The sequence below is a fragment of the Lepisma saccharinum genome, chromosome 1, assembly GCF_977018435.1.
Source record: "Lepisma saccharinum chromosome 1, izLepSacc3.1, whole genome shotgun sequence".
Classification (NCBI taxonomy): domain Eukaryota; kingdom Metazoa; phylum Arthropoda; class Insecta; order Zygentoma; family Lepismatidae; genus Lepisma; species Lepisma saccharinum.
The window spans coordinates 295,813-363,178 of record NC_139229.1 but is presented as its reverse complement, the minus strand read 5'-3'; the positions used below and the strand labels follow the sequence as shown (position 1 = coordinate 363,178).

At 38.2% G+C, this 67,366-nt stretch overlaps 1 protein-coding gene across 2 annotated transcripts; it reads left to right on the top strand.

Annotated features, from left to right (window-relative positions):
- The first annotated feature begins 8,091 nt into the window (after window positions 1-8,091).
- On the top strand, window positions 8,092-49,093 carry LOC145992031 (ras-related protein Rab-11A). Of its 2 annotated transcripts, XR_014442120.1 has the most exons (6): window positions 8,107-8,595; window positions 19,679-19,800; window positions 22,787-22,860; window positions 23,998-24,272; window positions 31,567-31,758; window positions 46,939-47,075. XR_014442120.1 is itself a non-coding variant. In XM_083128102.1 (5 exons), exons 1-5 carry the CDS (start codon window positions 8,556-8,558, stop codon window positions 47,073-47,075), a joined length of 648 nt encoding a protein of 215 aa, XP_082984228.1. In that variant the 5' UTR covers window positions 8,092-8,555; the 3' UTR covers window positions 47,076-49,093. The 2 variants fall into 2 exon arrangements, 1 of the variants encoding a protein (XP_082984228.1); XM_083128102.1 differs by lacking the exon at window positions 31,567-31,758 and having other exon boundaries at window positions 8,092-8,595; window positions 46,939-49,093.
- Window positions 49,094-67,366: the final 18,273 nt, after the last annotated feature.

Sequence of the window (67,366 nt, the reverse complement as noted above, 5' to 3'; positions counted from 1 at the left end):
TCTCTCTCTCTCTCTGTCTCTCTCTAAACACACAAACACACCCTATACCAGCCAATAGAGTGGAACTCTGTAACTTTGTAAGTGGATAATGTTTTGAAGCTCATACATAATCTTTCAACACCCCTGAATTAAAACACAGAAGAATCTATATTGAATTCATTATCTTGATCAGTTCCAAAACAAAAATTAATTATGAAATTATGTACACAGTAATGGGCCTCAGAGATATTGTTGTGTTTATTGCTATGACCTTGTAATCAATAGGTTTTGTGGTGGGAGTGTGAAATCTTACTTTAACCTGTAGGCCTAGTCACAGCAGCTGTTCTAATCGTAAAGAGGCCTTGAACTTTTTTTTGGTCAGGATACAAACTCGAATCAGCAATTGTCAGTCAACTATTAAAAAAATGATGTCCCATATTTTAAAAAAAATGTTTTGTACATAGCTTATTTTGAAGTTAAATGACTAGTAAAACGGAAATGTTCGACCCCCCCCCCACCGTAAATTGCCGAGATAGCACCAGATCCCTTTAGCGGACACAAAGAGACATAGGTGAGCACAGACCCGTACCCAAGGGGGACAGGGGGGCTATGCCCACCCCCTCGAGCCATGAAAAATTTAAATTTGAACTTATAAAAACCTACAAAAATTGCGTAGATGGTTTTTTTTTCAAATTTTGCATGAATTTCGATTTTGTCCTTGCACAAATGAATAGGTTGTTTCTGGACAGAGGCATGCTCTAGAAGTCTGCAGACTGCAATATTGGGCTATTTTAGTTCTATAAACATTGATGCAAGGCTATCAAACGTTCCGATTTAGTAAGAATAGTCCCTTTTAATCCATGTCCCGATTTTTTCGTCTCGGCTCGGACACTACTTGCTATAGGCCTAAGGGAAGAAAGAGTTTTGCGCCACTACAGGCATTGTATTGGTTATGTAGGACTTTCTGTAGAATACTGTGTACATTTTTAAAATTGCCTGAACTTTTTATTAGTCAAAAACAGTTGTTCGACACTCGACAAATAGGAACCCCTCGATTATTGAATGGTTTATTCTTTTACAGTGTCTAATGTTTCACATAATTAGAATATCAATATAGAGGAATTTTCTATACTCTTTACATTATGGAAGAAAGGTTCTTCATTGACTGCAATACAAAACCAACCATATCAGGTTCATTTAGCACTCCACCCGCACCGCAAGGTCTGTGATCCCTTTTCGCCACCACTGAGCAGAAGGACAAAAAACTTTGTTTTCTTTCTCCAACATCAGGGGTTTTCTGCAACTGATGTCCATTCTGTCACTCAATGGTTTAGGGTTAATTTATGTTATGTAAATAGGAGAATCCACTTCACAGCAGAATCGTTGCTAGATTTTTGAGGCAAAAAATTGCCTGAAGTACTTTTAACATGTATTGTTATTTGTCCAAAACACTCAAGAAATTAAGTATTGTATAAATAAATGCCAGTGGCAACCAAGAAGCTATTAAATGGGGTTGCATACATGTGGGATAGAAAATGCCACTTTCAACGGCTCGTAGCATCGAAATTTTTGGCCTTGATGTCCTCTGTACAATGTGAAAGTTGTCTGTTGTACGGTCGCACCAATGTGTATTTATATTCAAGACATTTATTTTTACTGCCGAATAATATTCTAAATGCGAAAATACGCCATAGAAACAATATTATGCCAGCAGACACACTACCAGGGTGAAGTCACTTTAGCCGTTCCCTTCAGATAATTTATTTACAGGGTTTGCATTGACTCCAAAGTCCTGGACAACTGGAGGAGTCAGGAAAACAAGGCTAGGACTGAGGTCATTGGAAACAAATTATTTTTTAAAAAAATCTTTCAAAACCTGGAAAAGTCAGGGGAATTAAATGATTTTTGCTTGGCAGAATTTGTAGCCGGAAACACGTTTCGTTTTATCTTCCCAACAATCTTCCCTTTTGGGTAATATTGCTTATAAAAATGTTATTTCATTTTATTTTTAATTTATTTTGAAAAATATTCAACAAACGTGATTCATTTGATTAACTTACAAAGTTGAAGTGGAATTCTTATTTACACAGTTATGTAGAATACCTGGAAAAGTCAGGGACTTTGCAAAATGGGTGTAAACCCTCATCTATCAACCCCACACACATATGTTGCTTTTCTTAGGGTATTTGAATTGTTTGCATTATGCACACATGTAGTCTACCCGTATCATACACTTTTTTCGCTCTCTGACAGAAACAATTGTCAGTGTCAACTGCAAATATTTGTCACGTGGTTGCATACATATAGCTTAGAAAATGCTGTTCTTCAATATTTCGTAACAAAATGAGCAAATTTCTCTACCCAATTTATCCTATACACCCCCACATATATATTGTATATGCAGTGTATAATATGAAAAAAAATATGGAAATTCGCCTATGGGTCTGCCCCCCTCAAAAAATACTGGGTGCGGGCCTGCGTGAGCAGCGAATGAGAGGAATCGGTTATGTTATATGGTATAAAATCATGCTATTTCTATACAGTTTATAGAATCCCCCCTCTCTCCAATGGATATTCCTTAAGTACAACATATAATAAATATAAATTTCATTTAAATGTAAATGTGTAAGTCACGGTAGATCAGTCGACCTCCGTGGCGGAGTGGTTAGCACAACGCACTCTATGCCAGGAGTCCCTCATCCTAGTTCGGTTCGGACATGAATATTTGTATTTGTCCCAATCAGAATACAGAAAACAGAAAATTGACATACGTGAAAATTGATAAGAATAACGTGGGATACTCCCGCAAAGGGGTATTCTTTTTTTAAAAAAAAGTCGTTAGGGTGCTTGACTACCATGCGCATTCTATACTCAGTGAGGGAGAACCGGTATTTTTTCCACCTGTTGAAGCGGCTCCGGTGCCCACCCAGCGTCGTATAAAGTGGGTACTTGAAGGAAACTCTGAGGGGTAATGGCGGCCAGGGGCGTGGTACTTATCACATCACCCAGGGCCGCCGACTTGTCAAAATTATTGGGGGGGGGGGCTCTGATCACTGAATTAAATTAATGAATGACTCACTCTCTCCCTTTTTTAAGTTTTGATCTCAGTGTTCGGAATCACGTAAAAGCCCATGAATTCCTCAAAAATATCAAAATTTTTATTCACAATTCTAATGCAGAATATTAATATTGTCCACGAATGGATATTTCACAAGTTTCGTCAACCATAATAGCAAAATATTCCCGACTTTTAATATCTGCCACCACGGAGCGCAAAACAGATCTCCCTAATATATCAATGATCTCGTTCTGAATGTCATGTTAGAGCCATTTGTAGCCCAAAAGTCTCATCCACTACCCTAGTTCATGCACATCGTCTTTTGAAACTCTTTTTAGTAAAAATTTTAACAATACTCATAATTACATACTTAGTATATAGTAGTAAGTCATGTGTTTTGCTGTCTCTGGTCATAGTCCCCCCCCAAAGTTGATGGTTTAGCGGCCTCAGCCCCCCCCCAAAGTTGATGGTTTAGCGGTCTCAGCCCCCCAAATTGATGGTCTAGAACATTTCAAATGTGTATTTAAAGTTAAGTTCATGTGGCACAATTCTGAGTAAACTTTACAAGAGAAGAAAAATAATACATTAGTTCCTCTAAAGCAAAATTATTTGGGAGCTCTGCCCCCACATCGTTAACATTGGGGGGCTCGAGCCCCCCCAAGCCCCATGAAGTCGGCGCCTATGACATAACCCCCACCTTCGGCTGATCAAGAAAGTGTCAGGTCCTAACTCCACCCCCCATACGACTTCATGGCGTTGCCCAAGACACAGGAGAGCACTTTATTTTGTAATAAATATAAATATACGAAGACTTATATTATGTACCAGTAACATAAGTAAAATACATGTTAATCTTCACACAATATTTTATCACAATTAATGATCGATTTGTGTAATTTGGTTGCACGAAAATTTTCAGCAGAAAGTAACTGTATTTATTTATTTATTATTTTAAAATTGTGGGAGCGTCAGCACTTAGGCTATTTTGCTCCCGTCACATTATACGGGGGCCAGCCCCTTATCATTACAAAGAACAACTCTAACGTTGCATAATTAAAAATCTTAAAATGTTCTGACTTCTGTTAAAAGCTGAGGCTGTAAAGGGGCACTCAGCACACATAAGGACAACAGAACAATACAAACAAAATTATACTGGCCATGGGGCCAGTCACCAGAGCCTCGTTAGTCTTCAGTCCAGGGTGTACTAACGTGGAAGTGAGGTTGACATTTGGGTGTACTACGTGGAGGTCACCCCTTACACCCCAGAAAGTAACTGTAAAAGTAACTTACAGTTACTTTTGAATTACAGTAACTGTAACTGAGTTACTTTTTAAAATGAGTAACTGTAACTGTTACTTACTTTTTTTAAGCAAGTAACTGTAACTGTAACTAGTTACCATTTTAAAAGTAACTTTCCGAACACTGTATGTCACTTTCATCGCTTCCTGACCAGATGTCCCGGTTTGGATCCTGGTCAGGAATCCATTTAATCGTTAATCCTCATCGTTACTATTATCCGAAGCTTCAGAAAAGCGATGTACTTAACAGAAATATAAATATATACAGGCTATATTCAAGGTAGCAGAATATAGAACAGAAAAAAATGTAAGTGTGAATATGAAATTGGAACTTAACATTAACTGTAATAATGTAGTCAGATGTCTTAAAATTTCCCTGAAATTGTGGTATTCTAAATCGAAATTCCCTTTTCCCTTTTGGCTAAAATTTCGGTCCGAATTTCCCTGCAAAAGGGAAATTTCCCTTCATGTGGCAACACTGCTCCACGGACGACCTGACTGTGGATAGCACTGTATTTGTAAGCATCGGAATTGATAAAAACACAGTGACGTGCACTGAGGAGTAGCTAGTCTAGCAGAGATAGATCAATCAATCTCACATCTCGAATTATATTCAAATCACAATATTTATTGTCTTGTTAAAGCCACCACAGCTCATACGCAACACTGTCTTTTCCACGCGCTTCTCGTCCATCGGTGTTCTCCGCGGGCAAAGCTGGCTGGATACCCTAGCTCGCTCTTCTTCCGCCAGACCAGTTTCCAGGTAGAAACGGCCGGCCCAAGGAAAAGGAAGATTTCTACCTCTACCTCCCTTGCCTCCTCGCCCCCCGCTGCAATGGTTGAAAGCCCGTGCTTTCAGGTCCCCCAGTCTATCTCCTATAGGACAGATAGGGGATTGGTCTCTCATATTTTTTTTGTAAATCCTCTAAAGAACTCAGGGTAAAATTTTCTGCAGTACTTATGTTCTCTGTATTTACACAACCTTTTACACGTTGTACAATATGTGCGTATGTATAATATGGGGTGTAGTTTTATTATTTATGAAATGGGAACGTGTTATGTGCAGACAATAATGTTATGCTTCCTTTCTTTTTTCTTTTTCAAATATGGAATATATAATGATTAAATTACAAATATGTGCCCAGGCTCTCTCTGACTTTCGTTTTAGTAGTGTTTTATTTAAATATACTACTCTTGGTCTCTAACAGTCATAAATACGGATGTATTTATTTGGGCAAGAGAACGCGTGTTCATATTGTTGTTGGTTTGGTTTATTTTACTTCGCTTTTCTGCCACATTTGGTTATCGCGAAAATGAGGATTGAGTGATGATATGATGAAATTGGTGAAGGGACCTCATATGAACAATCCAGGCCAGGATTCGAACCCGTGATGAGTGCGCATTCTTGTCCTATGTGTTGCAGTGAATAATGAAATAATTTGGAATGAAAAATGTATCTCAGAACTCAAAAAGTCAAATGAATATCATTGAAGAAACTACAAAAAGTGTGTTGTGGTTTGTTACTTGTCACCAAATCAACCAAGCGTGGGGGAGTGGTTATCACAGCGCGCTACGACACCAGGAGTTCCGGGTTCGAACCCCGACCCGGGCATGGGCGTTCCCTGTGCTCGTCCCTTCATCAATTTCATCGTATCATCTTCGCAATTAACCAAATGTGACAAAAAGCGACGCTAAGTAACAAAAATGAAATCAAATCATTGATTAATTGCTCAATTTGGTTTATTTTACTTCGCTTTTCCGCCACCTTTGGTACGACAAAATTGATGAAGGGACACACACAAAGAACACAAATGGCCAATCCGAGATTCGAACCCAGGATCTCTGGCTTAGAGTCAAATCAAATAGTTTTTTATTTTCGAATGTGGGTGGGGTTACGTGTACTTTTTTCTAGTACTCATTCATAATTTTGTAATCTTTTCCTGTTATTGACATTCTTCTTTTTTGTAGGAATACTGGCCCTAAAGTGAGGAACACCAAACCCCCCCCCCCTTGAGCACGCCACCGACTGCTACCCCAAGTGTCGACGTCACCGCACGTCACTGTAAAAACATAACACTCGACCACATTTCCCTTTAATTTTGGGAAGACCTGAAAACAATTTTCTAGTTACGGGAGAAGTGCGTATTAACCAGATATAAATCATAAATATAATTCTCCGTCGTCGCCTTGTAATCAAGAGGTCCTGGGTTCGATACCCGGTGGAGGCACATTACATCAGTGGCGTACGCAAGGGGGGGGTTACCGGGTTTAAACCCCCCCCTTGAGCTCTTGAAATATTATGGAAAATGCTGTAGAAAAAATTAAAAATGGCTAATTTATCACAGTCAAAGATCTGCGACAGTAATAATAATAATAATAATTTGGATTATTAATCCCATGCAGCATGAAGAAAAACACAACATTCCAAACACAATCTAAGCGGCCGCAAAGTTCAATTTTGCAATTTTCTTTTGCAAAAAGTCGCGCAGTGACTCTTGCGAGAATTGTGAAAATTCCTTGCTTCGTCCTTATTGCAAACGTTCTTTCCGGTACTGATTTCACATCCCCTTGTGAACTCTCAAGTGATGCTGAGTCTACATCCACATCATTAAATAATGTCAAAGAAGTCTTTTGTGAATCACCTAGAAGGGATAAATGTGTTGGAATGTCTATAAACTTACTTTACAACGAAAACATAGACTCAGTGGAATTTAGCAACATGTATTCTCGCGCTTCATCACCACCCTGGGTGAGTTCCATAGGTAAAGGTAATGTAAATTCCCCCGTGTATATAGCACCGTGCCATGAAGTCACACATAGTGGTGTGGTGGGCCCCAAAGATTCTTGATCTCGAACTATTTTGCAGGTGATGTGATCAGCACCATGCTCCGGCAGCCTTCATCCCCCAAGGTTGCTCTCAGATACCCATAGGCTGGGTGCGGAGACAAGGCTGGATAAATTCCAACCAATTCCGGGAATCGAACCCGGATATCCCACGAAGTTGTCAGACTAGACCAGCGCGGCTCCTTGAATGAGTTTCATATTTCGATTATTTCAATAAATTTAATATATTTGCTTGTTTTTATGGATTTTCTTCACACTTAAAATGTCTCACTTATCATATACAAATAACCGTTGACTAGACAATTATTTTGAAACAAAAGAATTGTAATTTTGTTCTATTTCTTTCATAAATAGCAGCTGCATTAGTATTAATTAAACTAATTAATTAATTATAAGAATTATTAATTAATTTATTATTATTATTAATTAATTAAAGTATAATAAAACAATGGTAATGTGAATTTGTAGAAAGTTTTCGAGATAACACCCCCCTTGATGAAATCCTGCGTACGCTACTGCATTACATTGCACGTCCAATCCCGATTAGTCTTTCTGTACACTTATAGAGGACTTAACAATTCAATTCAAAATTCGTAAATAGAATGGGTTAGTGCAGAGAACGTAGTGCACTGCGAAACAAGGAGACCTGGGTTCGAATCGAGAGAGCCATGCATGTTTTGCTCTCACAATGTAATCGCTGCCTCATCCATCTATATTGTTGCGATTTATCTGGAAAAATAGCTACTTCAAGAAGTAAAATAGAAAAAAAATCTAATTTGTTGAAAAAAGCGCAAAGGCCAGCGTTAATCACCATTGACACACGATTGAGTAATGCACAGTATGATTACCTGGCACATGAAAGTCTGAGTAACTTTTTTCTCGTATGATGTGATACGTTGGATAGGTATTCGTCACAATCGCGTGAATGACTCATTTCTAACCACCGATGTTAAGTACTAACTTATATATAAGACTTTGAATGACTAGTGATAAATTGTAAATTTTAACAGGAAATAGTTACGTTTTAACTATTTTTTTACACGATGAAATAATTTGGTTTCATAGTTGCATTGCATTGAGCATAGTCAATTGTTTTCTACCGTCAAGGGCATGCGCAATGTTAGGGGCGTAAGAAGTGGAAGCCATATTGGGAAGTTAATGTCTAAGGAAAGCTCGAAGAGTTGTTGAAGTTATTGTTAAATATCGGAGACATCCGTTGTCGAATCATCCGGAAAGTATAGTGTCATCAGTGTAAACATTACAGTAGATGTTTTAAAGAGCAAAAGACATTATTATTTACGCGTGTTAAAGAGTTTGAAATCATTTTTTTCCAAAGAGCCCGATCCTGGGTGTAAATTCCAGCCACTGAAAAGGAAATGGGTACCCGGGATGACGAATATGACTATTTATTTAAAGGTAAGGTAAAAAGTAAGGTTGTTCAAATTATTATAATTACACAAAGTTGTGTATGAAACGTTGTTTACTGAAAATAAATTCATGATATTTGTTTATGGTCTTTGTTTTTGTAGTGAAGATAGTGGACTACTTCAGTAAAACGATAACTTCGCTGTTGTGATCGTTAGATAGACTACTCAAATTGGTTGGAAGCATCTTCGCTCTCGGTTTTTATGTCTCTTAAAATACTCCATAGCTAATATTTCAACTTGGTTTCTCTGGGTAAATGAAACCGGTTTTTTTACAGTTGTCATCACTTTTTGAAATTTGATTTGTGTAATTAATTATTTTCTGTGTAATCAGCAAAATTATGCATGTCAAATGCATGAGCAGTCAATGTGAGCCCTCGTCATGCATTGACTGCAATGTACCCAACATTTTCAGTTCAGTGAATAATATGAGGGTTGAAAAGCAGTTATAAAAGGAATTGGCACAATTTAATTTTCATGCATTTTAATAAAAAACTGCGCATATCACAAAGAAAGAACCAGGCTCTTGCTATAAAGCTAGTGCATTTTTTTTTTATGAACAATGTACCTCTTCACCAGAAGGGTAGTGATTACTGTGCAGTGTTAAGTTCCAAGAATGAAATATAAACCCAACTTCAGATTGTGTATTTTGAAAAATGTTCAATAAATGTTGTCAATCGGCCGAACACCTCTAACTCGTTAATTTCGTCATTTCTTACATTCGTACTTACCTAGTATGCATTCTGAAACATTCTTTAAGGTACAATTTCGCTTCTTTCATGAAAATAGCTTCAATTTTCCACATATCGAGTAATTATTGTTTGTTCCTCTTTCACTTGGCGGGCAATTTTTGACTAGCGTTGTCTGTCATCTTTGGGTATGCAGTGTTTCAACCTCCTTAACAGAAAAATTTCAACTTTCGTGTTGCAGATTTTTTCTCGATTCCACAAACCATTCATAAATACACACACATTCATAAATAGCCCCATGAACCATTCACACAAGGTTAGGTTAGGTTCTGTTAGGTTAGGCAAACAGTTAAAATTGTCATGTTCTGGGAAAACAATGGGGTCGTTGGAGACACTGACCGGGGGTTACGTCATTGAACGCCCGGAACATTTGTTTCACATAGTCGAACGTAATGGAGGCAAGAGCTTTTGAGCATTGGAGAGACATTAATGTCGAGAAATACATAATTTACCGGCTGAATAAATTGAACGAAGGGAGAAAACCACTTCCACGACCTTTCAAAAGTTTACAGAAACTCAGTTCGTAAGTACTTTCTCCTGTAAAATCTAAGAAATCCGTTATTCCGATTGACAACTTTTACCAAATGTTCAACAAACGTGATTAATTTGATTTCGGAGTTTTAGCGATTACTTACTGTAGATTTGCTTGAGAATGGCTTTTCACTTCTGTATACTACGTGTGCTGCTTCTCCTGGAACCAGCCATTTGTTTACTGTCATCTTGGTTACAGGCTGCTGCTGCTGCCATCTAGGTCATGTGTATGGTGCAAAGGGGTTTTCAGTTAGGTTAGGCAAGTCAGGTTTAGGACACTTAGCATTTAAATAATGTCCCTAGGGACATTAGGAGTAAATACTTTCATAGGTTAGGCTGGCCGGGTTTAGGACTCTTAGCATTACAATAATTTCCCGAAATGCTTTCAACATCTCATCATTTTGGTGCTGGTGGACTACTGCCACCTTTGAACTTCATGGTGGCAGTAGTCTGTGGAATACCTTGTTGGTGTGATTCAATATTTGCATAAGGTACCTTATATAGAGCTTTTGGAACTCCAAACAATGCTAATTAATTTCAGAGAGCTTAAAATTTACTTTCACAATCACTTCTACCATCCTGTGTTAGTTTTTTTTCTTCTTTGAATGAATAAATGTGAAAGCTTCGTGTAAGATACTTTTTTTATTTTTTTTAACCGATATATCAGGATATTAAAATATATATTATGTAATCACAAAATATAGTTTTTTGTGCAAATTGGTGCAAAATAAAAATAATGTTTGAATTTTGCATAATTTCCAGGATAATTATACTCCATGAAAGTCTGGTACGGCATTTTTGCAGACCCTGTGAAAGACCAATATGCAGGCAAAGTTGGTAGATGAATTCTGACCGATACTGATGCATCGCTATTGGCTCAGCCATAATAATCATTTCCACAATTCTGTGATTTTTCTCCGATGAAGTTTTGAAAGAATCATTAGACATTGAGAGCCATTACCAAGCCTACTTTTATTCTTCAGCACCCCCATATTTTGCCACGCGTGAGACACTTTGGAAATATAAAAGGGGCATTTCATGAAAAATGGCCCTACTCCATGTAAATAACAAAATATGAATCAATGCGGAAATTATTATTGCTTTTATTTGCATTAAGGTTTAAATGTTTGTGAATGCATATAATTTGCATATTTCACTAACAGTGTACCCTGCATGAAAGTTGTGCTACTTTTAGAAAAAGTAGAGTTGAAAGCTCAAGGAAGAACACACATTGTTGTACAATGCATGTCTTCCACGATATCTAAAAAGTATAAATTTTGAAATGTAGTTTCTTAATTTTGGTAAGTTAGAATCAAGGTAAATTAATATTTTAATTTCCCCCAGAACAAAATTGTCAAAGGGAAAAATACAGGATCAACTGGGTCTAGTCTCTGCTGTAGAATACTGTGATGACGTTTTGCCAATTTTGACCCACGTTTGAATACTGGCCAGGCTTGCATTCATCTCAACCTTTTTCATCCTGAGCGTCTCAATCGAGATCCTACATGTAACCCCTTGCATCCAAGCATCTTGATCAAGATCCTCTAGCATGCTCATAGTTTTTACGTTATAATGTCGCTATTTTTGGCTGGATTTGCGATTTTCTTCTTTTACATTATTGTTAACACATATTAAACAATTATGACTCTTGCACGTACGTCTTAGTGTCGAACAAAAATGGCGGCTTTTTGGTACGGCTTCCTTACAAAGGAAAAAGAATTCCTACAAACAAAGGCTGGATTTGTTAGCAATTCTTTTCTTCCACCACTGGAAACTAGGCTGGTGAAAAGTTTGCTTCTCTGTACCAAAGGTCACAAGGTATTTTCTGTGTCGCCACAAGGGGGGTGGGGGAGAGGGGTTGAGGAAAAGTGCGCTATTACAAAGAAATGTTTGAAAGCAAGACGAGAACAGGTCTTTGTTGCCTAGCACATGTTTTTCAATTTGCTGCAATGTGGCCATTGTCTAAAAATAGAAAGGTGCCCCAGATGCAAGAAAGGGGAAGATTTGGCACGCTTTCGTCACCACTTTCCTGGCTATCGTTCTAACAACATCCCGTAGATCTGCAGTGGTGGTTTCGTGCGTGCATCAGTTGGCTTTTTTTGTATGAAGTTTGTTATACGACCTCATCAATTAGTTTGTGTGTGTGTTTGTGGGAACGAGCTGTTCAAGTGCCATTAGTGCCTGCAGTGTTTCCAAAAGGCTTATAGTCGACCATGGCTTCTCGAAGTGATCTCTGTTCGGATGAAATTCGAGATGAGCTTGAGGCAATAGACATGGACTCCCGAGTGGGAGTCCCCCCTCCCTCCATATATATGCCGAATGTGCATAAATTTTATATAGTCCGAATGTATGGTTCATTCCGAGTGAAACGATATATCATTTGTCTGTGTACGGCAATTAGCGTCCGATCTACAGTTGTTTGAAGCTAACTGTACATTTCGTTGAAATTCGAGACTTGTCAGTGGCACGCAGACATGTCGTTTTGGAGGTACAAGTCGTGTTCTATTGATCATATGATAATAGTGCAATTATTTTCTTGTTCCGAACACTCCAGCAATTATTTCCATGTGTATTGTTACAATGTCTTTTACTTTTTGTCGGGGTGGGGAACGAAACCCCCATTTTTCTTAAAAAATTTTGGAATTTTCAGTTTGCTTCATCCCCTCTCCATATACATGCCAAATTTACATACATTTTATATAGCCCGAATCTGTGATTCATTCCGAGTAAAACAATATATCATTTGTCTGTCTGTGGCAATTAGCTTCCAATCTACAGTCATTTTTATAAAACTAAGCATTTTGCTGAAAATTTGCTCAGGCGGCAAGGGGGTTACATGCGAAAGAGGCTCGGGTGGCTAAAGGTTAAATTTCTATCTCTGTGTGGCAAAGTGAAAGGTAACCCTGAAAGTAGTTGTGAGAATATGTGCAAAATTGTGTTGTTCATATTTTTCATTACAAACATGTTTTTGTGGTAAGTGCTTGTTAGATAATGCAGTTTTTACATTGAATTCTTTTTATTGTGCAATTTAACCCCTCCCCCTAATTAATGCTTTACCATTTAAATTTATATTTTTGTAATTTGAACTTTGTGTTGTTTCAATTTTTTTAAATGTATGTTTCCGTTACAAAATACTTGCTTCAGTAGATTCTTCTTGACTAAATTAGGCCTTTGTACATGATACGAGGGTAAAGGTAAAAAAGGTAAAGTTTTCCCCTGTGCTTAGCACCACGCCATGAATGCGTATAGGGGGTGCGGGGCTAACGCCTCACACTTTCTTGATCCGGTCGTGAGTGGTGCTGATGTGATCAGCACCACGCCCCTGACCACCTTTACCCCCAGGTACCCATGTTATTCGACGCTGGGTGGGCACCAGGGCTGCTTCCAACGTTAGAAAAGTTCCCGGATTTGGTACGAGGGGCGTACTATAATGATTTACACTTTATTTTTATTACAGGTCCGATGGTCCATCATTCGAAAGGTGAAGACTGGCATATGAAGCTAAGAGTCTAGTCTACCGATTGCAGGCAGCAGTGCCCAAAAAGGATTCCCGGTGTTCACACAGCAGCATGTTCATTTTCAGCGAACTCTTGGACAACATGGAAAGTGACAATAATGGCCAGCGTTGGACAAGTTGGTTTCTATGGGGAGAGGGTGTGACCACAGGAAGAGATTTACAAACAATTGGTGGCAGTGTGTGTGGTGAACATGCGCCTTCACGGAGAACTGTTTACAATTGGGTGGAAGGCTGGAAAACAGAATGCACATCAACAGAAAAAGGGACAAGTTCTGGAAGGAAAGTGACTGTGACAACACCAACAAACATTACACGGCTTGAGCAAGTCATTCTTGAGAACAGGTGCATCATGTTTTCTGAAATGGAGGTGACCACGGGCCTGACCAGAAACACCCTGCAGCGAACTGTGCACCTGTTCTCAAGAATGATCCAGCCTTCCACCAAATTGTCAATGGTTCTCCGTGAAGGTGCATGTTCACCACACACTGCCACCAATTGTCTGTAAATCTCTTGCTGTGGTCACACCCTCTCTCCATAGAAACCAACTTGTCCAACGCTGGCCATTATTGTCGCTTTCCGTGTTGTCCAATAGTTCGCTGACAATGATGTACGGAACGTGCTGCTGTGCGAACACTGGGAATCCTTTTTGGGCACTGCTGCCAGCAATCGGTAGACTAGACTCGTAGCTTCATATGCCAGTCCTCACTTCTCGAATGATGGACCATGGGACCTGAAAAAAAATAACAAAGTGTGAATCATTATAGTAGGCCCTTGTACAATAGTACTTGAAGAAAAATTAACAGGGAGTGATGTCAGAACTAAACTCACTTTTCTGCTTGGAACAACATTCAAGAATTTATAATGAGGTATCTACGTAGTGAAGAAAACTTGAAAGGCATGCATGCATACATGTGATAATTCAAATTAATAATCAATGGAAAATCTTAATTCATGTTGATCAGTTTTTGGTTCACCTATTTATGATGTTATACTTTACCTGCAACCAGTATGTGATGTGCTGGTCTTCGTGGCAGAGTGGTTAGCACAGCATGCTACAGTGCCAGGCTTTGAATCCAAGCCTGGGCATAGGTGTTATTTGCAAGTGTCCCTTCATCAATTTCATCATATCACTTATCCTCATATTTCACAATTATCCAAAAATGGCAGAAAAGCAAAGTAAAATAAAACAAATCAATCTGTATCTGATGCTCAATTATCTTCAGTACGGTAATAATTTTTATTTCTTATGTGCAGAGATTTTTTTTGTTAAGATCAATTAATGTTAAGGTTATTTTTAATCCCGTGTAAAATTTGCAAGTTTTCATTTGGCGACAAGGTTCAAACTTTTATTCTAAGCACTCTGTTTGTTGGTGACTTGCCCAGTAAAGTCATCATTAATACTCTGCCATGTAGGTAGTTTGTGAAATGTAGATTGTTCTTTGCAAATTTGAAGATGGTTGAGAGGATTTGGAGTACGGCCTATATGACCCAAGGAACATGATTCATGGTCTGACAGTTGCACGTAAGCATCACTGAAGAAGAATATTACATTTTTTTAGGTTGATTTCCAGCACTTCTGACAAGCTGGACCCTAGGCCACTGCAATATAATCCTCCCTTGCCATTTACATATAAAAACAGGTCTTGACATGAGGGTCATTCCATGCCAAACCATCCAATGGTGGTTGCATGTCCATTTTAGAAAAAATTCATTTTTAGTACATAGGTTTGTACATGTTTCTAGATATCAAAACCAATGTTCAAAAAAAAAAATATTGCCTTTAGTTCTCCTGGGGCAGCCATTTTTCCAACATGGCGCATGGCTTTTTTTGCTCATGTAGCAGTATACAGAAACCTTAATATCTCAAAAACCATTAAAGGTAGAGACCTGAAACAAAATTCATTTTGTAGCTAATGAAGTATACTTCCTATGATATTCAAGTATGTTTTGCTTGAAATTGCATCGTAACTACGAAAATTATGGTGGAAAATGGGGTAACAATAATTAAAAAATTGAATTTTTAAGCCCGGTGTTGTTAATGCAGGGGTTTAGTCTAAGGCTTGATTTTTTTTCATGTGTAGACCTACCTGCAGGGTGTCTGTAAATAAAATATCAGTGCTTATAAATGCAACCCTTTTTTACAGCATGGCCGTTCATTGAATTTTGACAGTTTTCGGGGTTAAATATCTCAGATGGGTCCCATTTAAAAATTCTGAAATTTGGCACATAGGAAGCCCTTCATGAACCTAACTCACATTAAAAATCTCAACTTTTAGATTAAACTCGTTTTGGTCAATATGAGGTAACGTATGTCAGCTAATTTCTGACGTTGCAAAGTAAAGTTAAACTACATTCCATACTTAAAATAATGAAGTTTTTTCTTTTTTAAATTTGGGTTAAATAAAGGCTCAGAAAATATAGTAACATAAGGTTTTAACACTTGACTTACCATAAATTGCAATTACAAGGTATGACAATTGAAAATTGTGAAATCTAATTGCAAAAGGTTTTGATTTATTAGGTACCCATGGCCAGTTGGTGTTTTTAGCTCCAGTTTCCTATTCATTCTCTTTGTTAAATCAGGCAGAATTCTTTGTTCTTTCACTAAGTTCCTAAGTAAATTATCAGAAACCTTCAGTTCATCACATATATTTTTTCTTGACCAAGTGGTAGCAATCAAACTGATGATTCTGACCTTTTCAACATTAGTTTTCGCTAATTTACATTTTTCTTTGTATAATTTTCATGATATGATTGTACTGCCCACGCAAAGGATTGTCACTTCTTCAGTTCTAATGGTTTGTGAAAAACAACTTTCCAGTTTCCTTTGCACTTCTTGTATGATGTTAATAGTTTTTTGAGCAAGAGCACTTTATTGTTTTTCTGCAATCAGCCTCCTCAGTTTTGAAACAGCAGATACATCAAAAACAGAACAGACTTCATGCATTTCCTTTAGTTTTTCTTTGGTTGGCACAAAGACATCATTTCCATTCTGGCAATTAAGTGAGTCACTTTCTCCAGATATGAAAATTTTACTCCAACATGTCAGGCATATTGATTTAACTGGTATAAGGCTTACTTGATTTTTTATTACCTTACCATATGATGCAAATTGATTTTAAAAATTCCCTTACTTAAAGAAAAAGTTAAGTGGTACTTCTGAAGATCACAACATATTTTACCATATAAAAAACTATTTTCAATGGCATTTGCATATTGTCATCCACCTGGAGTCTTGACCTAAGAAGTGTTTTATCATTTTCACTGAATTCGTTAAGATTAATTAGGTCTTTGGGAACCTTACTAAAGTGTATTTATGACAGTCCTCTCCAGTTAAAAATTCTACAGAACACTAAATTTCCTGTCACAGATAACGAACATTCACAAGTCGCTACTCTCTCCGCACATTAACCTTTTGGTGCCCAAGCATCTCGAACGAGATACCCAAAAGTAACCCTCGGGGTACCAAGCATCTCGATCGAGACGCTGTCCAAGGTCGTAGTTTTTTACGGTATAACTTTTCTATTTTTGGCTAGAATATCGATTTTATTTTTTTATATTGTTCCTAACACATGTATTTAACAGAAATTGTTTTTTGCATTTTTTTTGTCTTCATGAAAATGGAGGGGGAAAGGTGGGAAAAGGTACTTCTCTTTTGCGGCTCTTTTCAACATCAAATTTTTGCCGATAAAGGAAGACCGGCTTTGTTGTTCTGTTGTTACATTGGTCATACGGCAATGATGCAAATATTTTTCTGTTTCTTACATGCGAGCGATAATTTCTATGTGCATTTTGAACTTTTCATATCCTTTTTTCGGGGGGGGGGGAGAAACCCCTTTTTTAAAAAATCAAAAAAATCAGGGGATTTCCCCCCTTTCACCCTCCATATGTGCGCCGAATGTGAATAAATTATATATCGTCTGAATCTGTGATTCATTCTGCGTAGAACGGTATATCGTTCATATCTCCAGGGCAAATAGTCTCTGAGCTAAAGTTATTTCAAGGTACCGCTGCATTTTGAAGCTTGAATCAGTGGCGTGACGACAATTCCTTTTGGGGGTATAACTCAAGTTACATTGCTCATATGATAATAATGCAAATATTTTTGTGTTCCTTACATGTTAGCGATCATTTCCATATGCATGTCGACACTGTCATGTACTTTTTGCTTGAGGAGAGGGTGGGGGAACACAATTTTTTCCCCCGAAATTTTGGAATTTTGAGAGTTAGCCCCCTCCCCCTCGCCACATATACGCCGAATTGGCAAAAATTTCATATAGTCTGAATCTCTGGTTCATTCCGCGTACAACTGTATATCACCCATCTCTCTAGGGCAATTAGCTTCCGATCTACACTTATTTAATTGAAACTCTGCATTTTGCTCAAAATCGGCTCTGTACCCAGAGGCTTACTTGTGACAAAGGTCTTGGGCGTCAAAAGGTTAAGCAAAGGAAAAAGGACAGCAGAGATTGTACATGCACAGATCAATTCCAGGCTTGCCTCACATCCATCAAAACATGTCTCTGAATCTTCTGCTGTGCATGACTCACATCTATTTCAACGAATGTCTTTTCTTGGAAGAAAAAAAAAGTGGAAAATAAGGGAAATATAATTCTACCAGCTTTGACATTCCAAAAAAATAGCCTACTTTCAGTGGAGTGCCCAAGGAGGGGTTTGTGGGGGTCGTAACCCAATACCTTTGGCCTAGTATTCCATAAACAATTACGTCAAAAGCAGGATAATGTGGCAAAAACAGGCTGTATACTAAAAAGTATATGTAACCCCCCCCCCCTCTCCTCCCTTTCGAAATTACTGGGCATGCCACTGCCTATCCTAAGCTGCATGTACTGCTACATTGATAAAAATATGGGGGAAGCTCAGTTTGGAGCTGACAATACCAACTTGTCATGGGTACCTAATAAATCAAAACCTTTTGCAATGAAATTTCGCAGATTTTCAATTGTCATACCTTGTAATTTCAATTTATGGTAAGTCAAGTGTTAAAACCTTATGTTACTATATTTTCTGAGCCTTTATTTAACCCAAATTTAAAAAAGAAGATACTTCATTATTTTAAGTGTGGAATGTAGTTTAACCATACTTTGCATCGTCAGAAATTAGGTGACATACGTTACCTCATATTGACCAAAACGAGTTTAATCTAAAAGTTGAGATTTTTACTGTGAGTTAGGTTCATGAAGGGCTTCCTATGTGCCAAATTTCAGAATTTTTAAATGGGACCCATCTGAGATATTTAACCCCGAAAACTGTCAAAATTCAATGAACGGCCATGCTGTAAAAAAGGGTTGCATATATAAGCACTGATATTTTATTTACAGACACCCTGCAGGTAGGTCTACACATGAAAAAAAATCAAGCCTTAGACTAAACCCCTGCATTAACAACATCGGGCTTAAAAATTCAATTTTTTAATTATTGTTACCCCATTTTCCACCATAATTTTCGTAGTTACGATGCAATTTCAAGCAAAACATACTTGAATATCATAGGAAGTATACTTCATTAGCTACAAAATGAATTTTGTTTCAGGTCTCTACCTTTAATGGTTTTTGAGATATTAAGGTTTCTGTATACTGCTACATGAGCAAAAAAAGCCATGCGCCATGTTGGAAAAATGGCTACCCCAGGAGAACTAAAGACAATATTTTTTTTTGAACATTGGTTTTGATATCTAGAAACATGTACAAACCTATGTACTAAAAATGTTTTTTTTCTAAAATGGTCATGCAACCAATTTTTAAAAAATTGTTTGATTTGACATGGAATGACCTATGACCATCAGAGAAGGTGGAGCTTTGGCCACTGAGAATAATCCTCCAAGGCAACAAGTTTTCACTCTCCATAATAGACACAGTCCCCAGACACATCATATGTCCAGGGACTGAAATATGATTTATTAGATTAACACACTACCCTGAAGACGGAAGCATAAACAGCCAGGTAATTAAAGATTTAACACAGTGGTTAAAAGTCCAAAACTCAGAATGTATGCATCACCACTGATAGCTAGAAAGAAGAATTGTCCATACTAAGTTTTCAAGTACTTTTGCAAGTGGGAGATTGATGTTGTTGCAGGTTGTTCTTCTTGTGTATTAAATGAGAAAACCATGTTAAAATTACTTAGTTAATTCCCTGTAAATTCAGTGAACCTTTGTTATTGTTCGTAACAAATGACAAACCATTAACATTTCATTGCCATTTGGTAATGACACAGCAGAAAATTCCGTGACGTAATGATGATCTCTCTTCCCTTTCAGTGGTGCTGATTGGTGATTCTGGTGTTGGCAAGAGTAATCTTCTCTCACGATTTACTAGAAATGAATTTAATCTAGAATCAAAATCCACTATAGGAGTAGAGTTTGCTACAAGAAGCATACAGGTAACTCTTCATATTTTTCTTGTCTGACAATGGACATATACTTTTTCAATACCTCAGGGCTATGATTTTGGTTTTTGGGTATTTTTTTATAATTAGGAAGAGTGTTTTGGAACATAATGAAAGTGTTGGGAAAGCATTCAGGGCTCGCACTAGAGTTTGTGCACAATTTATGTCCAAATTTCAGTATGTGACCCACAAAATGCAATTGCTGGGAGTCGTGTAACACCCAATTATTTCATGAGAAGCAAAAAAAGTCATATCAAAGTTCTATTTCAAAAAATACAAAAATGCTATCTAAGAAAACATGGTCTGACGCACAAGTATTGAGTATGGGAGTCACATGACTGCAAATTTTATTACCTTATTGCGAGCACTGATGCATAATTCATGTTACCACTGTTAAGCTTTGTTTCAATGTTTGGTGTAACACTCAAAATGCAACCAAAGCAGAATTTATTGTCAAATAAACACACTCTACCGGTAAAAGTGATATTTTAAAGTTTCAACCTCACAGCAAGGTCTTTCTCGGACTGGACCATATTCAAAAGAAAGTTTTTCTTTTTTAAATTTGGTTCAGGGTCTGAGGAAGACCTTGCTGTAAAGTTGAAACATCATGTTTATAGTGTGCTTATTTGACAATTCTGCCTTGGTCAGCATTTTGAGTGCTTTATAATTCATGTTTCCCAGCACAGTATGCTGTCAAGGTGAATGCAAATTTGAAGCAAGTAGTGTGTGTCAAGATTTATTTGTATTCACATTGCGGCCAAGTAGTTTATTGGCATTGTGCAAACTTCAGCAGTTTGCATTATTTCATGAATATGAAAGAAATCCTCAAATATTTAAATTTCCTGATTAGATGTGTTTTGAAATACAGACCTATTTTTAATTCATCGAAAACTGCATACTGATTAGGATCCCAATGAGCCTAATTGATCATAAATTGAACTTGAAACCTTCTCTGTCTCTCTTTTACCATTCATGGGTGTTTTATTGTTGATTGACTAAACTTGTCTTTGCCATCTGATAGGGGATTATCTGGTAGTCAGTAGTGGTGCAGCCAGATGGGGTAAAAGGTATCGAATTAGGAGTATACCATTTAAAATGTATTACAAAATTCTTGAATTAATTTTCTTTCCTTTTCTAATTTGTAGGGAGGAAGAAAATTTGGTAAATTAAGAAATTACAAGGTAACCAAAAAAGTTCTTGCCGTTCTATGACGGTGATAAACAAAGAGCAATACAGTGGACAAAGTTTCGAAGTAATCTCCATCAGCATCCAACACCTTTTGCCAACGTTTCTGCAGCTGCACAATACCCTGCTGATAGAACTCGGCGGGCTTGGATGCAATGAAGTCCGTGAGTGTGTTCCGCAGGTGTCCCTCATTTGCGAAGAATCTCCCATGGAGGTGGTTGTCGAGGGAATGAAACAGGTGGTAATATGTTGGTGCAAGGTCCAGTGAATATGGTGGATGGCACACTCTCTCCTAGCGAAGTTGCTGAAAGGTCTCCCAGCTCCTCTTTGCCACATGTGGCTTGGCATTGTCGTGCAGAAACAGCACACCCTTGCGATTCACCAATGCCGGCTCCTTCTGCTGCAACGCACGGTGCACCCTTTGCAACTGCTGAGAGTAGAGGTCAGCAGTGATGGTCTGACCAGGTGGAAGGAGCTCGTAATGCACCACTTGCCGACAATTCCACCATACAGAGAGCATAACCTTTCGTGGGTGCAGAGGTGGTCTTGAGGTGTGAGGAACAGGGTCACGTGGCGACAACCAATGTCTGGTACACTTGTGAGTGTCATAGAGGACCCACTTTTCGTCACCAGTGAGCAAGCAATCAAATATGGGTGTGTTCAGGTGCCGAGTGAGCAAGGACAAACAGGCTGTCACTCGTTGTTCCTTGTTGGCTGCCGACAATGTGTGGGTACGCACTTGCTTAACTTGTATGACTTCCCTATCCCATGCAGGTGCAGTCTGACTGTTTCAGCGGAAACATGGAACCTTTGTGCAAGTTCATCACACGTTAGACCACTGTTCTCCTCGATGGCTGCTTTCAGGGCCTCGTCATCCAACACATGTGGTCGTTCACTGCGAGGTTCATCCAAAAGGCTCACATCTCCCAAATGGAATTTCTGGAACCAATGCCTGGCAAATGCGGCGACTTGATGCGGCAGATGACAGGCCCACTTTAAAGTCATACAACAAACACATGCGAACAAGCTGCTTCGATACCTCCATTTCTCTTCGACACTGGACGAACTATGACTGCTGTGTGTGTGCAACGTGCCTGTATTACTGACAGTCGATGGTCAGACTAACTCCCGATCGCTTGGCAGGCACGTGTGTCATTTCGTTTCCTCTCTGCGAGCGCATGATTAATGGGACGTCAAGAATGGCAAGAACTTTTTTGGTTACCTTGTATATTTATATAGTGGTTAAATGGAAAAGTTGATGAGATTTTACTTAATATTTTGGCTTTTGACTGCAATTATTGGACAAAATAAAGTATTAAGTGGGAGAAAATACTATTGAACATTCAAGAGTTTTGGTATTCTTTTGTACTGTAACTGTGACCCCATGCAAAACATTTTCAGGATGTATGTTTTTATGTCCTCCGTGGCCGTGCTTTTGACTCCCAACTGCGGGATGGCATGGGTTCAGTGTCTGAGTATTCATCCTGTGCATAGGACTGGTGGCAACCCAGCATCGTGAGGAAATTGGGAAGCTAAGAGTGAGTTGCGTAACCCGGTCTCTGAAATCTCTTCTAACAGCTGAGGGTTCGACATGCTGACACACGTCACCCCATTGCCGGTTGAAGATCTCCACATCTCTAGGGACGATTGTGGGAGGGAGATAAGCCAAGCCCCTTCCAGGACTGTAGCACTATGGGTTATTATGTGTTTGTACATTTACCAGTTAAATGTTTAATTTATTATGAAATGATTATGAATGTGAACTTTCACCTGATGACTATTGTATTTTGTGTAGGTTGATGGGAAAACCATAAAGGCTCAGATCTGGGACACAGCTGGGCAGGAACGCTACAGAGCAATTACTTCAGCGTAAGTATAAATTTTGCGCAAAATAAAAGTATGCTAATATTTTTCAATGTTAAGAGATTTCAGTTCTGTATGAAACTGGAGACCAAATTCCAATTAATATTTGTCTGAATGTTGGTCACAGTGGTGCCCTACCATTGCCTAGTGCTTTCTACCTTTACCTGTTCTAACAGGTTCTCTTTGCCTCCATTTGCCAAAAATCCAGTAATAATGCATAGTGGTCAGCAATATGGCAATTAAATAAATGTATAATTTATAAACTAAAACAAGTGTTGCATTGGTACTGTCCTCATTTTCATATTTTTGTCTTACTCACTCTCTCCCTGAAATATTTCTAAGTCTAGAAATCGTTAATGTTGCAACATAGCTCGTGAGCACCAGAGAGTACCCAACTTCACTACAGTCACTTGACTAGATGAAAAACGGTGGTGTAAGATTTACATGCTTGCTTATTATTAGAAAACTGAAGTATGATTAATAATGTTAGAGAATATTTGCAATTCTGTAAGCCGAGAATCTTTGGTAGGTTGGAAACAGTACATTCGACACTGATGCACCTAGAGAAAATTGTCAGGTCTAAACAGAGGCATAATTATGAATAATTTGGGCAAAGTATATATATATATAGCAGTACCTTGCAAAGTACTTTGTAATGTGCAAAAAATAGTATTTTTCAGAATCTGGAGCAAAAATGGGATTGTAACATGGGAAAGATGTAACTTGCACTCTCGTAGACATGTTTCAAGACACTTGTTTTCCAGTGATAAGAGTCTGAGCTTTCTTTTTCTTTCACTGAATTAGATGTCGCCGGTCAAATCCAAAATTCTCCAGTCTTTTTTCTAAGACTTTTTTTTTTTTTTAGAATTCATTTGTAATAATTAATTTGATTTATAATTTGGATTATGCTTTCAACTGCTCGGCTTATTTTATTGTTTTCTGATGCTGAAGTCAATCCCATCTATTTGGATGCTTTGATGCTAAACATACCATTGGTCTAAGTAGCAGAAGTCTATGTACTCAATCTTTCACCACACCACATCATGTGGCTTCGTCAGGAGATAAGACAAGAATAGTCAAAGTGAATGTAGTTGGAATTTCCGGATACCTGATATTATTTCTGAATCTATTTTCCCATTTCAGGTACTATAGAGGTGCAGTCGGTGCACTACTTGTGTATGATATTGCAAAACATTTGACCTACGAAAATGTAGAGCGATGGTTAAGAGAACTTCGAGACCATGCTGATCAAAACATAGTCATTATGTTGGTAGGGAACAAGTCAGACTTGAGGCACTTGCGTGCTGTGCCAACAGATGAAGCCAAAGGGTTTGCGGAGAGAAATGGGCTTTCTTTTATTGAAACATCAGCACTGGACTCAACAAATGTAGAAACAGCCTTCCAGAATATTCTTACAGGTAAGTACAATATGTCTTCTCCAGATTATACAAGTTGGAATTGCATTAATGTTGATTATTCATAACCATGTCTGGATTAAGATTTTTTTCATATGAACCAATTTGTCAATTGTTGACTAAATCCAGTTAATTTGTTACTTAAATTTGTAGAAGGTGACTGCACTATTTCATGCAAATGGTTCAGGATGATCAGCATCAGTTGATAGCAATTAAGGTATGAGAGCCTCCCTTATGGTGTAGTGGTAACGTCATCACCTTGTGATCAAGGGGTCCTAGGTTCTATACTTGATGGAGGCACAACTTTAAACTATGACATTAGTAGTGGAAGGTGAGGAAGAGTATTTATGAAACACTGTTATGTAACTACATTGTCTCAGTGTGATTCCATAAGTTGTAATTTTGATACGTTGGTAAATTTACCTTTAGGATGAGAATTTATTGATGTGGTGGAAATAAATGTAAGTATTGGTCCAGTTCAATCGGTACTTTTGACCAGGGTTGTTGAAGGTCCAGGAATTTTAAATAAATTCAATTCTGGTCCAGGAGAGAAAATTGACAAGCACAAATGGGTTCTGGACCGTAAAGAACCTTTTTATCTATAAAGTATTTCAATTCGGTCCAGGAATATTTTTCAGTTGGAATTAAATACTGTCCAGGAACCTTTTTTTCAATGAAACCACCGAATTTAAATTGTGCGAGAAAAAAAGTTTTGGTCCAGCAGTGGAACCCAATAGAACCCATTAGAATTTATGGGTTCCTTGACCTTGAACAATCCTGCTTTTGACCACTTGACTAGTTTCCACTATTGTGTACATTAAATGTTCAGCTGCATTGTTTCCTAGCAACTTATTCATGTTGATTTGACCAGCTGTTTCAGTTGTAAGTATATTGGTTTCCTGAATTTGTAAAAATATTGCATGAAAAGCCACCAGGGGTGTTGCAACAGTTCATTCTAACATTGAAAAAATTCAGTCCCAGTACAATTTATTACTTTCCTACCTCCCTGATAGAATATTAAGTTGACACCAGTAGGAGATCAATTTTGATTGTGAACATCTCAATATATGTCCTTTGAAGTTAGGGTGCAGCTTTAAATAAGGTCAAGTCATCCTGTGCAAGTCTGTAATCTCTATATATGACTTCAGTGTGCATGTGCAATATCATGTTCATTGGCTGATTTGAAACAGGTTATAGATTTTGAACCATGAACATTTACTAGCAGAATTAAATTTTCAGAATTGTTATATATACAGTCAACTCTCGATTCTACGACCCCGGGTATAACGACCCTCTCGAAGTAACGACCCTTTTCTCGGGAACCGTGAAAAATTTAGAAAAAATTAGAAACATTTGGAAAAAAAAGTTGAAAAATTGAAGGAAATCGGCCGAAAAATGCGTTGTTTTTTCCTCCACTCATTCCCTTTAACGAGCGCTCTACCGCTCACAATTGGGTCTGAACTAAAAATAGACACCACCACACCATGCTTGAGTGATATCCAATAGCACTTGACACCTCTGCCCCCCCCCCCTCCCTCAAGCGCACGAATGTTACCCCGCACCCGATGGCCGCTACCCAACGCGCCAGGCTTGTTTTGCCATGCTTTCTCTTGGATACGCGAGAAGAGAAGATCGAAAGTGCTTGGATGTTATTTTAAATCGACCTTGACTTGTTTCCTTGTCCTGAGAGATGCTGAAAACTCGCAGGTGAGGAGGGGGGGCGGGGAGCAGCCCGATATGACTGCTGGACTTGCAGTCTTTGCCAATGTGTGTGGAGGGTCAAGCTCTTTCATCGATAAATACACCACCTTGGTCCTTGAGAGATAAGATCGCAGGAATGTTCCAAAATAGAGATGCATGGAACCTGGAAGTCTGGCTCATCTGTCCAGCTCTGACCTAGATTTCCCGTGAGTGAGCAACTCTCTGCCTTGTAGCCGACAACTTCCAGTAACCGCTTTCATTCAAAACGTGTTCTTTGTTCCCTACAACACTTCATAAAAACGCGAAACTGTTAGAGATAATCAAAGCCACATAGGCGAACTAAAGATCGTCAACCTGCTTAATGCGTTGTCATCCAGGTTTCCACAAAAGTTTACTTCGATCTTACGTGCATCATAACTCCCGTTTCCCGCTTCATAAGTTTTCCTAATTGTGTCGTAATATCTGCCAAAAAAGTGTTCCGTTGGCTGACTGACTTGTCCCTTTTTTCCTGTCAGCAAAGGGGGGGAGGGGCGATTTTCTTGCTCGTGTGCGCACACGGGCTGATTACAGGCGAGGGTGGAAGTGGACCCACCCCTCTTCCTTTGACGTTTATAATGGAGCAACCAGTTCTGGATATATTCTTGAAAATGAACAAAAACGGAATAAAAAAATTAACCCTCCCCCTTTTCCCAGCTTATTCTCAGCCACTGGTGTGCACGGCAATGTTGATAATTGCAGAATTCAGGTCTCTTTTTATGCTGTTGTCTGCATAGGAAATTTTACCCGTATTATTGTCTGTTGCATGGTAAAACGTAAAGCAAGGGACATTTCTTTCTTCTTTACATACTGATAATGTGCGAATTACTCACAATTAAATATAAACTTTAGGCTAAAAGATTAAAAATCAGCAACTTACGTGTGTGAGTATGAGATTTTTCGTACTACGTTTCGGAGGTTACACTACCTCCTTCTTCAGGTTGAAACGATGTTATTCAGACACCTGACATGGTGCCTCGTCGTGAAAGTGAAGGTTAAGGATTTAGGTTAAAAAGTTGCATGAAGGACACTTTCTAAAAAAGAATATAAATTACACATCTAAAACCGCGCAATACTATAAAAAACAAAAGAACGTTCAAGGCTGAAGTCGGCGAACTGCCGACCAGTGCTCGGGGTAGGCGAATGCACGGTGTCAGCCCGTACCTGGGGAAAGAAAACTTCCCCTCCTCAATCCTTCCAAACTGGGGCTCGGGAGTCACCAATCCAAGGAGAAGTCGACTTCCACCTCGGCGGCTTTCCTAACCTCAGGAGTAACACGGAAGCCTATCTCGTCCCTATTCACTGCGGCTTTATCCCATTTTTTTAAAGAAATTAACCCAGCCGTCTTCTAAATTCCCATCGTCCCTATTAAGTTTGTTCCAATTTTTCGCGCATATATAGGCAGCTTCATATACGTTTCTGTCCAATTTATTGTTGACCTCCCTAATAACCTCCCTTTTAGCAATCTTATGTCGTTTGACCAATATGTGTTCAGATAATCCTGTTTTGGGTATGCCCTCCTTTACGTCCTTATCATGCTCTCCCCACCTAACTTGCATACTTCTCCCGGTCTGTCCCACATATTCCTTTCCGCATTCACACACTATCCTGTACACTCCCTTCCGCTCTTCAGGGTTATTGCGCCTATCCCCCCTCCCTTTCTTATAGGACGTAAAGTGCTTTTCAATACTCCGGGGCGCTCTTACCCCACATTTTATTCCGTAACCCCTCACGGACTTTTCAATTTTCTCTGAGACCCCCTTAAAATACGGGATCCCGACAAAATATGTGTTCTTTTCACCGTTTCCTATCTCAGTTTTTTTCCTCCTCTTTGTCATTTTGCGATGTTTCTTGTCTAACAATCCTTTTGGCTTTCCTAGCTACTTTTTCCAGGTCGCGGATAGTATACCCATTCTTTACCCCCACCTTCCTTATCCATTCCCCTTCTTTCTCTTTCTCTTTTTCGTCATTGCACAGTCTTTCGGCGCGAATGAAAAAGTTAAGAAAAACATTTAATTTAGTCCTATTCGAATGTTGGGATCTCTTATGGAGGTACAGCTCTCCAGAAATTACTTAAGGGGGTTAAGGAAGGGAATATTCCTACGGCCTTTGGGATACCTAAGACCCATAAGGAGGGGATACCCCTCAGACCCATCATCCCCATGTATGCACATCCAGGATACGGTTTAGCTAAAGAAATGATTAAGAGGATGGGAAAAATGAATATGGACACTCCGTATAGCGTCAAAAACTCTCTTATGGTCAAAGAAACTATTGAGAAACTCACCATAGGAGAACGGGACGTAATCTGTAGTTTCGACGTTATTAATCTGTACCCCAGTGTCCCCCGGGACAAAGCTGGAGATTGTTTGTATAGATGGTTGATTGACCAAAACGTTGAAATCTTGGTCGCCTGGGAGTATGTCCGGTGGTTTTTTCTCATTACGGGGTACAATTACTTCTACGTTAACGATAAAATCTTTCGACAAAAAGAAGGGTTGGCCATGGGCAATCCCATCTCTGGCCTTGTGGCCAACATCTTCATGCACTACGTCGAAAAAGCCGCTATGGAGCATGTAGGGGGGAGGGGGGAGGTAAAATATTATGGGAGATACGTAGATGACATCCTCATCATAGGGAATGAAATCAAACTTGACAGCATTTTCGACCAATTGGGGAAGCAGGACCCCAGAATTGGGTTTACTAGGGAAGATATGGCCAACGGAAAGATCCACTTTCTTGACTTGTGCCTTACTAAAACCGGACAACGGATCGTAACCGGGGTCTTCCATAAACCGTTAGCTGGAGAGCTGTACCTCCATAAGAGATCCCAACATTCGAATAGGACTAAATTAAATGTTTTTCTTAACTTTTTCATTCGCGCCGAAAGACTGTGCAATGACGAAAAAGAGAAAGAGAAAGAAGGGGAATGGATAAGGAAGGTGGGGGTAAAGAATGGGTATACTATCCGCGACCTGGAAAAAGTAGCTAGGAAAGCCAAAAGGATTGTTAGACAAGAAACATCGCAAAATGACAAAGAGGAGGAAAAAACTGAGATAGGAAACGGTGAAAAGAACACATATTTTGTCGGGATCCCGTATTTTAAGGGGGTCTCAGAGAAAATTGAAAAGTCCGTGAGGGGTTACGGAATAAAATGTGGGGTAAGAGCGCCCCGGAGTATTGAAAAGCACTTTACGTCCTATAAGAAAGGGAGGGGGGATAGGCGCAATAACCCTGAAGAGCGGAAGGGAGTGTACAGGATAGTGTGTGAATGCGGAAAGGAATATGTGGGACAGACCGGGAGAAGTATGCAAGTTAGGTGGGGAGAGCATGATAAGGACGTAAAGGAGGGCATACCCAAAACAGGATTATCTGAACACATATTGGTCAAACGACATAAGATTGCTAAAAGGGAGGTTATTAGGGAGGTCAACAATAAATTGGACAGAAACGTATATGAAGCTGCCTATATATGCGCGAAAAATTGGAACAAACTTAATAGGGACGATGGGAATTTAGAAGACGGCTGGGTTAATTTCTTTAAAAAATGGGATAAAGCCGCAGTGAATAGGGACGAGATAGGCTTCCGTGTTACTCCTGAGGTTAGGAAAGCCGCCGAGGTGGAAGTCGACTTCTCCTTGGATTGGTGACTCCCGAGCCCCAGTTTGGAAGGATTGAGGAGGGGAAGTTTTCTTTCCCCAGGTACGGGCTGACACCGTGCATTCGCCTACCCCGAGCACTGGTCGGCAGTTCGCCGACTTCAGCCTTGAACGTTCTTTTGTTTTTTATAGTATTGCGCGGTTTTAGATGTGTAATTTATATTCTTTTTTAGAAAGTGTCCTTCATGCAACTTTTTAACCTAAATCCTTAACCTTCACTTTCACGACGAGGCACCATGTCAGGTGTCTGAATAACATCGTTTCAACCTGAAGAAGGAGGTAGTGTAACCTCCGAAACGTAGTACGAAAAATCTCATACTCACACACGTAAGTTGCTGATTTTTAATCTTTTAGCCTAAAGTTTAAATTTCTTCTTTACACTGCTGTTAAATGTTCAGTCTTCGTATCTTTAAAATGCTGGGATTTTTCTCTTCCGCCACCTGTTGCTCGAACTTCCAGCCGGTCTCCTTGTTTTTACGATGCAGCTGGCGCCAGTGTTTTGTCTAGTGTCTGCAAAGCTCTTGCTTGCCGATGACTCATCCAGGGCGAAGGAAAAAGTTATTGTTTTGAATCTCGCAAAGCTGTTTTCATTTGACGATAACGAAATTCGATCTCCAGAAAGGAAAACAAGAGTTAAAATAACTTCATGTTCTGCGCCTTCTGATAAGCAAAACTGTAAATTTAATTTGCATCCGCTTTTCTTCAGAACCATTCATGTGAAGAAAAAAGAAGTGCTCAATGTAGGAATGGTCGCTGAGATCGATTAAAAAGACATTATTCAAGGGGAAAACTTTTGGAGGACTGGGTGTTTGACATCGAGAATACTCCTAAATCCAACATTAAATCATCGATTAACGTGAGAGTAAATAACAATCTACCATTTTGATATGTAAAAGTGCGCAGTTTCATAAAGCTTGTTTTCAGTTCATTTTATGCTGATGGGCTAATCGGGACTAAATATACAGTTTAAAGTGAAATTCAATTCCAAACCTAAATTACTTTCGACTGGGATGCTGTTTAATGACGTGTCCTAGAATACGCATTGGGTGAAGACAGATCGCAAGTTGAGCGTTTCCTTTTTCACACTGTATTACAATGCAAGTCAAGGAAGGAGTTTGGACTGCTCCCTTGAATGGGGAAGGGGGGAGTGTGAATGAAGTTGATTGAAGCAAAGAAAACGTGTTTTTTTTTGTTTTGTTTGCGTCCTGTGCATAACAGGTTGTATAACTACCAGGATAAATGGTGTTACCATCTCCTATGCATCTTTGTGTCCGTTTGAGCTCCGTTTAAGCAGAAAATTGGGGCAAATTCCAATAACGACCCCTTCGAAATAACGACCCTTTTCCCGGGAACTGTGAAAGGTCATTGAATCGAGAGTTGACTGTATATGTTTTTCTTGAATCTGAAAAATTTTACATTGTCTTTGTTCAATTTATATATATACTTTAGCCTGTTGAAGTTTAATATGCTTTTGGTTCTTGCTTTCAGCACTTTATCTAGTCAACAATTTTTAGTAGATTTTTCCTTTCCTGCAGACTTAAGTTAAACTGTATTTGTAGTATGCCATGAAAATGCTTGCTGTACCTTGTGTTTGCATGTTGGTCTAACAAGTGTTGGTTCTACAAAACCACCTGTCAACAAGGACTTGATCACTTGTGGTAGAAGTGGCTTACAACCTTTACTGCTGGAGTTTACTTTTTAAAGATTTGGAAATTGCAATTGCAGCCAAAAAAAAAGTTAGCTTTTGATTATAACCTGAAAGAAAATGATAGAATGTATTTAATTACATTATTACTTACATTGAAAATTGGACATTCCATTTATTTCAAATGTAGTTTAATTTTTATTTATTTTTTTCTTCTGTTGATATCATTCTAAGTTAATTTCTGATTTTTATGCAGAAATTTATCGGATTGTATCACAGAAGCAAATCAGAGATCCTCCTGAAGGAGATACAATTCGGCCACAAAATGTAGAACCAATTGATGTGAAGCCCACAGTCAGTACAGATAATGTGCGTAAGCAGTGTTGCCAGTGACTTCCATGCACACCAGTGGTCCTTCATATCAAGTCTGACCTGCGCTTTACTTCAGGTTGTGTACTTAGCAGTAGTTGCCTTATTTTAATTTTGAGCTAGAAGTATCTACAGTGGAATCTATTTTTTAAAGTTAATTTTCATAATTTAAGCATGATTTCAACAAATATTGTTTCATTTTTACCCTTACAAGACAATAAATTTAATGACAGCCATAATGTTGAATTCACTTTTTTCTTGTTGCATTATTATAGTAAATAAATGTTATTCATGGAGCTAGCAACATGTATGCAGTTATATGGCAGAGAAAAGCAGAAATACATGAACATTTTATTAGAATGTTGGTGCACTTGATTAAGGAACAGGGTAGCTATATGTGAATTATTGCCTCTGGGAATAATGCGTGAATTCTACGTGAATTTTTCACTGTAAACGTGAAAAAGTGCAACTTTTATTAAACGAAATGAATTCATACATTTACAAGTGCCCCGAGGCAAGTTTTTCACAGTTTAGTTTTTATTTTTATTGAGGAAGGAAAAAGGAAGCTGCGTGGAAAATAAACAGAATTCTCTTAATCCGCTTACTTAGTTAGTGTCTTTTGCAGAACAATCTATCTGACAGACAGAAGATTATTGCAAGATAAGATATCTTGAAGTTGATTAGGTAAATTTAAGTTTGAAATTCTCATACAATTGACAATTTTTCGTAGATGAGTATATCCCGTAACATTTGTGACTTCTGTTTGCAGATGTTTTTCGAGTCTGAGTATGTGAAATGGCAAATGTAAACTCCACACTTTAAATCAAACATTTTAAATAGTATGGGATTCACAGTTACATTTAATTAAATTAGAATTTTTGGGTACATTGGAATCGCACAGACCCTATAAATTGTTAATATATTTGTGTGTGTGGTGAGAGGCGGTAATACGTGAGGTTGAAGTAGAGAAAACATCTGCTTGGACCCTTGAATTTTTTGTAAGCTCTCCTTGAAAAGCGGGAATTATACTTGAATTTTATCATGGTCTTAGAGTGTGACCACCTTGAGGAAACTACAACAGATTCCTACCAGTATATACAAGGTTCCTTTAGTTTGAATGTAAACAAGCACTCGTGAATTTTGAATTTCACTCTTTCGTTTATTACCAAACAATGCAATTTTCACGTTACTCAGCATATCTTTATATCCTGGGTTAAATTATAGTACAGATATTAATTGGCAGAGTAAGGATTCACAATGACTTAAGTGTTTTGTCCATAATGGAGGAAAGGCAAGGTAAATGAGGGAGAGCATGTTTATATCCATGGTTTCAAATCACCAGGGATAGTTTGAAAGTGTGTTGCCGATCCAACCTTTTACCCAGCTAACTCAATAAGACAGCAAATGCCACTCTACCAGCATCTGATCAAAGAATATAGTGGCCCCTACTTCCATAAGCTCTATATCTGTGTTTCTCAACCATGTGGTGTGGCCCCAAATCAGGCCCTGGCGTCAGTCATACTGGGCCATTAGAGGTTCTCCTGAAACTCATCCTTTCAGTTTCATCGTCGCCTAAAGGTAAGCTAATTAAGCTAGAGGGCTCATACCCCACATATGAAGGTCTATAATTAATCCTTCCCTTTTTAATGCTAACAACCCCCCAAAAAATAATATTCCTATTGACCCTCACAATAGGAACCCTCCTTTCTATTTCTTCCCGGGTTCAATACCCGGTGGAGGCACATAGTGGTTCGGCTCCCACTTTAAACTGTAGGTCCAGTCCCAATTAGCCTTACTGTGCATAAAGTGTACTTAAAACACCAAATCAACCAATCATCCTTTTAGTTTGCTCATCAATTTTCATTAACAAATTTATATTTATCAACAAGCCTAGACATAATTTTAGGTACTCTCTGATTATACCATAATTTATATATTAATATTTAATTTCAATGTAAAGATGAAATTGTTTTGTTTTCTTTCTTAACGACAGGGCTTTTAGCGGAGGTAATATTTATACATTGTGCATCCCAATAATTAGGGTTAAAGGAAGCTAAAGGTCAATTATGCGTCGCTGTGGCTCAGTCGGTTACGCGTCTGACTACCATGCTCAAGGTACTGGGTTCGATCCCCAGCCGTTTCAAATCCGGGAACTTTTCCAACGTTGGAAGCGGCCCTGGTGCCCACCCAGCGTCGAATGACATGGGTACCTGGGGGGAAACCCTTCGGCGTAAAGGCGGTCAGGGGCATGATGCTGATCACATCACCCCCACTCATGACCGGATCAAGAAAATCTGGGGCGTTACCCCCACAACCCCTATATGCCTCCATGGCATGGTGCTAAGCACAGGGGAGTACTTTTACTTTTTTTTTTAAATGTCAATTTGATTTTTTTTTAAAAAAATGGCGTACAGCATGTCCTGTGGCATCTCGAGAGACAAATGCATAAAAAAAATGTAATACGTAGCGGTGGTACATACCTACAACCATGCAAAGTGTCATTGATATCATACTCTTTACTTCTTGGCTAAAAAAATAAAAAATAAAAAAAATGAGAGCAGCAGTGTATGACAGATCGTAAGTTCTCTAGTTGAAAATGTTGTATATAAAAATAATCACGCTGTACAAATTACAACTTTGCCAGCAATGTGTAAAAAACTACAATGGCAATCACGCTGTACAAATTATAACTTTGACAGCGCTGCAAAGAAAAGTCATATTGGCAATCGCATTGTATAAAATAGAGGAATAGGAGGGTGGTGATATTCTGTGGCTTGGTTGAATGGAAGCCGGGGTTGTAAGCTTATGCGATGCATGTTAATCGGATTGTTTTCTAACAAATTTCAAGCATGTTTGCATGTAAAAATTAATAAAAATCTGAATTTACTAACACCAGACTTGTTTTTTGACATTTTTCATGAGTTAGCGTATGTGGTTTAAGCCTGAAAGGTAAAAATCCAAGTAAGGAAGTTGCTCCCCTACGATTCTCCAGTTGCCAGAAGTGCTACGAGAATAGGTAGGCGGTCATAAAAGATTTTATGAGACTCAGTACGCTGTCTCAAAGATTATTCGTCTAAAGATTATAATGTGAAATTTTTTACATTATCATCGCAACTAGTTTGCAAAAACGAAATATGTGATTCCACGATTGTGATAGTGTTCAACTAGTTCTTGTTTGGTGCAAAGTGAACTTAAGTTGTTTTACTTGAAAAATAAGAAATATGGAGCAAATATTGGCTGAATTGCGAGCTATCTCGAAGTCACAAGAGGAACTTAAACAGGAGTTAGGACAAGTGAAAGCAGAATTTAAGAGTGATCTAAAGAATCTAGAAAAAAATATAAGAGCTGATCTGAACATCCGACTGAATGTCATGCAGAAAGATGTGTCCCTATACAGGCAAGAATGCATTTCTAGGAATGAGAAGGTTAGGAGTGAAACCCAGAAAGTTGACATGGAAGTGAGAAAATTGATAGAAGAAAAGGATGAATTGCGTCAGGAACTGGTGGTTGTGAAAAACAAACTTTTTGAACTGGAAGAAAGAATACAAAACAATGAAGCCAAGACTGTATGGTGTCATCGTCAAGTACAAGTACCAGAGTCTGTCAAAAAGAAGCCTGCATTTTCACCTGTAGATCACCAGGAATCTACTGAAGAGCCATCAGAAGCTGAAGAATGGTTTAATTTTATTGCTGGTAAATCCCATACAAGTGAAAATATTCCCATCGAAACTAGTGAATTACAAAATGGTAATGTTTCCCATGAGGTAGAACATTTAGTGGGTATTGTGAACAATACAGTGTTGCCCGTTTTGTCAGGTGTAGCTCAACAAGTTAAAGTTCTACAGAATTCAACTACTACCATGCTACACAGGTTTCGGGAAAATGATTCAGATAGTTCACCCAGCACAATTAGCTGTCATTCATCTGGGCTTAAGAGTAGAAAAAAGAATAGGTCTAGGAAAAAGTCTCCCTTAGTAAATGTGAATAATAATGATAGTGTAACAACACTTTTCCCTAATGGAACAAGTAAGAGTGTTTCTAGTTGCAAAGAAAATCAAGTTTCCTCACATGTTACTAAAATAAATTTCTTGAAGTCAGATCAATTAAATAGGTTTCCGAAATTCTCTGGAGTTTCTAGTGAACTAATCCCATCTGAATTCTTAGATGATGTCGAAGAGAATTTCGAGTTATTTCAAATAGCAGAAACAGATTTTATGACTTATGTACCAACGCTGCTAACAAAAGATGCTAAGCAATGGTACAAGATCTCAAAGCAAAAATTTTCAGATTACCAATCTTTCAAAATTCAGTTTCTGAATCATTATCAAAATTCTAATTGGAAAACAACGATGCTCACCAAAATCTTGAATTCCCAGTATCAAAAGTCTGTTCATGGGTCACTGCTAACATTTTTCATGGACCAATGGAAAATTTTGCAGATTGTTCAACCTACCACTGATGAAGCACAAAGGCTAGCTCAAATTGCTACTTTGATGCCTTTCAAAATCAAGGAAATTTTCATAATGAAACCTGTTACCGAGCTGAGTGAAGCCATCACGGTAATAGAAAATTCCGAAGCCCTTAGCAAAACTTCATTACGTGAAAGGCCACAGGCAGTATTTAACAGTAGAACTAAAAACTATGATAATAATAGAAACGTAGCAGTTATTCAAACTAAATGTTCCCTTCAGTCTAAAGACAGAGGTGACAAACTCAAGTGCGAGGTTGTTGATCATTCCAGCACACAGCGTAACTCAAAAAGAAATGTAATCACCAATGCTAATAAGTCTACTTTTTCGGGAAACGAGTAAGTCGCTCATGTCGAGAGGGAGGTGTCATGAGTGTACCTGCTAATCCTCCTTTGCAACAACCCAACTCTAGTAATCTTAATCCCACACGCAAAAAATTTTACAATTCAGTCAAAACAAATACCGAAGCACAGGTCATTGAACCCTTGTACAATAATGTCCATTTGCTAGGTGATTCCATGATGATCCGCATAGCAGAAACCTTGGCAAACTACACTGTTTCATATGATTCACTAGGTAAAGGGAACATAGGGTTATGTACTAGCGGCCAAACTATTTCCAACCTATCTCAAAAGATCTGTCCAGATACCAAAGTTGGTAATAAAGTGATGTTGCTTATTGGCACCAATGATTTTTTGAGATATACAGAGCTACACAAAATGAAAAGTGACCTCAAAGGTTTGATACACAAGTTATTACCTTTAACGAATCAGTTAATATTACTCACATTACCACCAATCCCAAAGTTATTAACTGCTGACAATCCTGATTTGTGGAGTAAGTGGAGTCAGTGGAATAATTTTCTAATGGAGTTAGGGAATGATGAGAATCTCATTGTAGTGAATATTAGTCATCTGTTTTTGAATGCAGATTCCAGTATAAAATTGGATCTATTTGAAAAACACTTAGGAAATCTAAGGAATGGCCGAATTGATTTAATTCATTGGTCAAAGTCTGGGATGAATGTAGTTTTTGATTTCTTGAAACAAAAAGGTCTGTTCAATGATGTCAATCCAAATGAAATCACAGTCCAGGCAGACATACACCAGTTTAACTCGTTAAACTAGTTACGAGCTCATGTCAAAAAGCAGGTGATGTGAGTGATGCGATAAATCCTGCTATTCATTTTATAAACTTAAGTGAATGTGATGAAATAGATTGCAGTGCAGAAATCAAAAATTGTAAGCAACCCATAAATACTAATAGCAAGCGTAAACATTCTGCTCACATAAAAGTAAGAATAAACAATAAGGAATATACTTCTTTACTCGATAGTGGCGCTGAGGTCAGTGTTCTCTCGGAAACCCTGTGGAAGTCTATTTGTACTCAGGCTTCTAAACCACGGCTATTGCCAGTTACGGGGATTAAATTAGTTGATTATACAGGGAAAAGGAAAGACAAACTAATAGGTTCCACTCATTTGAACGTTGAAATTTGTGGACTTTCTTTTTACATTAAATTCCTGGTAGTCAGACATTTAAAAGTAGACATTATTCTCGGTTTAGATGTCCTATACAATATTGATAGTTCTTTAGACTTTGTCCAGCGAGGCTTACTCTTGGAATCGAGCGAAGGAAGCAAATTCTCCAAATTTATCGCTGTTTCAAATGAAAGTTGTCCGGAAGAAGAGTTAGATTTCAGACCTTCTGTATCTAACATATCCCCACGGTCATCCTCTCATCCTTCTGATGAAGACTTGTGGAGAAGGGTTAAAGAGTGTGAACATTTAAATGAGTCACAAAGGATAGCTTTATTTCAGTTGTTAAAACAATATAAAACATTGTTTTCTGAATTACCAGGTCTCTGTAACAAGTATACACACACAATAGAACTGGATACTTCCACACCAATAGTTAACAAAAACTATCCAATACCATTAGCATATAGGGATGAAGTTGGCAGGCAAATAGAAGAAATGTTCAACTTAGGCATTATTGAATATTCTGAATCAGAGTACCTATGTCCTCTCCTAGTTGTAGTCAAGCCCGGAGGAGGCATTCGTCTCTGCTTAGACCAAAGAAATATCAACAAACATGTCAAGTTTGAGCAATTACATCCTATGAACATAAATGAACTCTTAATGAGTTTCCATGGATGTCAATGTTTGTCCTCCCTAGATTTGGTTAATGCTTTCTGGCAGGTCCCCTTACACCCCAAAGCAAGAAAGTATACTGCTTTCAGTTTTCAGGGAAAACTTTACCAGTTCACAAGGGTAGTGTTCGGATCAATCAATGGAACGTCTGCTTTCATTAATGCTCTGACACGAACCTTGGAAGGTACGGAATCTTTTACAGTATGTTATGTAGACGACGTAATTGTCAAAAGCACGTCTTTCGAACAACATCTTTTTCACTTAAGACTTATTTTTGACAAGTTACGAGATGCCAACATGACACTGAGACTGGACAAATGTAGGTTTTGTCAAGTCAAGGTGGAATTTTTAGGGCATTCTATCAGTGCACAGGGTTATGAGAAATCTCCCAAGTATGTTCAAGCCATAAAAGACTTACCTGTCCCTTGCAATATCAAGCAACTGCAGAAAGTCTTGGGAAGTTTCAATTGGCTATCAAAATATGTTAAAGATTATGCCATCATGGCACATCCCTTGTACCAGTTATTGAAAGAAGGCAAAAAGTGGGAATGGGATGAAAGTGCACAATGCTCCTTTGAGTTGTTGAAACAGTCCATTATTGCAGAAACAATGCTTTACCATCCAGATTTGAACAAACCATTCTTTGTTCAAACTGATGGATCAAATATAGGCATTGCAGGATATTGTTTTCAACTGGTAGACAACAACTTGCATCCGATTGGATTCGTGTCAAGGATTTTGAAGCCTTTTGAGAAATCATATACATCCACTGAAGTAGAAGTGTTAGCAATACTCTTTACACTGGACAAATTTAAATCACTATTGTTAGGTAGAAAATTTACTGTTATCACAGATCATAAATCCCTCACGTGGCTAGAATCTGCACACACTTGGAACAATAGGTTGACTAGATGGTTTATTCAAATACAACAGTACTCATTCCATGTCGAGTATTGTAGAGGTAAAGAAAACCTCTTGGCAGACCTGTTGAGCCGATCTTTTAATGACCATGATAATGAACTCATATTCATGAATAACTTTGAGTATCTTGACGAGTCATTAATATGTGATAAAAACAATTTTGTTAATGAACAAAATAGTGATCCATATTGCAGTGGTGTTACATCTGTTCTCGCTGGTTGTGAAAGTTCACAACAGAGCAAACATCGAAACTGGAAAAATATATACCTTATTCACAATGATCTACTTACCATCAAAGATTTTCACAATCCAAACCGGATAAGAATATGCGTGCCTCAATCATTAGTAAATCTTGTACTGCACAAGTATCATGATGAAGGTGGTCATTTTGGTACAGACAAGACACTCAGTAAAATTTACCAAATATTTTACTGGCCTCATATGAAAAGAGACACAAAATCTTACATCACTGATTGTGAAATTTGCATGAAAAATAAACCAGATAAACATCCTCCTAAGTATCTGGAAATCATGCACAAACCCTCAAAACCAGGTGAAATATTATTTATTGATTTACAAGGTCCATTCATACGTTCCTCCAAAGGTGAAAAATATTTACTAACAGTATTAGATTCTGCTAGCCGTTATCTTGTGGCATATCCTATTGGCAATAGTACAGCTTCCATCGTAACTAGAAAACTAACACATTCTTACTTCATCCATTTGGGAATACCAACAATCATTATATGTGACAATGGTCCACAATTTCGTGCAGAACATTTTACAAAAGGTATGCATGCTCTCAATGTAAAAATTTTTTACATACCCAGTTATCATCCAAGTGCTAACTTAGTGGAGAGATATCACCAGGAAATAAATAGATTAATGCGTATATTTTGCAATGGTAAACATAAGCAATGGTCTAGCCATGTTGCTGCCATTTTACATCTGTTAAATAATTCAATTTGTTCCAGTACAGGTTATGCTCCTATAGAACTCAGGCTAAATATTGAACCTCAAAATATCTGTAAAAAAGTACTAACGGATCGCATTCCTTATGTAGAGATGTGGAAAAATAAGCTGCTTATGGCAGAAACATGTAGTTTCAATAAGAGACAAAAACATATTATAAAACAGCATGAAAAACAAGCAACAAAAAATCCAGTAAAGCAAGGCGATCTGATCTTCATAAAACTGCATCCTCAAAGTGACACTATCACTTGCATTATAAAAAAATATTGTAATTTATACCAAGGTCCTTTTGTTTGTATGCAAATTCATGATGATAACACAGTGAAAGCCATATGCTGCAACACTGGAAAAGACATTGCAAATATTTCCGTAAAAAATATCAAAGCTTGGCATTGTTCATTGGACAAACAAAAACTTTGGATAAACAAACTTTTAAGCATGCGTAACGATTTGCAACTTCATGAGTTAGGTTTGGAGCAGTTGCATGATGCTGTCTAACGATATTTATTAAGAGCATGATAACAAATTGTAAATTATAGTGGTACCATATTTGTGATATGTGGAGTTTGTGCATACATGTTGTCTATTGCATGTTATGAATGTAGGCATGCTAATTTATGTATGCGAGATGCATATGTTATGATTTTATCTCTGCATGCAAATTGTACATGATGTGTTTTCTTTTTTTTTACTGATGCATGTAAACTGCACGTGTGTTGTTTTGTGTTTATTCTTGAAAATTGTACAAATTTGGTTCTGCGATTATGCATACAAACTGTACATATGTGTATTCTGTTTTGTGTTTATGCATGTTAAGTTATTTAATATATGAATCTGATATTTTGTCATAATCTTACATGTTATATCTTTGTTTATGTGGTGTTTGTTTTGTAACTAACTTCTTGCATGTAGACAATGTCATAATTTTAGTAATGCATGAAGTATTTGACATTTCTTCTTGATTCTCAGTAAGAAAGTCAAATTTCCCAACCCCGGGGAATTTATGACAGATCATAAGTTCTCTAGTTGAAAATGTTGTATATAAAAATAATCACGCTGTACAAATTACAACTTTGCCAGCAATGTGTAAAAAACTACAATGGCAATCACGCTGTACAAATTATAACTTTGACAGCGCTGCAAAGAAAAGTCATATTGGCAATCGCATTGTATAAAATAGAGGAATAGGAGGGTGGTGATATTCTGTGGCTTGGTTGAATGGAAGCCTGGGTTGTAAGTTTATGCGATGCATGTTAATCGGATTGTTTTCTAACAAATTTCAAGCATGTTTGCATGTAAAAATTAATAAAAATCTGAATTTACTAACACCAGACTTGTTTTTTGACATTTTTCATGAGTTAGCGTATGTGGTTTAAGCCTGAAAGGTAAAAATCCAAGTAAGGAAGTTGCTCCCCTACGATTCTCCAGTTGCCAGAAGTGCTACGAGAATAGGTAGGCGGTCATAAGTGTTTCCAGCTTGCAGAACAATATCTGTAATTTCTAGAGACGGGATGTTGAGGCACTAAAAACATATAAAATAGGCAGGCAAATAAGCACTTATAATTTTCAAAATAGGCAGTAAAATAGGCATTAAAATACAAATAGGCAATAAATAGGTAATGAAATTTAACTCAAAATAATGAAGATAGATACAAAAAGAATTAGGTGTTTAAATAATATAGAAACGTACCTGTACATTCTTTATAGTTGCTTCAAATAAACCAGGAGCTCATCATTAGAGACAGCAGTCCAATATTGTACTTAATAAATCACTGCAAACAGGAGTCAAGTCAGCACAAAATTTTCCATTGTAGCCTGTATAATGGCTACACACAATAGTCTGACAAAAGAAATTGTTGGCTACTTCAACCAGTACACAAATTATTTAACTATACACTCTATCACTGCACACAGGGTTCTTTCAGTTAAAAAATTTACACTATATATTCCACACAGCAGTTCGAACTAAGAAACTGTTTAAATGCATTTCAAGTTTGTACTGTACGGTTTGGCAGTCTCTGAATAAGGAGCACTAATTGCGGTTGCACATCACAACAAGGTATTTCTTCAGGTGATCAACCGACAAGTTATGTCTGCAATCGGACAACACATTTTTTAGAATTGAAAAAGATCTTCCAACCTCCACAGATGTTACCGGAGCATACTTAAAACACCCAAGAACATATGGATCTAACTCAGTTTGTATATTTTCACCTTTCAGAACTTGTTGAATTGCCCTTAATTTGTCCAAGTCCTTATTAGCTGCAATAACTCGCTAACTGTTATTTTTAAATTTCTTGGAAGCATCGGAAACTAATCCTGGGAACAGGAAATTGTATGCACATAGTTCAGTCATGTCCCAATTTTAAAGAAAATGCCTAAAATAGGCAATATCTGGCATTTATGAAATAATATAGGCAATATTCTATGAAATTAAAATTAAATTGCCTTTAAATGAAGCTAATCCCTCCCCCTGGCCTTTGCAACATTCGTTTTCATCATATCTCTAACAGGAAAGAAAAGGCATTTTGCCTAACTTCCGGTCTCTAGTAATTTCACTTCTAGCGTGGGCCCGGCAAAGTCTGGATGGACCAAATTCGAGGAAAGCAGGATGGAAAACCACTCTTTGAGGATATGCAAGGCCCGTGGCGTAAGTTTGAAAAAAGGATAATGGCTTCTGCATGGTTGAAAATCATGCCTTTGTCCCCACATACCCCCTGGATCCTTCATTGTCATGTGTTGCTTTTTATTCATTACATATAAAATTTTCATAAAAATTGCAGTGGTTTAGGAGTTGTAGCCTTTTTTATTAATCCATGCCATAAAATTATCGGGGTATCAAAGTACTTTTTCAATCTCTGTTTGTTAATAATAGTAACAATGGAGATAAAGTTACAAAAAATGAGTATGGTATTTACTAGTAATATTGTTGTGAGCGGAGCATGGCCTTTAAAAAAAAAATTACCAGTGTCTCATGAAGGTTGAGAATCATTGCTCTGTGTCAACCTGTGGACTTGTTTGTTTTTGTTTGTTGTACAAATGATGGGATTTAAATGTAATTGCAGTCTTTTTTAAGTTCAGCATATTGCCTAGATGAAAATATTTAATTGCAGTACTTGGTTATATGTGCTCATATATATTTTCTGTTGTAATTGGAATTATTTGTTTCCTGTAAAAGAATCTGGATGAATTGGACTTTTCATGTTCATGGAAATTTGGTGTATTTTGTTTCGTTAGGTCTTTTTGTGAAAACTTGGACTTTGCAGCAGTAAAATAGGGCGTTGCATTCATTAAATACAGGGATCAGAACGCTACATTTTAAAAGTAGCTTCGCTACAGCTACAGCTGTTCTTCCAAAATGTAGCTTCGCTACAGCTACAGCTACATTTACCAAAATGTAGCTCGCTACGCTACTCCTGTTCGCTACTCGCTACTTTTTGCGCTACTTCTGTATAAAAAAACTTAAAAATAACCATGTGGGTATTAAAAAAATCCCCTACTACTGGTAAATAGATTCTGTTATTTATTATCATGATTCCCGTCATTCGATAATTTTGATAGCTGTGTTACTTCAGTTACTTATTTTTACTATAGTTTTTGAGAATAACATACCTATGCAAGTGGCATTTCAATTCAAATTTGATATATGAATATTGCAATTAGGGTGTTACCCAAATTAATGATTACAAGTATACACAAATGAAATTTGGTAGGATTACGTATTTATGTTCACATCAACATATTTTTCTTGAGGATAAATATTTCATTTTTTAATAGATTGATATGATGGCAGCATTTTGAATGAACCTTTGTTTACAAAAAGGGCTCCAGGTTTGATACCCAGCGGAGGCACATAGTGGCTCAGATCCAGTCTCGATCAGCTTATCTATGCATAAAATGGACTCAAAACAAAAACTAGGAAAGATGCCAAGTTGGGAGGATTTGATCCTCCTGCTCCTCCATTCCCCACACTGCTCATCATTCATCATTCTTCCTGGTTCTCACAATTAGCCGAAAGTAGCAGAAAGCGACTAGTATAGATAAGAGAATAATTAAATAAACCATTCATCCTCATTGTCATGATTGAGAAGAGTTGAAGAATAGATGAAGAGGTAAACAGAAGAGGACAAATGGGTGGTGGACTATATCAAAGCGTTCGAAGATTAATATTGAACAGGGATGTACTACTTATGAAATGCAAAAAGGTAACATATAACACATACTATGTGCCAATAATTACGTGACATAGAGAGACAAGAAAAAGATGCAGGCAGTGGAGATTAAATTTTTAAGGAGTCTATGGGAGAAGACTAGAAGGGATAGAATAAGGAATGAGGAGATCCGACAGACAGTGGGTGTGGTGAAGCTTCAGGACAGGATAGATCAGGCACAGATGAGATGGTTCGGGCACATGAAGAGGATGGATGCAGAAAGACTACCAGTAAGAGATTATAATGCACAAGGAGTGGGAATAAGGCCAAGTGGGAGACCAAGATGTCGGTGGAAAGAGCAGATAGTGGAGAGTGTTAGAAGAGGACAAGATTGTAACACAGTGAAAAGAGAGGAGTGGTGGAAGATCAGGAAATAATGGAGAGGCTTCACTTCTATGCCGACCGAGTCAGAGGCAGGAAACGGCGAAGGATAATGATGATGATGATGTCATGATTAGCAAAAGTTACTGAAAAGTGACGCAAAAGTAGGAAAAATACATATATTTGAAATCTATGTATATGATCTAAAGAAAATTGTCGTTTCTGCAGGAAAGTTAATAACTCGTATGTACTTTTTACAATATGATACAATATATTGAGGAATGTGTCATGTAAACCCGAGTGTTCTAAACGTATTGTAATTTTAAAATTTGTGAACAAATATTTTTGCGAAAATAATTGTATTTCCAGAAACTCTATCATTCTTGTAAAAATAATTTCTTGCTGGTGAGATCCTATATACTGACAATGATCAATGCTGTTAACGTACAGAACCATTTATTGCTGGCACTATTCCTTTGTCAGTGCAGTGGAAAATCCATCGCTCGTTTTTGCACGGCAAGTTGTGTTTTATACAGCAATTAATGACATTTTGGTGCCTCTTACACCATGGATATCCACAGGCTTTGTTCCGGGGGATTCAAACGAGGCACTTTATTCCAGCGGTGCAGCAAACGAGGCATGTTTCTCCCCAAAATAGCGATGCAGCTCAAAAAAACGTAGCTGTTAGCTGGAATATATTCATATATGTCAGTTAGTTAGATATCCAGATACTAATTAAATAACATGCAGATATCTATAATCCACAATCTAGATAATCTGTATTTCCATGTAACAGACTTTGTCTTTATGAACCTCCAGCAAAATTAAAGGTTATTGTTAATTTTTTCCTGACGCTGTTGCCACATTCAAAATTCACCTCAAAATGCTGAGAGAAAATGTAGCTGTAGCGAAAATTTCGCTACAACTACAGGAATTTTGTAGCTTCGCTACCGCTACAACTACAATTCTCAAAATGTAGCGTCGCTACAGCTACAGCTACAAATTTTGTAGGTAGCTACTGTAGCAACGCTACAAGTAGCGCGCTACTTCTGACCACTGATTAAATAGTAAAAAGTGTTTGCTGTTAAATTTTTCTTCATACAGAAGTCTCAACAACCTATAACTCAGGTTCCACAGTATGTTGCAGGAATAGGTTAATTACATTTTATTTTAAAGAATAGCTTCTGTTTGAAGTAATATATCTGTTTCTTGTAGCAAGCTTTGACATTCAATATTGTTTTGTTAATGAAAACCTACTGTTTTTTTCTAATATAATTATTTAGTGCTAGTAGCATTTCTTTTAGTCATATCTTTGCCTACAAAGTATTCTAATTTGATGAAAGCTCATTTAGGATTTCAGACTTACAGAAACTACTTTGATAGATAGGGTTGGTTGTACTTTGTGGCACTACAACCCATTTTCTGGCTCCATGACCATTGACTACAGTCGGGAGTAAATTGCTATTGATAGGGGCTTAGTAAACATTCTGAAATTCCTACAACCCCTCGGAGACTACTCCACAGCGACAGCAAAGCTGGCTCTGTAGCTAAGTTGGTAGAGCAATCGTACCAGATCCACGGCTTCGAATCCTGGTCAAGCCTGCACTTTTTCACTAATATTTCTACATGGTACATCTGTGTGTGCCAAATTGAAAGGTATCCATCCTACACCCTATCCTGAAAAACCTTGCATTGTGTATTGCCTGACTGGTCAAAGAATTTTAGGGGATAATTTTCTCTTGACTATAAATCATACGTAGGTCATGAATATGTGAATACATTTCATCTAACAGCTTGTTAAATGGAGAAATTACTTCTACTTTTTCATTTCTTCAGGTGTTTCTTTGAATTAACGCGTTCCCTGCCAGCCTCCTGCGCCAAAGAGGTTACTTGACTTCATTTCACAAATTCGCAAATTTAAGTTTTTTCCTGTACAATTTTAAGTGTACTAGACTCCCTACACCTTGTCGGTTATCCGTTATGCACATCATTCTTATACTTGTGACCAGAGCAGCACTCTAGGCAAACGATGTGCAAGCCACATGTTTCGGTCATGATGACCAGCATGACTTGATTGGTGTGCACCAGTTTTGGTCATTATAACAGACGTTGCAGAGAACGTGTTAAATGACATGTTGAGAAGCTGTATATATGTGCATTGTGTATTCCAACTGCATTAAACTTCACAATCTTAATTGTTTTTGTTTTTGCAGAAATCTACCGTATTGTGTCTCAAAAGCAGATACCGGACAGTCCTGATGAAGACACACCTTCTGGCAATATGAAGCCTATCCATGTGGAGCCAACTGATGAAAGTAATTCATCTAAAAAGACATGCTGTCAACCTTAAAGTGAAGGGAAAAAATGGAACTGAGGACCGATGATCTAATAATATTTTTTTCTTGTGAAATGGTGGCTGAAACTCACTGATGAAGTGACGTATTTAAGCAGCAGCAACTTCTTCATATATCACGATACGTCAGTGAATAAGCAGAAGTTTGTCACTGGATTTATTGAAAAAAAAAAATCAATAACCATTCTTGTGAATGCCCCTAAATATACACCATTGCGTCACTTAAAAAAGTAAGTGTTTTATGTAAACACATTCTTTGCATTCCTGTTGCAATGGGAGTATATTTTATGAAATACTGTCTTCATTAAGAAGCCTATTGGTTATATTAAGTTATTTATGCACCACTAAAATGTATTTGGAAATTTTTTTGGTATAGTTTTCTTTCCAAACTTCAAGAAATTGGTTTCAGTTTAGATTCTGATTAATTCAATAACTACTTACAGATGCAGTGTTAGACAAGAAGAATGAAGAATGCTATAATAGTTGAATAGCCTGGCAAGTCTTTTACTTTGTCAAATCGCAGTTACCGAAGTTCTTTTGAGTGAACTGCATAATAATGCTATTATATTTTTCCATTAAGGTTTTTTTTTTGTGTTGCAAATGCACATACGCAATTTCGTAGTTGAATTTTTTTATGAATCTGGTGCTATCCTTAGACATTTGTGGGGATAATGTTGCCTGAAGTGTACATTGTTGCGAAGCAGTAGTTATCTTGTAGCTATTGAGTCATACATTTCTAGAGCTGATGTTTTAAAAATGATAAAGAAAATGTTGTAGCTGGACACACACTTAAAAAATATTATATATGAGCTTTCTTTATTCCCACTTCCGTGTGATGTGAATTTCAGCCATTTGTTTTTCATAATGTTTGAAATGTTAATGCAGAGAAATAAATCAGTATGTTGTAATTACAGTTTATGGCCAAAATAAAATTCATTACTTCAATTTAAATCTATTTTCTCATTAATAACAAGAGTACAGGTTAGATGGCAAAATGAGCTCATAGATGACCATATTTATTTGGGTTTATGGCAAGGCATAGATGTATGTTTAGCACTGGTGGTATGTTGTTCAATTGCATTTTCTTTACAGAGTTACAAAAATAACAATTCAACTGTAAGTGAAACTCGGCATTTTTGAGACATGTGTACTTGTTTAATTCACATATAAGTAGAAACAAAATGTTCGCAGAGGCAGTTCTTGTGTCCAACATTGCAGTAATATTTGACTGTGTTAAATTTCAGCAGTTCCATTTGTAATTCTGTATACATATCGAGCGTAACTGACGTCAGATTGTTTTCAGTTGTTTGATTTGAGAATTACAATTGCCGATCAGTTTGTAATATGTGGTCTGACCCATTATAAATATGGATGTACATATACAATATTTACTATGCTTTAGCAGCCTAAAAGAAAGTTTAAAAATGTTGCTACAGGGTGTTTGTAAACTCTAAATTGTATTCCCAGTGAATGCTGGGTAATGAAATAAGTGCCATTAGCTCTAACAGTTTAAAACATAATAAATTGAAACATGATGTGAATGTACAGTACCAGCCCATGACATGCAATAATATAATCCTATTAGAACCTGTATGAATGGGTTGTAGTAGCAACTGCCTTCATTGTAAGCTTGTAAAGTGAGCCAGTACTTTGCACGAATCTTAAACAAGGAATAAATATATATAATTGAAATTGTATTTCAAGTGGTGATAATTTTTATAGCACTGTAAATTTTGTTCCCTATTGCTCCTATTTTTTCCTGGATTTTGCCTTGCTGTAAAATTGGTTAATATTTTTCAAAGAAGCTCAGTACTGATTTTTGATTTGTATGTGAATGTTGAATGTTCTGATACAAACAGTAGGTTTAATCAAAACATTCAAGAAGCTACCATTATCTAACATGCAATTATTGTAATTTTATTATCTTATTGGATTCAATATTATGTTATATTAAGGGCCTTTTGTTATTTATAATATTTGTAGCTATAAAATCGTTATTGTTCTCAGTAACTTCATTGTTGTTTTATTAAATGTTTTTAGTATTTATGTAATACTTCTGAATTCTTGTAATGATTGACAATGGAGATGGGAGATTGGATTTGGGAAAATGTATTATTACACTTCTGAGGGAGGAGGGGAGAACAGTCACCCAAATCTTGTTGAATGCATCCAGCAGGGCTTCACAGGAATTCCTGGGAAAGAGTGAATAATTTGTGGTCTCTTAAATGGAATGCCCTCCACTTACCAAATGCCTGTTTTATTTACAGAACGTTATTATGCATAGAGATTCCACGTTTAACCTTTAGTGAACGGAGCCTTGTACGAGAGAATTCAATGAGCTGCTGTAGCTCAGTCATTAGGGTATCTGACTGCCATGTGAGAGAACTGGGTTCGATCCCCAGCAGGGAAGAACTGGGATTTTTCCCACTTGTTCAAGCAGCTCCGGCGCCCACCCAGCATCGTATAAAGTGAGTACCAGGAGGAAACTGGGAGTAAAGGTGACCAGGCACATGGTGCTGTTCACATCACCCCCATCGTTGACCATGATCAATTAAGTGTGCGGCCCTTATTCCACACCCCCTGTACACCTTCATGATGTGGTGCAATGCACTGGGGAGCACTTTACTTACTTTTATGAGGTTATTCTTCACATTGAAGCTGATGCCATTTCAAGAGCTTTTTTTTCAAACTTGCTGTGAAAAAAAATCTTAGCTCAAGAACTAATTGTCAGAGATTAAATCAGTTTTGTTTTCTTCCTTAATGATAGGGTTTTTAGCAGAACTAACATGTACGGAAGTTACGGCATTTGGAAATTTTGTGTAATTACAGAAAATTTCAAACTTTGGACCTTTGCCCCCACTTCCTCCCTGCACACTTAATTGTCATATATTGCTTGAGTTGTTGCTTTTTATTCATTCTTACATGTACATCGTATTTTTTAAAAGAAGATAGTGGTTGAGTAGTTATACTTCCCACATTATACATTTAATCTTGATGGTCCCAACATAAAATATTTGAAAGATTTGCTCAATTTTACATTTTCCCACCTTTTAAGTTTTTTCAGCTTCATGCCCTGAAAAAACTTAAATCGAGGTTCAACTGTAAATGCACACCTAGAAACGAGTATTAATATACATTTGTTTTTGGTCACAGGCTATACTGTGCATGTGTGAAAGTATGTTGGGGAAAAAATAATTTCTTGTATTTGCAAATTTGCTATGGTCAAATGTCACCTATTTTATTAGAACACCCTGGTGATACAAATGAGCAAAAATTTCATTTGAAAGATTTTACCTCATGAAAAGTTAGTTGTTTCTCGTGTGAGAAGAGGAAATACATCTATAGAATTGGGAATATTTTAGTCAACACAGCACAGTGGGCCAGAATTCTAAAAATGGGGACAAAATCTGATTAGGTAAATAGATACTTTACACTGTCATCAGTATTTCTAATAGAATATAATACATAAAAAATCATAAAATGATAGAAATTCTGTGCCTATTCACATGATAGTGCAAGATAATAAAGTAACACCAAATGTACAAAGAATGTCCTGTGCTCATGTAACACTGAGAAGAACTGCTGTTTGCAGTATTACAAAAGTTCAGTTAAATCTCGTGCTAGTTGAAATTCACACACTACCAAATTGAACTGTGGTGGTCCGGTCAGCAGAGCCTCTTGACTGCCAAAAGAGTACTCTGGGTCAATTCTTGGGGTAATTGATCTACTGTCGGATTTTTCCAGACCTCTTTCATGTGTAAAGGTGCAGCGTGTAATAATTGGGTACCTGGAGGCAACCCTGGGAGCAGGGGAGGGGGTGGTGCCAACTGCAGTAATTCCACAAATGGCAAAGTTCGTGAATGTGTGGAGTCTAAGGCACTGTGAATTTACCATCTTTACACCATGAAATAAATTTTTGGGTGAACTTTTTTCACAAACTGACTTAGATAAAAACATAAATCTTCACTGTTATTAGTGGATAGGTAAATTGTTAGGTTTCATTTGACACTCCAGTGATGCCAAACAAGAGTGTGACGTCTTCTGATATATTCTTAGCAGGCAAAGACTGAAGGATTGATAGTGGATCAGTTGAGATAAGCAGGTGATGCATAAGATCTTCATTGAAGAAATTCGGGAGCTATCACGGGAAAATCACTCTGTTAATGTTCTTGAGTCTTGCTGCTCGAGCAGCCGATTGAAAGAACAGCTGCTGCTGTGGCATCTGAAGCATACACCAAGATATTGTATACGAACAGAAATATTCTACTACAGTTTCCAGCGCATATTCACAAAAACTGAGGAAGGTAATATGGTGACTTGACGATAAGAGTTTAGAAAGTAGATTGCATCCTTTGATTAAGACCTCGTTGACACCTATGATTTCAGCTGACTTTTTAGGATCCTAAGAAAATCCGGTTGCCATCTAGCCATCATTGGTGGTGCCACTGCCATCTTGTTTAGGCTTGTCAATGACTATGTCCATGGAGCATTTGAATATATCCTACACGTTCGTTATTCGGGCTTTCATTTTTGCTATTCTCCACAAGCGCTCCTTTAGAATTCGATTCGATACGACATGTTAAGGAAGAACTCAAAGAATCGAATGCATACACTTGGGATTGACAGTCGGAATTGAGTATTTGCTGATATTCGAATGGCCTTGTCAACACCTTGGGGAAACACCACAAATGTAACACCTGAGTCGAGGATGTACCGCTTACTTTGTTGCAAACAAATGTGTGAAATGCTGTCTGATCTTCCTGAATTCAATCTGAGGTGTATGTAGAACTGAGATGCTGTATCTGGTCACCAATGTATTCCTATTCTGCTCCGTTTACATTAAATATTACATTTCAATGCAGGCATGTTTGTCATTGTGAAGTCGTATGCAACTGACATTCTCTTTACATTTCGTAACAGCATATAGATAAGAGTTGGCAGCCAGTTTTCTCTTGGTTGCATTGGAAAGACCCATTGCATCATTCCCACCTCGTCCCATAAATTTTGAAAGAAATTGAAGAAAAACACACCATTGCAACTCTTCTGAAAACAGCAGCGTATGAACCTGCTTGTATAACAATGCCCACAATTCAGTTTTCATGCTCCACCCACGGAAAGTACATACCTTGATATGAAGAATATGTGCAACAGAAGCCAGCACATAATGTGATAATTCAACACCAGTCTCGGTAGACGAAACTGTGTGGGAGACTACTGCGAAATGGCCTTTTGAAAAGTGTGTGGGTTTCGCCCACCTTAAATCCTCATTTACGTTCACACACGAGTGATACTATTTGCATTTTGAGGCAGCCCCAACATTGCTCTACCGGGAACTAATCGGTTAAACGCTCTGCTTTCAAGTAGGAAATTCTGTCCTCATTTTCAGAATTTTTGTCCCACTGTGCAAAGGTAAGAATTTGCTAATACAGCAACTTGTTTTCAGCAGACATAAATTCTTTGAGCTGGGTGCTTACTGATAGGATAATAGGGATTTGTTGTTACAAAGAATGCTCCAAGAAACGACACATGGAATTGAAAATTGTGTAAAATAGGTGGCACCAAAGACATAATATGAAGCAAACTTTCCATTGCTATTTTTATTGACCTTTTCCTGTGCTCTGCGAACTGACTGACGGGCTTCCCTCGAAGGCCTGCCTGATCACTTCTGTTTCATCAGATGTGCGTTTTCTGAAAGAACCTGGATGTCGGTTAAAACTCTCGGTGGTTAGGAACTTGTCATACCAAGGCTTAACCCGGGAGAATGCATGTGGTGACATCTTACGTGAGGAGGCACATGTGGTCAAAATGACTGCAATCGAATATTTAGGTCTTGGGCTTTTCATCATATTCGTAATTAGTTGGTTTTTTTTTGTATTTTTGGTTTCCTTGTATTTTACATTCATTTAAATTTTTTAATACAATATATAAAGCTGGTATGAATTTTCACAATATAAAAAAAATGTTTTGTTCTTTCTATAAGAATATAATTGAAGAGAACACAATTTTACCAAAATTTAATAGGTAACATTTTTTGTTTATATTCATTTTTTATTGTAAGAACACAATATACCGTATTTACTCACGTATCGTGTGCACTTCTTTCCAAAATTTTTGCCCCCAAAAAGTGTGGTGCGTATTATGCATGGACCGCAGTGGCTCAGTCGGTAACGTGTCTGACTACCATGCTGAAGGTCCCGGGTTCGATCCCTGGCCGGTTCAAATCCGGGAACTTTTCTAACGATGGAAGTGGCCCCGTCGTCGAATAACATGGGTATCTGGGGGAAACCCTGGGGGGTAAAGGCGGTCAGGGGCATGATGCTGATCACATCACCCCCACTCACGACCGGATCAAGGAAGTGTGGGGCGTTACCCCCACACCCCCTATACGCCTTCATGGCATGGTGCTAAGCACAGGGGAGCACTTACCTTTTTCTTTTTTTATATATTTTTTAATGTTTACAGAACCCTATCATGTTATATATCGTAAAGCTTGAATCCGGCAGTTTCGGAATATGGCAACAGTATTCCATTCAAAGTGGCGACAATTATTTGCAATGTGGTTGAAGTAAGCTCATTACAAGGTGAAGGAATGTTATGATTTTTATGTTACTTTGTATGTAAAAAAGATAAGAAAAAAAAATATAATTAAAATGTATTACTGGCCAAATAATATGACATATATGGAGTGTGGAAATACCTTAATGGAGGAAATCTTGTGCTGCTAGCTCGAGGGTCCTGAGGTGCCTCCTAAAAATGTTTCGTTAGTCATAGAAAAAGTATATATTTTGAAGTTTTTCTGGAAAAAGTAAAGAGGAAATGAGCAAAACCACTTATAAAAGTTTAAAGGCCATGTGCCAGAAGTTATCACTTTGTAATGTAATGTTCTCCGCTTGGTCCACATAGGAACAGATGATGGCTCATTGAATTGGAATGATGTCCTTCACTGTTGATCGGCATAGCAATAGCTTTACGTCCTATATCAAAAAACAGGGTTTGCATTATACACGCACACGCGTAAGTACGGTAATTATGAAAAGAGATAATTTTATATACCTTTGATACAAAGGTTTTAGAAAGAAGACAATTTTTTATGATATTAAATGGTATTCACATTTGTATGTTTTCTATGTTTACTACTACTTTTTTTTTATTTATTTCAAATCTTTGCTCCACATCCTCTTCCATTTGCAAATTCCATACATTAAATAACTCTGTGCTCGCCGCAGATGCAGAGTAAAGAGGATGTACGTATGTTCCTTCTTATTTTGATTCACATTCTTAATCGCCAAAAAGGTGTCGCCTTACTCATTCAAATTGCCTTCCAAGCTCTTTATCACTTTTCTCCTCCTCCTCGACTCTTTCAAGAAGTCTATCAATTCGATAATCTCCTTCCGAATTAATAATGAAAATGCAAACTTGAAGCTTTCCTGGCGACGAATGATCTTCAACCCTGAAGCTGAGAGTGACGTTAGCTCTGGAAAGGCTGGAATATTTTCCACAACTCACCTGGTCGATATCCCAAGAGAATCTCTGAGGGTTTGTGAGGAAATAAAAGAGTATCTCCAGATCCTTATTTCTATTACATCTGCGGACATGTTTTCAACAACAGGGAATCTGCTGACCTCAGTGCCTGTCTCAAGAGGTCTGTTTAGAAAACCCCTTTTTTGAAAGTCTGGAACAGGCATGTATCCAAGGTTGGGGGGCTTCATGGCTGTATTTAGAGGGGGGTTTGGGGTTCAACACCCCCCCCCCAAACTTCTGGACTTGTTGGATTAATGGAAGTTCAGAAACCAAAATTTGTAACACCTTTTCAAAAATTTATTTCCAGTTTTACAAAAATATAACACTGAGACAATCCTGAAATGATAGAGCTAGAATTTTCCCACATTTTGAACTCTGAAATTTGACCAAAATGGGTTTAATTCTCAGAATCGCGGTCCACTAGCGATTCCTTCATTTTCACTTCTGCTGTCCTATTTCCAGTGTTGTTCCTGGATCAGACTGAAGATTCACTTGTGATTTTCCCAAAATTCCCATTCCAACTTTCAATTCCCTGTTTGTTCGATAAGGGTTGAAATCCCCGTTTATAAGAGTTCAAACCTAGGATATCCAGCTTTGTAGCATGTTACCACACATTCACTATCCTTCACCCAGCGGTCGATATGGTACATATTTAACCCATATGCGGTCACATATACTTGTATAGGTCATAGTGGTTGTATATAATGCTGTTTGGTAAGTATAGGAACAATATGAGCGTCGGAAAGTGGGATTGAATTGGTCCATAGAACCCCCCCCCCCTGCTCTCCCCTGAATTGACGTAGTTTATTGCAAGTTACAAAATAGCTGAACGTTTGTTAGTTTTATTGTTAACTGAAATAAAGTCCAGCAAGTTTGTATTCAAACAGAATAACCAAAGAGAAACTGCATTAAATTGAAAAATTGAGGTTTTACCATTTAATCCAAAGAATTAGTGGTTCTACAGTTTTCAAAATTCTAAAAATGAAGTTTTATGTGAATGGTCAAACATTACTGTGACTAAAATTTCTCTCTTCCCTTTTATGTTTTTCTTGAGGTATCTAATAAAATTTAATAACAAAATATAATAACTGTGCATTTCAGTACAGACCTTCCCGATGGCGCGGTGGTAGCATCGTGACCTTGTAATCAAGGGGTCCCGGGTTCGATACCCGCTGGAAAAACATAGTGGTTTGGATCCCATTTTAAACTGTAGGTTCAGTCCCGATTAGCCTTACTGTACATAAAGTGAGCTCAAACACCAAATAAATAAATCAATCATTTCAGTACACACTGCCTGAAACAAAAAAAAACATTAAAATAAAAACAGTTGTGCTGCATATTCAAAATTCTGATGGATAGAGTAGAAAAGTCTCCTCAAGGATATACCCACATTTCACAGAGTTGCAAGGTGTAGAGTAGAGGCGGCGAATGTGGAATGGTCGGCAAAAGTGGAATACCATGATATTTACAACTACATATGTCTACCATCTATCGGGGTAGTTTAGAACCATCAGACGGTATGTACAGATGGCAGCACTGAAGCAACCCCCGCCATCCACTGTGAATGTTTGCTGACAGAGTACATAAAGCTGTTTTGGAGGGAGCGGACTTTTTTTTCGTTACCGTCGTTTTGTACACACAAAGCAAACACAAGGTAAGATTTCTGCAAGTGTTCTATGTGACATTGTTCACCAATGTCGTAGCTAAATAAGCATTGTCAATTAGGTGTCCTGGAAGTTTCCGTTATTATCTAATTTAAGATTAAAAAAGAAAAGTAGTTAGCGGGTAATGTGGAATACGTGAGGGTGGTTAATGTGGAATACTATTCCACATTACCCTCTTTCAGGTCTTGATACAATTTGTTCAAATCACATTTTTATAGTTTTATGACTTCCTGCATGCAGTTATAACGTACAGCTAAATGTCAGAGAATGTTTATCATGTTGTGGGGGGTTCAAGACACCCTCAAAATTTCTGCAACTTGTTAATGAGAACATTTTTGGCAAATATTCCCTCGACCTTGATCTTATTATGCGGCAGCCATTCCTTCTTCAGCCCTTATTACTGTTCTTGTTACGAAATTAGATCTTCCTAAACCCTTGCAGAAAAAAAATTGAAATTGTGCCCATGTTAAGATAGAAGAATTACTGTAAATGTATTATGACAAAAAATCCTATATTTAATCTGCATATTTAATGCTCCAAATGGTCTCTTTATATTTTGCAGATTCACAGATCCTCCCAGAATGCCGAAAGGAGGAGTACAGCAGAAGAAGTGGGACCCAGAGAAAATGACGCAGGCAGTGACAGCAGTCAGGCAAAAAGAAATGGGATTTCTGCGTGCCAGTAAAACATATGATGTTCCACGGACCACATTGTTTCGATTAGTTAGAGAACATTCTGACAAATCTGCAGATGACGCTGCAAGAATACGTGTAGGTCGAAAGCCAATCTTCTCTCCAGCAACGGAAAATGATCTTGTCAGTTATGTCTTAGAAATGGAATCTCGTTACTATGGACTCACAAAACGTGACATTTGTTCAGTTGCTTATCAATTAGCTGTTCGAAATAATGTGAAGCACCCATTCTCTGTGGTAAGAGAATGTGCTGGTAAAGACTGGTTTACATTATTTATGCAAAGACATAAAGATGTAGCGACTCTTCGAAATCCCACTGGAACCTCATTTGCGAGAGTAAATGGCTTCAGTCGCGAAAAATTGGCTAAATTTTTCAACAACTTGGAAGATGCCTACAAGAAATTCAATTTCCCCGCTGACCGTGTGTTTAACGTAGATGAGAGTGTACTTACTGTGGTGCAAACCAAACAGGACAAAATCATTGCATTAAAGGGGAAAAGACAGGTGGGTACTCTGACATCCGCTGAGCGAGGATCACTAATAACTGTAGTAACATGTAGTGCGGGTGGTTCATTTGTCCCTCCCATGTTAATTTTTCCAAGGAAAAATGAAAATGTTCAACTGATGAAATATGCACCTCCAGATTCCATCGCAGCGTACCATCCCTCAGGCTGGGTTCAACTCTCAATATTCACTAACGGGTTTCGTCACTTCATCAGTAAAGTGAAGCCAAGCAAAGATGACCCAGTACTCCTCATACTTATGGCCACTACAGCCACACCAGGAATATTGAGGTTATTGACCTAGCTCGGGAAGAATCTGTTGTTATAATTTCTTTGCCACCACACTCGACACATAAGCTACAACCTCTTGATAGAACATTATTGGGCCCTCTGAAGAGATATTACAAAGAGGAGTTGAGATTGTTTCTCTGTAACCATGGAAGAAGAGCAACTCATTTTGACGTAGGAGAAATCTTTTCCAGAGCTTACCTACATGCTCAGTCGGGCGAGATTGCTGTTAATGGATTCAAATGAACAGGGATTCATCCTCTGAATCCAAACGTTTTTAGGGATAGTGATTTCATTGGAGCTACCAACACAGCCAGTAATGACATCTCTCTACCTCCTGATAGTGTTAATCCACAACCATCCACATCTTCGGCAACTGAAAATTCCACACCGCCTGTACAGGAAACAACTTCACCAAGTGAAAAGTCTACAAATACTGTCTACACTCGCCGATCAACTCAACCCAACCATGCAGTAACACCATGGGATATATCTCCAGTTCCAACTACAAGTAATGCACAATCCAAGAGGGGAAGCAGAACCACTTCGTCAACTGTACTCACAGGAACACCTTATAAACATTCTCTACAACACTCTCTTCATAAATCAGAAAAGAAGAAGTCAAAGAAAAGCAACTCGTGCAAGAGATGTACCTTCAAAGAATCAAATCAGTGTGAAGGAAAAGGAAAAGATGAAATGGCAAAATCCAGAACGCAGCATGGCAAGAAGCAGGAAGACATTGCAAGTACAACAAGTGAATCGACCATTGAAAGTGATGGAATCACCTCTGATCATTGTAGTGTGATTAGTGAAAGTGTAGGTCCGAGGAACCCAGACACTGAGTGCTTGTTCTGTGGAGAGAATTGGTCGACTGATGTTCCAGGTAGTAAGTGGATCCAGTGTTTATTGTGTGAATTGTGGGCCCATGAGCTCTGTAGTGCATCAGAGGGAGATGTGTTTATTTGCGATTTTTGCAAGTAAATTTGTAGTTTTTCATTTAACTGCATAACGAATGTCGAATTAACATAAATGAACAGAACAATAAGGCTAAGTGTCAAAGTTATGAGGGTAATGTGGAATACTGTATTCCACATTACCCCCACTTTCATTTTGTTGACATTTCGCACTTTGTTCACTAATGTTTTTTTCTTCAAAAGCACATTAATTATTTCAAATATTCTGAGTGTTTATTTGAAAAAGGAATGTGTATTGTATTTTTTTGTTGAATTTTCATATCAAATTGTGCACAAATAAAGTAATTATAGATCAAAACAAAAGCGGTATTCCACATTTGCCGCCTCTACTCTATGTAATTTATTGCATATGTTCGAGAATAACCAACTTTCTCCTTTCTTGTTAAAAGTGCCTTAGTGTAATAGCCTGAGGTGAAACACGTCTGTTAGTGACACGTGACAGCAACAGTGTTGCCAGTGTCCCTCGTAATATTGTGAAAACATCGATTTTTGGAACAGCCCATTTATTCCCTTGTGCAATGTTTTCGAAACTTCGTCAAAGTTCTTTTTCTGTCAAATTCAATAGATGACCATCAAAATTGTTCGTTGGTATTGTGAAATGTTGCAATAATTTACCTCGGTGAGTTCTGTGCATCAATACACACGATTTGCAAAAAAAAAAAAAAAATCCGCCTTTGGCAACGCTTTGCTTATTTGTTATTAAACATGCATGTTCTTACATATGTTTGTCTCTCTAAATTTTCCCAATATACAGGGCATTCTCTTGGCAGAAAGCGTTTCTCCATATTCCGTTATACTGTCGTAAACACTGGGTCGCGTGACTTTTCGGACACTCTGTACTTGTAGTTATACTTTCTCTCCGGTAATTTACAATGCATTACAGAAAACAAGAAAATTGTGAGCGAAGGGAGAAACAAAATTGTTAGATCCAAAGTTTTGGAAACTGAAAACAATATTGATTTAATATGGCACAAAAAATTTCATGGGGTGCCATGGCGTTCTCTTTTACAATTTTCTTCATTTAGATCGTTCGGCGCCCAATTAAACTCTCGCTGGCCTTAGCTACAGCTCTGAACTTGACAACACTGTATGAAAAGGAGAAACTGCGAGCAAGAAAATTTTACGAAATGTATTTTTATTTGCATAAAATTTGATATGGAGGGGTGGGGGCAATTTCCTTTGTGGTCTTGGCCGTCTGGAAGAAATAATGCAAGAAAGACGTAAAAACTAATACAATCTTGAGTGTCCTTTTGTCCTGATACTCTTTGCTTTCTGTTACCTCAATGTTTTCCCCCTCCTTGCCTCCCTAGAATTGATTTCCGTCCAAGGTTGGGGAGGGGCAATGCTCATTGCCCTCCTGTGGTTGCGCCACTGCACCCCCTTTCACCGTAGTTGCTTTCAACTTGAATCGGCTTGAAAATACTTTATTTTCTTTAAGAGTATAATATCGTTTAATAACAGCGATAAGATTCCTCTACACTAAATTTCTAGGTGAAAGTATAATAATATAGGGACATGGACGTTTGGAAGGGAGAGAAAGGATGGCCACACGTCGCCCTTAGATATCGCATGTCAAGCTAAAAGTATAGATTTCACACGTATAATTCGATTTCAGACATAGTAATTTACATTAATGCAAAAATTTCAAATTCAATTGTTGTTTTTTGAGGGGGCAATATACTCCATGGAAAAATACGTTGCTCGTCCCTCCGTTGAAAAATCTGCGGACGTAAATGATTAGGGGGGATAACTGTACCCGTGCGCACGCCTATGTAGACCCACCCCCCCCCAAGTACAATTGTAAATATCTATTTCAGTTTACACTAGATAAAATTAGGTTTTTGTCTTCTTGAATAATGTGACGATAATGTTCTACATATAACCCTGTTGTTGGTAATATTGCACGTAAACTTTTCTTGCGCTTTCGGTGCTGTCGCAGCGAACTTGAGCATTATGTAAGTACGACCAGTGGTGTAGCATGGGCATTTCGGCTGGGAACGCCAAGTCCGAAGGAAGGGACGGTATTAGTCGCAACAGGTATATTTGCCTGAAGTCAGCTGAGTTTTAAATAAAACATCATCCATGCATGCTTTAGCTAGAAAATTAGATGCCTCACTATGCCACATTTATTTTGAACTCTGGTGTTTTATACCTTTATGTTATACCTTTCTGCATGACGCAAGTCATTAAGAAACCTACCTGAATCACAAGCGCCTCTGACGTCATTGTTGTGGGTGATCCAACCAGGGTTTCGGAGCGGAGCGGATCAACGCTCCGGCTGTTGCCCACGCTCCGGAGCGAGGAGCGAGATTCCAAGAAATGGTTCGCTCCGTTTCGGAGCGGAGCAATGTCTTAGCCCGCTCCGCTCCAGAGCGGAGCAGCGGGAATCAGAAAATTCCTCGCTCCGCTCCGGAGCGAGGAGCGAAATTTTAGATAATGGTTCACTCCGCTCCGGAGCGAGGAGCGAAATTTTAGGGAACGGTTCACTCCGCTCCGGAGCGGAGCGATACTTTCTGACGCTCCGCTCCGGAGCGAGGGCGATATTCTAAGAACTTGCCCACTCCGCTCCGGAGCGCTCCGAGGTTGGATAATACGAGTGTATACAGAAAACTAACGATCAAAGGTTCCGAGTACATTAGTAATTTTGTTTGTGGAATTTGTACGGCATTTGAAAATCGCCTGTTATTGTTGTTATAAAACTGATTATTACTAAAGCTAACGCCACGGAAACAGTCCAGACAAGATTACGTCACTCACCTACAGTGTTGCCAATAAGCAAGGAATAATCCTCACACAAGACATCAGGGAAGGCACAATCAACTGCATACGTACAACGCGAAATGTATGAACTGTGAAGCGTAGAAGAAGTGTGGCAAACCTGAAGGGCCAGGGGTGTGGAGGAGGCAAGGGAAAGCTTCGATCTTCACTGGACTGTTTTAGTGAAGAGCGCGATATTATTATTATTATTACATTTTAATTATCATTTTTACTACTCTACCACTACTTCTGGGGACAATATATTTCAATAGCAGGTGTGGCACCTGTGGTTTTATAAGTTGTCAATAGCAGGTATGGCACCTGTGGTTTTATAAGTTGAGAGAATGGAACCACTCTCTCATTTCCTGCCACCAGGGACCGCGACTGCAACTCATTTCGGTTCAACTTCTGGTTCGGGCTAAGCACTTCGGCATATCGGCCCGACGTTACAGTTCACGCCGCGGGAGAAGTGAGTTATTCCGGAATATTGGTTCAAGTAACACTGGCGAAACTACTGCAGAGAATCCATTCGACCTTCTAAAAGCCAAAAGCGCGCAGAGGAAAGGCGAAGCAACTTGTATGGAGGAAGATAAAAGGCAGACAGGTGTTCATGCAATACACTCGCTGGTGCATGATTGCCATATCTAACTTTCTTTTACATTGGTTATGTATGATACTTTGAATGTAGCGAAAGGGAAAAGTTTAAAGCAATTGAAAATTCAGGTTGCTAATTTTAACTTTTCGATTTTTGAATGTATGAAGTTGAAAATCGGAATCATGTTTATTAATGTTACCATAAACACGGCCAATTAGGAAACGTTTTAATTTGAAATACAGTTTTCATATCTAACTTTTTAAAAATCTTGACACTAGAAAGTTGAAAACCGGCTAAACCAAAAATGTAAGTTGCCACATTTGGTTTAATTTTATGAAGGTATAAAGTCGAAAATCGGAATGCTGTTTGTAAACAGCCGAACAGGGGAATTTAAATAATATGAAACACAGGGTTGTCATATCGATTCTTTTTTCCCAATTTTAAAGGCAGGAAGTTGAAATAGGTATTTAATGGTTACATATGTATACTACTGCAAAAATTACAAAATGTCTGGTTGCCATATCTAACATTTCAAGTTTGTAAGCAGTAACCTGGAAATAGGCATGGTGGTTATAAGAAAATTGCGAAAAATTTGGAAAATCGACGAATGGAATGTTGCTATATTTAACTTTCTGAGTCTAGAAAGCCAGAAAACGTATACGTATAAAATTAATATTTTTTTGTATTAAGTACGTTGTACACAGCAAACTGAAAGCAAGTTTTCAGTAATTAACAATTTGTAGTCAGCAGATAAGTCGAAACAAGATGTATAAACCTTAATAACCGTGATAAACACAAAATGTAATATTATCTACTTGGATAGGGGCATGTCCTGAATTTTATGGTTTCATTTTGAAAAGCAGGGCTGCGAGCGATACGTGCCTTCCTCACTGATGGCATTTGATTTGATTTTTGTTACTTAGCTTTGAATTTGGGCTAATCGCGACGATGTTAATGAGAGAATTGATAAATATGTACTGAAAAAAAGTAGCGCGCTGTACCCCGATAACATAGTGGTAACAACGTCGCTTTGTAATGAAGGGGAGGGCCTCCCCGATGGCGCAGTGGTAGCGTCGCTGCCTTGTAATCAAGGGGTCTCGGGTTCGATACCCGGTAGAGGCACAAGTGGTTCGGATTCCACTTTAAACTGTAGGTCCAGTCCCGATTAGCCTTACTGTGCATAAAGTGGACTTAACTCACCAAATAAATCAATCAATCAATAATGAAGGGGCACTGGGATCGATACCCGGTGGAAGGAAATAGTGGCTCGAATCCCACTTTAGGTAGGATTTAAACTGTAGGTCTATTCTCGATAGCATATTGTTGAGTCTTAAATCCACTAAAAATCCATAACAAAAGGCATTGTTTTAACGTATGTTGAATGTATAATTGCAATGTATATTGTGATAAATTAATCCTTAAGCAAATATACATTTGTAATTCTGTTTAACAATAAGACACTTCACTTTCCTTTACATCTATTCACAAGAGCATAAACATACAACTTTGAAGATAATTTCCAAATGAACAACCTCTTATTCATATCTTTTACGTATGTCTGTATGTGTGTGTTTTCTGAAATCTGACAAAGTCCTAATAATGTATTCACTTCATAACATAACAGAAAGCATCATTGGGTATTCAATATCAGACGAATAACGAATTCCATGGGAATATTTCTGCGAGTTCGTGGATGTGAGTTCAGCTCTCAACGACAAATGGTGTGAGTTTTACCCGCGTTAATGTCATTGGTTTGTGTTTGTTTCTCTATCACAGTATATTTCTTTTCCATAGTTTCGGTGTCCTATTTTTTTGCCGACTTATCTAGGATTTGTTTAAAATTACGGATCATGAGAAATATACGATTAAAGGCAAGGCAAAGTTAATTGTCCTGTAAAGACAAATTGAAACTTATACTTAGTTGAAAGGACAATTGGTCATTGTTGATTACAATTATAGAAATAGCTTGATCGAAATACTTGGTTTTCTTTTACATACATTTTTGTAATTCTTTTTGTGCACCTTTCCATTCCTACTTGAACAGGTAGACTATAAATAAAAACTCGGCATGATTTCCTTCAATTCATTATTACAGTATAGATCTTCCATGATTCTCGTGGCTTATGATGTATAGAATTAACAATTACGGATTTTTCTTTGTTGTTCTTGTATATTGATTTAATAAATCTAGTCACCTTATAATTCCATTAACCGAGACTGTTGGAATGATTTATCCATACGCAAGGACGTTCGGAAAGGAGGGGGGCCACGCCACCCGGAAATGAAAGTCAATCAAAAAGCTCATATTTCACGCATACAATTTCATTTTAGTCACAGTAATATATGTCAATTATTGCAAGGGCGTTGCAGAAACATGATAGCTTTAAACTGTAGAATTTTTTTGAAGGGAGTAATACTATTTTGGGGAAATTGTGCCTCATTCTGCCCCCCCCCTTGGAAATATACCTTACTTGTCCCTTCCTGGAATATATCCTGAAGACGCCCATGTATCAGCGGCGTTAAAAATTTCATTAAATGTCCATACATCACCGTTGACAAGCACACATAATATGCATGTAATGATACAAGAGAACACAGCCTTTAAAGGCTTCTTTTTATGACAGTGAGGAGAAGAACAACACGCGCAAGTAATACTTTTAAAAGAGAACAATCTAGCCAGAATTGGTGTAGCATAAATCTAATACAACTGGCAACACCGGATCTGTCTGGCAAAGGCGATGTCTCTACCATGTACGGATAAGTCGAACGCAACGTACAGCGCAGCGAACGAAATTCTCAACCCCGAAAGCACACACAAACAAGCTATGTACCAGTTTCACTCTCTTCCCCTCTTGAAACGGGCTCAAGACCAATGCGCTAGCCGATTGCACTGATTCACCTGCAAGGAACACGGAATACGGCACACAACGAAGCTGTCTGTTGTATGGGGGAGGTGGGTCGGACAAATCCGCAAAACAGAAAAACTGATTGCTTGAAATTATTCGTAACCCGTTCAACACATAACAGCCAAACTCTTATATCTAAGAGTCACAATACAAAATAGTACATCTCAATACAGAAATACTATTTACGTAATTCATATTTCAACTTACATCAAATGAACAATTTATGTACTATAGCTCTCTCTCTCTCTCTCTCTCTATTGAGCCAAAACAACATTCTTGTATTGTTTTACCAATGTTTAATGTGCATGATTGATTGATTGATTTAGTTCATTTTACTTCTCTTCTTTGTCGCTTTTGGCTAATCGCGAAGATGGGGATGATCGATGTTATGATTAAATTGATGAACGATACACACAAAGATTGTACACTCGCCTCACTTAGTACTCCGGCAATTTGTTTTTTTATACAGCATATTTGCAGAAGATACAATTCAACATACAAGTGTATAAAACAAACATATTACTAACTTCGTTGACCCTGTACAAGCCCATGCCGGGATTTGAACCACCCCAAGGATCCCTGACGTCTAGGGTGCTGTGCTGTAGAGCGACCACAAACAAGAAAACTTCGGCCAAAAGTCCCCGCGCACCTCCCCCTTCACCCGTTCGACTAGGGCCATAAGGAAGCATGATCCACTCTGTCCCTCCCCTCCAAGCGGGGGCGATCATACAGACAAACAAATAGAGTACGTGGAAACAGGACTTCAGGCTCTTTTCCACGTGGTTCTACTATAACCACTCCGTCACGGAAGTCGGCTTTAATGTGCACATTCCCATTATTTATACTTGCATTACAGCATTCGTGTAAAAAAAACTCTTAAACCGGATCGGAGCGTGCTATCAAAAGCACCACGCTCCGGAGCGGAGTGCTGTTGTCTCACGCTCCGCTCCGGATCGGAGCGTGCGTCTAAAAAAATCTGAACCACTCCTCTCCGGAGCGGAGTACTGCTGTATCACGCTCCGCTCCGGATCGGAGCGTGTGTCTCAGAAAGCAGAACCACTCCGCTCCGGAGCGGAGTGCTGTTGTATCACGCTCCGAACCGGATCGGAGCGTACGTCTCAAAAAGCTGAACCACTCCGCTCCGGAGCGGAGTGCTGTCGTACCACGCTCCGCTCCGGAGCGAGGAGCGGAGTAGAACTGACGCTTCGAAGTCGCTCCGGAGCGCTCCTTTAGTACGCTCCGCACTCCGCTCCGAAACCCTGGATCCAACTACTTGTTGATTTGGTTTATTTTACTTCGCATTTCTACCACTTTTGGTTAATCGCGAATATGAATATGAGTGATGATATTGATGAACTTGATGAAGGGACACTCACAAAGAACACCCGTGCTCACCCCGGGATTCGAATCAGGAACCTCTGTAATCTTGGCGCGCTGTGCAAAACACTCTGACACGGAGGTGGGTGGATGATTCAATATAGTACACTCAACTGATGTAACAGTGCCGATTAGTAATTCAGACCACTGTTTATTACATCTTGAGAATGTTGATAAACATTTTAAAATAATTTTGTGCAGAGATCATTCGATGTTAAGAGTTATCAAATGAATGCTAAATATTTCTATTGACAGATACTAACGAAAAAATAATAATAGCAATAAAAAATAATAGTTTTGCGGGTTAGGTGGTAGAGCAGCCACAGGCTGAACTTCTACCACGAGGACTTCACCAACTTATTTGACAAAAACTGTGTTGATATTTTAGTTTTTAATGCACACCGCTGTTCGTGCGATAAATTATACAATGCAGTGGCCATTATGAAGTGGTATATTTGAGTTTGGTAAAGTTATGTCAGTCAATATTGCATATTGTAGCATCACGTAACACGAGTGGCATGAGCGCGAAGAACCGGGTAGGAATTCTACCGCTGTCGTCTGCTTCAGAAGGCAGAAAGGATCACATGAACCAATCACCATAGCCCTCTGCTCCGTACGCTGGCGTACGAGAGAGCATTTGCGCGCGTGCTGTAGAGATCTAAGCTTTCCTCCAGATAGACAGCAAGGAATATAGAGGCCGTATCCGAAAGGTGCAAGACCGTACTTGAAGCGAGCATCCTCCGAGTATGATCTTGGAGTGCGGTCTTCAAGTCGTGGATTGGAAGTGAAAGTCTTTCGAATTGCACTTCGACTGCAGCGCCAAATACGGTCAGTAGATAAAACTTAGTACTCGTTGTTTTTCCCACGGGTTAAACACTTGTTTTTCACCATTGAAATCACATAGTATTTTCAAATGTTCGTACACATACATTTCTACACATTATAAGAACTTTAACTAACAACTTACTGGCCCATAACGTATACTTAACCGTGTTGCTGGCTTTCTACCTC

Bases quoted from the DNA above. Each gene is read 5' to 3' on its own strand.
- LOC145992031 (XM_083128102.1), top strand. From the start codon at position 8,556: ATGGGTACCCGGGATGACGAATATGACTATTTATTTAAAG. The intron at 8,596-19,678 runs GTAAGGTAAAAA...CTTCCCTTTCAG, and splicing joins ATATGACTATTTATTTAAAG to TGGTGCTGATTGGTGATTCT. The intron at 19,801-22,786 runs GTAACTCTTCAT...TATTTTGTGTAG, and splicing joins TTGCTACAAGAAGCATACAG to GTTGATGGGAAAACCATAAA.